General features: G+C 46.6%; 1 protein-coding gene across 1 annotated transcript; it reads left to right on the top strand.

The window, feature by feature from the left end:
• Nucleotides 1-37,978: 37,978 nt before the first annotated feature.
• On the top strand, nucleotides 37,979-64,241 carry LOC146808575 (pepsin A-like). Its single transcript, XM_085623599.1, has 9 exons — nucleotides 37,979-38,129; nucleotides 48,716-48,872; nucleotides 49,465-49,582; nucleotides 51,258-51,376; nucleotides 51,476-51,672; nucleotides 60,307-60,423; nucleotides 62,268-62,412; nucleotides 62,707-62,805; nucleotides 64,008-64,241. The coding sequence occupies exons 1-9, from the start codon at nucleotides 38,077-38,079 to the stop codon at nucleotides 64,131-64,133; spliced, it is 1,131 nt and encodes a 376-aa protein (XP_085479725.1). The 5' UTR covers nucleotides 37,979-38,076; the 3' UTR covers nucleotides 64,134-64,241.
• The last annotated feature ends 7,848 nt before the right edge of the window (nucleotides 64,242-72,089 follow it).

The raw sequence follows: 72,089 nt of genomic DNA, 5'->3' as shown, positions 1-72,089 counted from the left end.
TAGGTATCATGTGCGTCATCCAACAATATGGCCATTCACTGTGTCTTCGCCATGGGTTGGGTAGGGTGGCATTGTACCCTGGGCTCAACTGTTAGGACCTACAGGTTGCTACATGTGTCCACTGTACAGGGGGACCCATTTTGCTTGTGCATACTCACAGTGGGCATTACCTGTGTGTGTTGTTGAGACAATCTGATGATGTTTGCCTGTCAATGATGTGTGGACATGCCCACCAGGGGCTGTGTGTGTACAGTCATTAATTAGTGGAGGCCATGTGTTTTCATCCCAGAGTAAGAGGTGTACATACTTTCTCCCTCTCAATGAGATTGTCTCAGGTGTGGGTGGTTTGTGCGTACAAGGCCTACATGTCAGAAGCTTCATCCTCCTTGCTGGGTTTAGCCTGTGTGTGATGTTTGACTGGACATACGCTCAAGGTGCAGTGACCCAGTCATGTTTGGCCTGGTTTCATGTATTGCCTTTGCAGCATGCGGCAAGAGTAAATGGATATGATTCATGCTCATCCCTGTTTGACGACGCAGTGTGGTGCAGGTGCTGTGCACATTTGTCCCCAGAGGCTGGCTCCTCTGTAAAATTTCAGGTGCAGTGATTTGCTGTTGTGTCATGCTCTCCATTGTGTCTCAGTGGCATGGTGGGTCGAAAAACTGTGTGTTCCATGGCCTACATGTGTACATTGTTTTGTAGGTGTTACTCCTGTTGCTTTTCAGGCTATGCAATGTGACCTATGTATATTTGACTCATGTGACATATGTGTACAGGTGTCTGATTATCTCCTGTCTCTTCACCTTGCCCACAGCATCGCCGGGGGACACGGAAGGAGACACTAGCACGGACCGGGAGGAGGGATTGAGCACCAGTGCCAGCAGTGCTGTCCTGTCTGGCACATGGAGTGGCACGGAGGCCGAAGGGAGTGAGGCAGAGGACCTGTCGACTGCCAACACAGACTATGACGCAGACGGGTCCGAGGCTGAGCTCCAAGAGGTGGCGGAGTCTGCCCCCCCAGCTGATGGCAGCCCTCCACATCCCCCCGCCACCTCAGGTTCCATCACCGGCCTCCCACATGCTCGTGGCCCTTCCCTCCGTGCTCGGTCCCCACATGTCTCCTTCCTGCCAGGCACCGCACCCCCTGCCCCTGTCACCACTGCTGCGGTGAGTGCGGAGTCTGTGGACATCCTGAGGCAGTTGCAGGTTGGTCAGACTGCGATGCTAAATGTCCTCCATGCCCACACCCAGGTGCTGACCCAGATGGAGGCATACATGGAGGGCATGTCGGCTGCGCAGTCTGACCAACGGCAGTTGCTGAGGTCCATAGACTCCACACTGACTGCAGCACTGGATCTCCTGCAGCGCTGCCTAACCCCCCTACCCCTGCCCCATCCACAATTCCCACTCCCGTGCCTGTCCCACGCACATCCAGACGTCAGCGTGCACGCACCCCAACAGACACAGGCACCACACCACCAGGGAAATCGAAGCGCACACCTCCTGTCACGCACACACAGGGTGAGGAAGGCACACCCACTGGGTCGGGGGGGAAAAGTAGAACACGCAGCCACAGTGGGAGTCCGCAGTCCACAGAACCCACTCCCTCCAAATCCACTCCCCTTAGCTCTCCTGGCCAACAGTCGGTGACAGCATCATCCACTGCGAGTGTGCCCCCCAGCCCCAGGATGACACCACCCCGCAAGCGGTGGAGGCGGGACCCGGCCAGGGGAGTTGAGTCCCCCACCCTGTCCACACCCTCCCCCAGTGGCGCTGCGACCCATCCCTTTGCCCCCCCCCCTCCTTGGGGCCTGTGGTTGGATTGGGTGCGGGGGAGTCGCTGGGGGAACTTGCCGACGTGTGCAGCGCCATTCTGTCCTCCACCTTTGGCGCTGGCACCCCCCCTGTGGCAGAATCATCCCTCCCTGCACCCACAACACCTACCCTTTCCCCTCCTGTCCCTGCGGTGCCTGTTTCCACCCTCCCCCCTGATGCCCCCTCTTCTGTGGATGAAATGGACTTGTGAACTGTGCAGGCAAGCTAGGGGACACACGTCCCGATGTGTACCCCCCCCCGGACTTTGCTGCTGGCCTGGCCCATGGCCCTTGTACATAGTGGACATTTTCTCAGGGATATTTTCCTGCTGAATAAAGCATTTTCTTTTGGTTTTGCACACTGATGCTTTCCTGGACTTGCTGTTGGTGCTGGTGCTCCCTGAGTTGGGGTGGTGATAATGTGTTAGGGGTCTGTGAAATGTTGGAGTGTGCTGCTCATGGGGTGTACCCTGCCATCTGCGTGCCATCACAAAGGTCTCTGCCAATGGTATTTGGTCATGTTTGCTCTCACTGTATGGTGACATTGTCCCATGGTGTGTTCCATCCTCTGTGGAGCAGGCCATTTTCCCTGCAGGGTGTCTCCCAAATGCTGTGCTGTGCTGTGTCTACATTTCCTGGATGTGTGAGGGTTGCCGTTCAATATAGCCATGCTGGCTCAGCGATGGCTCCGCCTGCATCTGGGGTATCACCCTTGTTGGTCACTGAACTTGTTGATGGGGTATCTTGTCCTATGTCTGGGCACTGCTGGGAGGACTCTGCACCCACCCCTCCTGTGTCTGGGCACTGCTGGGAGGACTCTGCACCCACCCCTCCTGTCTCTGGGCACTGTTGGGAGGACTCTGCACCCACCCCTCCTATGTCTGGGCACTGCTGGGGGTGTTTAGCACACACCATTCTTATTGCAGGTTCGGTGCCTACATACACGGGTGGGGGTTCGGGGCGTACATACACGGGTGGGGGTTCGGGGCGTACATACACTGCTGGGGTGGGGGTTCGGGGCGTACATACACGGGTGGGGGTTCGGTGCGTACATACACGGGTGGGGGTTGGGTGCGTACATACACGGGTGGGGGTTCGGGGCGTACATACACGGGTGGGGGTTTGGTGCGTACATACACGGGTGGGGGTTCGGGGCGTACATACACGGGTGGGGGTTCGGTGCGTACATACACGGGTGGTGGTTCGGGGCGTACATACACGGGTGGGGGTTCGGGGTGTACATACACTGCTGGGGTGGGGGTTCGGGGCGTACATACACTGCTGGGGTGGGGGTTCGGTGCGTACATACACGGGTGGGGGTTCGGGGCGTACATACACTGCTGGGGTGGGGGTTCGGGGCGTACATACACGGGTGGGGGTTCGGGGCGTACATACACTGCTGGGGTGGGGGTTCGGGGCGTACATACGCGGGTGGGGGTTCGGGGCGTACATACACGGGTGGTGGTTCGGGGCGTACATACACGGGTGGGGGTTCGGGGCGTACATACACTGCTGGGGTGGTGGTTCGGGGCGTACATACACTGCTGGGGTGGGGGTTCGGTGCGTACATACACGGGTGGGGGTTCGGGGCGTACATACACTGCTGGGGTGGGGGTTCGGGGCGTACATACACTGCTGGGGTGGGGGTTCGGTGCGTACATACACGGGTGGGGGTTCGGGGCGTACATACACTGCTGGGGTGGGGGTTCGGGGTGTACATACACGGGTGGGGGTTCGGGGCGTACATACACTGCTGGGGTGGGGGTTCGGGGCGTACATACGCGGGTGGGGGTTCGGGGCGTACATACACGGGTGGTGGTTTGGGGCGTACATACACGGGTGGGGGTTCGGGGCGTACATACACTGCTGGGGTGGTGGTTCGGGGCGTACATACACTGCTGGGGTTGGGGTTCGGTGCGTACATACACGGGTGGGGGTTCGGGGCATACATACACTGCTGGGGTGGGGGTTCGGGGCGTACATACACGGGTGGGGGTTCGGGGCGTACATACACTGCTGGGGTGGGGGTTCGGGGCGTACATACACGGGTGGGGGTTCGGTGCGTACATACACTGCTGGGGTGGTGGTTCGGGGTGTACATACACTGCTGGGGTGGGGGTTCGGTGCGTACATACACGGGTGGGGGTTCGGGGCGTACATACACTGCTGGGGTGGGGGTTCGGGGCGTACATACACGGGTGGGGGTTCGGGGCGTACATACACTGCTGGGGTGGGGGTTCGGGGCGTACATACACGGGTGGGGGTTCGGTGCGTACATACACGGGTGGGGGTTCGGGGCGTACATACGCGGGTGGGGGTTCGGTGCGTACATACACGGGTGGGGGTTCGGGGCGTACATACACGGGTGGTGGTTCGGGGCGTACATACACTGCTGGGGTGGGGGTTCGGTGCGTACATACGCGGGTGGGGGTTCGGGGCGTACATACACGGGTGGGGGTTCGGGGCGTACATACACGGGTGGGGGTTCGGTCCGTTCATACACGGGTGGGGGTTCGGTGCGTACATACACGGGTGGGGGTTCGGGGCGTACATACACGGGTGGGGGTTCGGTGCGTACATACACGGGTGGTGGTTCGGGGCGTACATACACGGGTGGGGGTTCGGGGCCTACATACACTGCTGGGGTGGGGGTTCGGGGCGTACATACACGGGTGGGGGTTCGGGGCGTACATACACTGCTGGGGTGGGGGTTCGGGGCGTACATACACGGGTGGTGGTTCGGTGCGTACATACACGGGTGGGGGTTCGGGGCGTACATGCACGGGTGGGGGTACGGGCCGTACTTCCACGGGTGGGGGTACGGTCCGTACATACCCCTACCCACGCTCTGCGTGCCTGGGTACGGGCCGTACCCATGCCTTTGGTGGGTGGGTACGGTGCGTCCCCCCATTGTTGCGGTGCCGTGGGGTCCGCACCGTACACAGGCCTTGGGGGCGTGGCTACGGGTCGTACCACGCGTACCCCTACATGACCCCAGCAATGCTGGTACGAGCCGTACCAAGGCCTTTCTGACGTGGGTACGGGCCGTACCGCCATTGTTGGAGTGACGTAGGGGGACGCGTGGTACGTTCCGTACCCACGCTCTTGCGGCCTGGGTAGGGTACGTACCGGTTCGCGTGACCATCCACTTCCGTTGTGGCGGACGCTTGCGTTGCTGGCCTCGCCCCCACCCCCTGGAAGTGACCAGGCCCTGATGGTCAGGTATGTCCAGGCCATGTGTGATTTGGTACCATGTGTTGGTGTTGTGTGTCCTGCCCCTGCCCCCCCCTTTGCCCCTGGTTGTTGTGCTGACCTTCTGCGGCGTCTGCGTCGGTTCCTGTACGCCAGGTGGATTGCTAGGAGGGCAGGGATGGCACGTAGGTTCGGGTCCATGTCTGTTCGTCGCGTCCAGCTGCTCCTTGCGTGTGTCGTCCTGATTTCCCGGCAGTTTTTGGCAGCCGGTAAATATTTTCCGTGCGGGATGACGTCGGTTCGAATCGTACTTCCTGGTTCGTGAAACGTAGGCTGGATGCGTACCGACGTCAGGTCGGCGCCTTTCAGGATCGGAATTGTGTTTAGTTTCTGTTCGGTCGGTGTTTTGTTCGATTCGTACGGAAATGGTGTTTCCGTGCGAATCGTACTTGCATTTTCGGATGGATTTGGCACCGGGTACGAGTCGGACGGAGATAGGGCTCCGTCCGACGGTTCGTACCCGGTTTTTACCGGATCGGAATTGGCACCTAAATGTAGAGTTTGTACTTACCACCCTATATGCCAGTCAAGACTCCCGTGTAGTCCAAGAGGTCAGCTTTGTGGGCCAGCAGATCCTGCCAGCGGCGCTTCCACTGGCCCACGGTATGGTCCACTCCAAAGAACCAGAGAATCTGCACCCGCTTCCACTTCATCTTCCGCACACTGACATTGTATCCTTGAAGGATACGGCCTCCCCTCTCCAACATCAAGGGCAGGTAGAATTTTATCATCCAGAGGAAGCCCCCTAATACCCCCTCGGACATCCTGCCCTCCCTGTCCACACCAAGCATCTCCCTGCACATCTGAGAGCCCACAGACAAAAATGTAAAACCTCTAATATATCCACAAAAACTACTAATAAAGTTAACTAACCCAGACAAACACCTGACAAATTTGAGTACAAGAGACAAAAAAACACACAAAATAAGTACACAACACTTCACAGACACTATCAACAGGACACAGGACACAGCAACACTCTCTAAATCTCAACACTGCAGCACACACCACCAAACACCTCCAACTCTTTCCACAATCACCAACAAAGTGCTCAAAAGAGAAAGTGAAAGTACAAAACCCTACTCCAGTAGACAGGAAGCATGCACACATCACTTCCTGTCTCAATGCGGCCCGCTTTTGAGAAAGCGGTAAAATCTGCATGCAGATAGGCTCATGAGTAATATTTAGCATTGTACAATGTGTTGAGCGATGTATTTTTCATCGGGTGAGTAAAAAAACATTGTGTTGTCGTTGTAGCGGCAAGATCTTCACACTTACAACAATTTCATACACAGATGTACATACAGTCTTAGAGCTAAATTCATTTCAGACACCTATAACAACATGAAATGCTTGATTAGCACGCAAATGACACCATAAATATGATGTTTCACAACACATGACACCATAAATTGCAACTTTCACCCCAGCCGACTCCATAATTGCATATTTCACAACAATAAAATCAATCAATCAGGGGAATTGTAAGTGTGCTACTCACCCGTGGAGGTCAGGAGGCACTGGAGTGGTGGTGCGCAGATCTGTTGGCCAAAAAGTGAGCTCTTGAGGGGTTTCATGAACGTGTTCATGGAGGGAGTGTGTCTGATGTCTGTCTGTAGCTTGGGCCAGGTCTTGGCTGCAATGTTACAGAAGGATCTTCCGCATGCTCAGGCTCTGTGGATGCGAGGGTTTTTGGCCAGTGATAGTTTTGTAAATTGTGGTTTTCTTTTGGGTATGTGTAAGTTGATTCTGTAATTTAGGTATATGTGTCCATTGTTGTGTAGGCATTTGTAGGCATGAGATGAGGATGTTGGAGCTGACTGTTTTCTCCTCTGTGAGCCGGTGGAGTCATTGTAGATGTTGGCGGATGTGTATGTGCCAGGGAATGACGAGGATGAGTCTGGCGGCGGTGTTCTGTATTGTCTGTAGTTTGCAGAGTATGGACTTGCTGATACCAGCATGAAGTGCATTTAAATAGTACAGTATGCTGGTGATGAGTGCATGGGTGACTGTCTACCTTGACTCAGGGGGGATCCATTTGAAGGACTTCCAGAGGATGCGTAGTGTGTTGAAGCAGCTGTAGGTGATGGCGCTGACCTGTTGGTTCATGTTGAGTGATGAGTCAAGTATGATGCTGATGTTTTTAGCGTGGTCTGCGGGGAGAGGTGGTCTTCTGAGGGCCATGAGCCAACAGGTGTTGTCCCATGCTGAAGGGCAGGTTACAAGGACGACATTGTCTGTCTTCTCAGGGTTGAGCTTCAAGCAGCTGTTGGTCATCCAGACTGCCCCATGTTGCATTATTTTCAGGAAGTTGATAGTGGCGGTGGAGTGGTCTTTGTTGGGTTAGAGGATGAGCTGGGTGTCGCTAGCGTGGGATTGGATGTAGAGGCCGTGTTGTTGGACGATGTCTGCGATGGGGTAAATGTATATTTTGAAGAGGCTCAGGCTAAGTGATGAGCCCTGTGGGACTCTGCAGGTGATTGTCGTGGGATCAGAGATGAAGTCTGGCAGTCTGCTCCTTTACCTTCTTACGGTGGGGAATGATTGAATCCATTGCAGGGCTGTACCTTGGATGCCTGCGTCATGTAGTCTGGTGACTAGTGTGTGGTGTGAGACGTTGTTGAAGGCTGCTGAAAGGTTGAGGAGGATGAGGTCTGCGTTGTGTACTTGGTCCAAGAGTGTGTTGATGTTGTCTGTGGCGTCAAGTAGGGTGGTCTCAGTGCTGTGCTTGCTTCTGAATCCTGATTGTGATGGGTTGAGGATGGCGTTCTCGTTGATGAATCTTGTCTGTTCCCTGTTGACTGTTTTGTCGGTGACTTTGGCTGCAAAGGTGAGGAGTGAGATGGTCTGATAGTTCTTGAGGCCGGTGGGGTCAGCTGTGTGCTTCTTGAGCAGGGTTATTACTTCTGCACAATTCCATTTGTCTGTGCAGGTGCATGTTTTGAAGGAGGTGTTGATGTTGCATAGTGGTTTGTGTGCATTGGCAGATGCGGCTATGTGGTAGTTGTGAGGGGTCCAGGGGTCTTCATCCGTGCCTGGTGTCTATTTGGAGATGGTGGTCTGTTTGGTGTCTCAGGGCTGCGGGTGGTCGGCTGTCGCGTCCGGTGTGTAGTCCAGCAATTTGTCTTGGTGGTTTATGAAATTGAGGTGGAAGTGGGTTCAAAGGTAATTGGAGATTGCACCCTAAAAAACATCTTTTACCCCATTTTATGCCCATTTTTCATCTTTGACCCCATCATTTCATGCCCATTTTTAATTTTTACCCCCATTTCACACACATTTTTCATCTTTTACCCCATTTTAGGCCCCTTTTTCATCTTTGACCCTATTTCCGGCCCTTTTTTCATCTTTTACCGCATTTCACGTCCATTTTTCATCTTTGACCCCATTTCACGACCAATTTTTATCGTTGACCCCATTTCACACCCACTTTTCATCTTTTACCCCATTTTACGCCCATTTTTTATCTTTGACCTCATTTCACACCTATTATTCATCTTTTACCCAATTTCACCCCCATTTTTCATCTTTGACCCAATTCCAAGCCCATTTTTCAACTGTTACCCCATTTCACACCCAATTTCTATGTTTTACCCCATTTCACGCCCATTTTTCATCTTTTACCCCATTTCACACCCTAAATTGCATGAATTAACACAACGGACACACTCTATTGACTTGTTGCCCCAAAACAACACCCTACAATTAGGATTTGTGCACAGAGGACAACCTATGTTTCATGATTTGCACAACAGGACACACCAAATATTAGAGTTTGTTAGCACAATTTACACAAATAAAAGTGTACTTTGGCACATTTGACACACTGAAGAGCATCTCTTTACTGAGGAGACATTCCCACCATTAATTGAGTATTGTTATGTTATTTGTACTCATTGTGCAACATACTCTTTTCTGCAGGACAGTAAAATACAGACAGGGTATGAGTGTAGTGTATTTTTATTGACACAAACCATGATTGGGGTAATTTTGCAGTGATATACATTTGATGGGGACTGTCAGAATGTGACGTGCTCCGTTGAAGAAATTGTTTATTATTCGGTTCCTTCGGGCAGTTCCTACAGCATTAACTGCGGTGTGTGCTCCACCTGCCTCATCTTCATCTTCATCCTGGTCATCGTCCAGTGCAGCAGGCACTTGGATCCATGGAGAATTGGTGCACACAGATATATTGTGCAATACACAACATGCTAGGATGATTTTGATTACCATTTTGGGGCTGTACAGCAGTCTGCCACCTGTGCCGTCCAGGCTACGGAAACGTGACTTTAGCACGCCAAATGTGCTCTCCACAATGGACCGGGTGCGTCTGTGGGCCGCTTTATACTGCCTCTGTGCCTGGGTGGTGGGGTTTCTGAGGGGTGTCATCATCCACGGGCATAGTGCATATCCCTGATCACCTGTAACATGTGATGTGTTCATTATTGGTTAAGAAGGCTGTGTTGTTAGTGTAGATAGTTTTGTGTTGTGTGATTTGTGCTACGTTGGATTTCATGTTAGCCATATGTCGCTTCTGACTGGTTACCAGCATCAATGCTAATTGTGTTGCCTCACAGTTGATCCTCCGTCCCCCCAGTTATTTTGATTGTGTGCACTGCACGGTTGCATCACTGGCACTCCTGCTGTGCTACAATGTTAAGGCCATCTGGCATAACCGCAGACATAACACACACACCAACAGGCACCCTGGCTCTCCTAGGGTCTAGCCATTGCACTCATCCTCCGTCCTCAAACTCAATGGCATGATAACTTTCAAATGGCAATAGGGCACATCAGCTGCCACAAAGCAACACTAAGCAGTCCCCTTGCCTGCAGGGACCACTGAGGGCAGGAACACTTCACCCACACCATCAAGATCATCAGACGCCACGCCATCCACTCCATGGCCTGTGTATGCATTCTTGAGCCGAGGCTCCAAATCACATACCACGAATACACAAAATCCGTTACAATCTGTGAAATGTTTTCTGACATCAGACTGTCCTACATCTTCACCACAATGACCCACAAGGCAGGGCACACCTTTGACACCTTCTTAGCATGTGTAAACTTCGACTAGTTCATCAACCCCACTAAACACACATGTAGTGACAACAAACGCATACACTTCCTCGTCGGTCAACCCCAAGCCACCCTAGACCACATGCAGACCCACACAAAGTTAGTGTAGCTCAGTCAACAAGGTGATGCTACACACCATCATCAACAGCAACACCCACAACACTGCACTAGTCACCAATGGTGCTAGATCAAATTTTACTGACATGTATCTCCAACTGCGCATACACACTTGCACCACTATGCAACTGCAACATAAAGCGTGTAATAAATACCACCTCGGTCACAAACTCAAAGATGGCAGATGCATCTGCTGACACATGGAGAAGAACTGGTACAAGATTGAGGATACCATTAAACATCACCACCTACAAGGACACAAAGCTCATATTCTCCATCAACAATACGCCCACACACCAACCCTGGCTTCCAGGAGGGATTGCTGTCAGTTGCAACATGAATGATACCAGCTGGGGGTGCTATACGCAGAGGAGACATGAGTTCTCATCCCCATAACGAAAACATCAGCATGTGGCATCACCTGGTGGGACGACAGCTTCAGCAGCCCCCCCAGCCTAGGTATGTAGGCACTGTATGAGACTCCTCCCTCGCCATGAACCAATAGGTCTCTGCCTTGGCCTGCAGCTGCTTCAACTGCCTCTGGATCTTACATGCAACCTTCAAATGGATCCCCCCATTGTCAGGTAAGACCATCACCCACACAGTCATTGGCATCATGCTGGACTAAGGAAACTCACTATATGCCCACATGGGCAGATCTGCACTCAGCCTAGTCCAGATTGTCCAGCACAACCCCGACAAACTATGCCTTGTGTACATACTGTCATTATGGATCAAGTCCCTCCATCACACATACTTAGTTCCCACCTCTCCCCACATTTGCAAATGAGTGGCGGAGGGGCTATATAGATGTAGAAATCATGCACACTTCCAGGAAAATTGGCTATGGCATTGGTGAACAGTCCCCAGTGGTCCACTATTGCCTGCACATTCATAGAATGTGTGTGCTGTATGTTGCGGTATATGTGTGCACTGTCCGCAGGGGGACAAATAGGACATGTATGCAGTCAATTGCCCCCAAGACCTGCGGGACGCCTTGCTTGGTCGGAATCTGTTCCTGCACAGTGTTGGGGAAGTGAAGGTGCTGGGGTATCAGGCTGAGTATGCCATCGAAGACAGTAGGGAGAAAGATTGAAAAAGGTGCCTGTGATACTCCGCCGACTCTGGCCGTTGTTGGTTGAAAGGTCCCAGAGGCCAACATGTGCAGCACAGCCAGCAGTTTTGTCTGCAGAGTAATGTTCGTTCTCCGGTGTGTTGGTGCCATCAGCCTGTGGGCTATCAGGTTCAGGATGTGTTGGATGGATGTCCTTTGAAGTGTGTAGTGGGCAATGACTTCCTCTGGTGTTAGGTCTGCGAGGCTGAGACGTCTTCGCAGGGCCCGCAGTCTTCTTCGGTGCTGCCTCGGTGGTGACCCTGGGGGAGGTGTCAGTGGTGGTGGTGTTTGTTGCCTTTGTGGTGCTCCAAGCTGAATGAATAGTACCTCCATGGCATCAGTGGCTCTTCAGATGGGTCTCTGGGCTACTCTCCCTTATATACCTCCCCTTTTCATCATTTTTAGACCAGCTTTTTTCTGGTATTAAGTTCCTGCTGCTAAAGGGCCTTAGCGTGACTTTTTTTATCGCTTTGCGGGTCCGGGCCATCATTGCTAATAGTGCGATGTGGTGTTAGCGATTTCTTTCGTGAAATTTTGAGAAGGAATCCCTACTTTACATATCATTAGCGAAAACTATCGCTGGCATACACGGTGATAGGAAAATCAGCCATGATCGCCAAGGCTGTTGGTAACGCTTGCTATCGACAGCTTGATGATAGGGTGATAAATTAACGTCGCGTTAGCGGCACAAAAGTGCCGCTAAAGTGGCAAAAAACTGCTTGATAATATGCCCCTTAGTTTTGACAGGCTGTAGTAGTGTCCTCTAGCTTCAGCCCTATCCACATGCCTCCCTATGGCTCTCCCCCTGCATGCTCAAATGTGTGGTCCTACAGTGTTCTTGCACCCCAGCCCGATGTACAGGCATCCACAGTGCTCTCTCCCTGCACACTCGGTTGTGTGATGCTGCATTGTTCTTGAACCCCAGCTCCATGTGCAGGCATCCACAGTGCTCTCTCCATGCACACTCAGCTGTAGTGTCCTTGAGGTCCAGTCCCATGTGCAGGCATCTAAAGTGCTCTCTCCATGCACACTCAGTTGTTCAATTGTGGTGTTCTTGAGGTCCAGCCCCATGTGCAGGCGTCCACAGTGCTCTCACCATGCACACTCGGTTGTGTGATGCTGCAGTGTTCTTGAGGTCCAGTCCCATGTGCAGGCATCCACTGTGCTCTCTCCTTGCACACTCGGTTGTGTGATGCTGCAGTGTTCTTGAGGTCCAGTCCCATGTGCAGGCATCCACTGTGCTGTCTCCATGCACACTCAATTGTAGTGTTCTTGAGGTCCAGTCCCATGTGCAGGCATCCACAGTGCTCTCTCCTTGCACACTCGGTTGTGTGATGCTGTAGCGTTCTTGAGGTCCAGCCCCATGTGCAGGCATCCACTGTGCTCTGTCCTTGCTCACTCAGCTGTAGTGTTCTTGAGGTCCAGTCCCATGTGCAGGCATCCACAGTGCTCTCTCCTTGCACACTCGGTTGTGTGATGCTGCAGTGTTCTTGAGGTCCAGTCCCATGTGGAGGCATCCACAGTGGCAGCTGGGCAATGCCATTGCATAGTTCTGGGATGAGACTGTGAGGGCCTTGCCAACGGGCCTCCCTCTATTTACAAAGCCTTACCAACGGGTCTCCCTCTATTTACTCAGACACGCTAATATTCCTCCTTCTTTTTACACAATGCAAGCATACCGTCCCCTAGTCTTTCTACAACCCTTATGTGCCTTGCTTTCTTATTATTCACATAATCCTCCTGTAGATGTTTCAGCACCCAGGCTAATGTGCTGTATAGCTAAATACATATAAGGTCCCAAGGGCGAGACCGATTGCATTGCAAATGCTTGTTTACAGGTTAGATTGAATAAGGGACAAACCCAATATACCCTTGAGGGCTTGGGCAGATGAATTCGAAAGGGTAAACTTGCCAACAAGGGATTTTATTTGGAATGAAATAATTATTTAAAAGTTTCAAAGAACTTAATTAATGAGTGTGTTAAGATGAATTAACACCACAGTGAAATCAATCGACTTATCTAATCATCAGTCATTAACAACAACACACACGGGGGTTTGAGCAATATTTCATGAAAGCAGGGAACGATATTAAGTCCACATTTCATCAAGAAAACATCTGTTTTTACATGGGAGTATCAAAATACGACTGGGGGTCCGTCTGAGTCCAAACAGGCTGTTTGGACTCAGACGGACCCCCAGTCGTATTTTGATACAGACGTCAGAAATCTGCAAAATTACAGGAGGATTAACTCCCATGTAAAAACAAATTGGCAGTCAAAGGTGTCGAAGGCTACCTGTAAAACTGAAACATTTTTCACGATTTTAATCAAAGTCTCGTGAGAACACTAAAAAGATTCAAAAAGAGTCTTGTATATGCAATTATTGTCCTGAAGATGGTCTGACGGATTGACACCACCCAAGACCGAAACGTCGACTATACCATCTACTTCCAGTATATCTGTTATGCACAGTAGACTATCTGCTCAGCAAAGAGTTTTGTCTCTGTTCAAACTAAGTTGGAATAGATGTTTTCTTGATGAAATGTGGACTTAATATCGTTCCCTGCTTTCATGAAATATTGCTCAAACTTGTGTTCCATCTGTACTCCTTTTTATCCTTGATGAAAATATAAAGATTATTGTGTTTAAATCACAGAAAGAACCCCCGTGTGTTTTGGTGTTAATGACTGATGATTAGATAAGTCGATTGATTTCACTGTGGTGTTAATTCATCTTAACACACTCATTAATTAAGTTCTTTGAAACTTTTAAATAATTATTTCATTCCAAATAAAATCCCTTGTTGGCAAGTTTACCCTTTTGTTTACAGGTTAAGCACTGATTCCACCCTCACCATTACCATTTACCAGATGGCAGAGCTCAGAAAGAATTCATCTTCAGACCCTTGCTAACAAAGTTAATGGGATTTCTAAAGGAAGTCCTGTCTTAACCCCCTCACTTCAGTGTCTGAATCTCTACTTTTCACCTACAGGAGTGAAGCAATACATGTCCATTGTCTGCAGAGGCTCTAGATATAGTCTTCCGACTCCCGGAACAATGGAATGCCGCGCTGCAGGAGATGAATCAACTGATTACAGCCCAAAAGGAGATTCAGCTGTGAATTGATAGAAAGTCCAGAGTGAAACCTAATACGGAAATAAAGATCAGGGCGCCCGCGAAAATGAGGGTCTGCTGCTCCGCCTCGATGTGGTCACAGAATTAAACATGCTTTTCCTCGGCTTCTAACTCCTTTCATTTCACTGCATTTCCATAGGCCATTTTCTTATGTTGTCCTCCCTTCCCGTCCACCTGTGTCAGTTTCCTGCCCATTTCCAAATATCGCAGCCATCAATCTCCTGGTCCAACTGCTGATGCGGGAGGTTCAGGCCCCCCGAGGCTCTCCAGTCGAGCTCCAAGTCTGGCATCAATGGCAAATCCATTCATAGAGCAGGAACGCCAGGGAGCTGCCCCTGCCAGAAGCTGCTTCTACCTACCTCACGTGGGCCTGCGGCCTCCCACCGATCTGCTCTCCGTGCTATCTCATGGTCAGCAGTGGGCACTGCCAGCCCTCTGAGAGCTGCACTGGTGCCTGTCCTGATTTCAGCAACATCAAAGTGAGAACTGCCCCCGCTGCACTGTCCTCGCACTGAGCTCCTTGCACTAAACGACCTCGCAGTGGACGCTGCCCTCGCTACAACAAGAACCATCACTTCTCCCCAATCATTTGCTGTCTTTTCTCTCACTTTAATCGCCCCACTCTCTTTCTCTTGTATTTCTCCTCCTGTCTTTCACCCCTTCCTCTCTCCTATTACACACCTGCCCCCAGACAGCGCCCCCCTGCTCTAACAATGTCTGCCTTTCTCTTCCTCTGTACACCTCAAACACTGCAAGGCATGCATGTTAATATACACAAATGTACACAAACCTCTCCACTTTTAATAAAGTTTATCAATAATTTAATGTATTAATCTTCGGACCACTTCTTTTTAAGTTTAAAAGGTTTATTTCAAATAGAGGTAGTACAGAGAACAAGAAACCAATTATACAAATTATTTCATTATAAGAAAAAAAACATATCAAATGAGAGGTTTATGTACAGAAGAAAAGAAAGCTATTTTACATTTTTAAGGGAATAAGGGAGAGGATAGAAAGGGGGGGGAATAAGAAAGATAAAACTAATCAGGCTAATATATATTGTAATCAAAAAACAGTAAAAGGTAAGGAATGAGGAAAATAAATGTTCAAGGAGGTTTGAAATTTTCAGCATTTAAACGAGCGTTATCAGTTAATACTAAATGATCTAAATAAGTGGTAACCAAAATAGATCTCTATTCAGCAAAGGTTTACAAGAGGAGGCAAAAGCAATATCAAGTCGATGCATATGACAGAGGCTATTCCACCAGTGTTGAATGGAGAGTTTTGTTAGTGTTTTCCAATTCAGAGTGATGTGTTGGAAAGCCAAAGCGAGCATAAGGTCAAAAAGACCCTTTTTATGAGGGAGAAGGTCTATGGAATCAGAGAGACTTCCAGAGAAAAGTAGGGGGTTAGAATAGGAAATAGAAATATTAAATAGGCGAGACACATAGGACCAAACTTTCTCCCAAAAAGAGAGACTGAAGGGCAGAGGAAAAAAAGGTGAAGAAGATCAGCATTAGGGGAACCACAGGTCCAACAGTTTGTATTAGTAGAGTGAGAGAATTCAGCAATAGAGGTGGGAGTGAGATAAAGCCTATGGTATAGAAAGAAGAAAGATTGAGTAAGAGAAGCGGAACGAGAAATTTCTAGAGAACGGGACCAAAGTTTGTCCCAAAAAGAGATGGAAGCATTGTTGCGGATTGAGGAAAGGAAAGGTTCAAGAGCAAGAACAAAAAGAAGAGGGGATAGAGGACATCCCTGACGGACCCCACGTTGGAGATGAAAATAAGACGAGATACAACCGTTAACTAATACTGAAGCTCTGGGGGCTGAGTATAACAAAGATATAAGAGAATACATTTGGGACCAAGGCCATGCCATTTCAAGCATGTAAATAAAAATGACGAATCTACTCTATCAATCACATTTTCAGCGTCAACAGATATGGCCGCTAAAGATGTGAAGAGAAAGGGGACTTTGGTTAAAACATTAAGAAAAAGACGAGAATTATCAGAGGTCAACCTGCTTTTGACAAAACCATATTGCTCTTTACCAACTAAGAGGCATATTATCAAGCCAGGCGATAAAATTATCGCCACTTTAGCGGCAGAAAACTGCCGCTAAAACGGCGATAATGGCCTTGATAATATGCTCTATGGAATTCCGATTGAAGCCCATGTTAGATGTGAAGGGCATCTAACATGGGCTTCAATTGGAATTCCATAGAGCATATCATCAAGCCCATTATTGCCGCTTTAGCGGCAGTTTTCTGCCGCTAAAGCGGCGATAATTTTATCGCCTGGCTTGATAATATGCCCCAACATGAGGTAAAAGAGGATTTAAACGTAAAGCAGGTGTTTAGGCAAAAAGTTTGTAATCAACATTAACCAGAGAAATCGGTCTATAATTTTTGCAAAACGTAGGATCTCGTCCTTCTTTATGAATCAGGCAAATTGTGGCTTCTTGAAAGGTACCTTCTGTTTTACCAGAGAGAAAAAAAGGAATAAAAAGGTTTAAAAGCTTAGGAAGGAGTAAGTTAGAGAAATGTAGGTAAAATTCAACTGAAAAGCCATCAGGGCCAGGCGTTTTCCCTTTCTTTAGAACAGACAAAGCAGAGGAGAGTTCATTAAGGGTGAGGTCAACCTCAAGACCAGAAAGATTAAGACCTAGATAAGGATGGTAATTTATCAAGATAAGATTGAATGAGAGAACTAGACGCATCGCACACCAACAAGGACTCGAAGCCCCAGAGTGCAGTGGGGCCTGCAGCGGACTGGCAGCCCCTCCTCCTTTCACCGGCTACTTCAACCCCTCGCGCCTCCCGCTTCGCGGGAGACGCATCGCACACCAACAAGGACTCAAAGCCCCAGAGTGCAGTGGGGCTTGCAGCGGACTGGCAGCCCCTCCTCCTTTCACCGGCTACTTCAACCCCTCGCGCCTCCTGCTTCGCGGGAGACGCATCGCACACCAACAAGGACTCAAAGCCCCAGAGTGCAGTGGGGCTTGCAGCGGACTGGCAGCCCCTCCTCCTTTCACCGGCTACTTCAACCCCTCGCGCCTCCCGCTTCGCGGGACGCGCACGGGCAAACGCCGGGCGGACGCCGGGCGAAGCCCGGGCCAAGGGCGGGGCCCGTCAGTGCCCGTCCGTGATCGGACGAGACCGGACCGGGCCCACCCTCTTACATCTGGCCCTCGGTATGGGTAAGCGAAAGGATCTTTGCTCTGCAGCTTTTATTAAATCTAAGGCCAAAATTCCACGCAACTGCGCCTCTATAATGACATACTTGACAACTGCTGTTGGGGCTATAACAAATGAGATCCAAGATGTGGAGGCCCAGCTGGGGATGGGGACTGACATTACCTCTGAATCTGCCATTGAGGATGGCGTAAGTGTGGCTATTGATCAAAATCAAAACACAGCAGTATCCACAAATAATTCTGAAGCTGCCCCTCCAGCCGGTGCCAGTAGGGGACTGGAGCATAGGGGAAGTGTGGATTTGCAAAGTGAGGGGGCTGTAGCTCCTGTAAAGAATGGGAGGAAAAAACTTTTAAAAACCGGCCCAGTGACCAAAAGGCCCCCTTCGCGGAAGATATGTGCAGATCAACGTCCTACGGAGAGATTACCCCCCATTAACTTGACTAATATAGATCTGGACCCAGTTCTTATACACATTGACAATCTTGTTGAATCACTGAAAAACAATTTATTTAAACATGTTAAATCTGGCTTGGACCGTGTAATGGCCAGATTAAGCAAAATTGAGTCTAAGCTTGAAAGTCTTAGTATGAGTGGGAGCCAGGTCCACAACACTAATGTGGGGGGTTTTAAAACAGGGGAGGCTATGGAAGCCGGGAGTCAACTCACAATGTGTAGCACAAGCATTGGGAAATATACTATACTGACACCAACACTCAGGGAGCTTATTACTAGCTCTACTGTCCGTAGTACTCAACCAGGAAATTTAATTAAAGGAACTGGCAGCCTTACGGTAGAGAAGCCCGTAACACCATCCCCCATAGGGCCTCACCTATCAACTCCAGGAGCTTCTGTTACACAAACGGTTCTGGATCTGCCATCGGAGGCTTCTCCTTTGGTAGTGGTTCTAGTAGGGGTACCCCCTCTACAATGCAATAGTACCGAGTCAACTGATGAGCTTATTCGGAAAGCGATGTTTTGGTGCAGTAAGGCATCAGAGGGAGGTCTAAGCGCTTCAACACATGTCATTATGGCAAGACGGGTGGGCTGGGTGGGGAGTGGCCCAAAAACAAGGGATGGCGACTGTATTGTGATTAATTTTAATCGACCTGGGGTGGCGGGGTGGGTCCTTCATGGGTGCTCTGATAGGGTCAGAGTAGGGATTACAGCCTTACCCTTGGTTTTTTTCTATCTACCTGACATGGGCACAAGGCTGAGAACCAGCATGGGGGCACCGAGACATAGAGTTGGCATTGGTGCATATGGCCTCGTTCCTCGTCCCTCGCTTAAAGATACTCAGTCTTTTAGATCGAACTCCAGGGCTCCCATCCAAGGCTATCTAGCAAAGGATACCACCGTTGACTACAGAACTCTAGAGAGTAGATTTGCGACTCCAAATAGATTTGCCCCACTTAATCAGCTGGATAGTAATGACTGACTAGCCCCTTGTCCTCAAGGTGGCAAGGGGGATGGAGAGGGCAGCATGAGTAGTCGAAGCAAACTTACTCAGGGGACCTCGAGTAACCCGGGTCTATGCACTAAAATTTTAAGTTGGAACATAGCAGGTCTTAAAAATAAGTTTAATGATGTAAGGTGGTTAGATTTTTTAAGCACATTTTGTATCATAGGTCTACAAGAAACCTGGGATACTGATAATAACTTCTGGCTGGATGGCTATACAACATATAAGGAATCAGCTAAACCTACAGCCATAGGCAGGGCGAAGGGTGGCCTTATGACTTTGATTTCCCTAAAATTGGCAGGTAACCACTGTAAACTGGATTCAGGCTCACCAAATTGCCTTAAATTTGCTCATCATCAATTTTTATAACTCATTTGATAAAATTACAACTAATGAACATTTGGTCAGTCTGAGTGGCTTTCTTGACTCTTTTAGCAAGAAACAAACTACCCCCTATTCGGTTATTGTTTTAGGTGATTTTAATATACACTGTTGTTGTTTAAACTGTTATGTCTTGGACGGTCTGAGTCCTGTGGATTATTCAGAAACCCATTTTGAACAAACACCGCAGGGCGGCTTCTTGGATAGCTTCCTGGCGGATCACGATTTATTTTATCCTAACACAAGGCGAGAGGTTGAGGACACCCCCTCTTTCAAAGGCAGAGGCGCACACACCACTATTGATTACATTCTCATTAGCGTTGCCCTGACTCCATGGGTTAAGGATTACACTATTGAGTGGTCAGCGTATAGCGATCACAATCCCATTAGCCTGATATTGGTGGGCGGATTTAAAAAAACTGAGAAACCGGATAGTTCGGTTCGCATTCTGGACCTTCGACCTACCGACCAGGCCCGTAGACTCAAATGGTGTATGATAGTACCGGGGGAATTTCAGGTTAATTTGTTGCACACTGTTGGTGGAGAGATGAACCTTTGTTTAGATGCTAAATCAATGGACTGGGATGTCCTTATGGCATATTCTAAAATCTGTACCCAGGTGGCCTCTGATCTTAAACGCCCAGTAAGGGAACACCAATTCAAAGGGGAGAAATGGTTCGATCACGACTGTTCAGTCGCCCATCGAAAGCTGCTGGTGGCCTTAAAATCTAACCCAGAAGATAGGTCTGCCATAGCAGCTTTAAGAAAAACATATAAATTGGCTATTCACAATCGTAAAAACGAGATCAAACAAGAGGCATGGAATGACTTGTTATCTATCGATGTCATCAAAAATAGCGCCAAGTTTTGGGACATTATTAACAAACCAGTCTTTCAAGAATCTATCGTCTCGCCCTTGGTTTGTAACATTCAGGAGCAGGATTGGTTAAATCATTTTAAATCTATGTACGGAGTACATGGATCCTCAGCTATTATTTTCGAAGTTCAAACTTATTCTTTATTGTTTACGAAGGCAGAAGTTGCAGAGGCCATAGCTCAAATGACTGGCAATAAAGCCCCGGGGCCAGATGGTGTCCCGGTTGACCTTTTTAAGTCTGACATAACGCTTTGGTCGAAAATACTAACTCTGCCTGTAAAAAAGGACTACCAAAGTCATGGTCAGAATCAGTAATTGTCCCCGTTTTTAAAAAAGGAGACAGAGGGGACGTAAGCTGCTATAGGCCAATATCGCTTATTGATTCCGCAGTTAAGGTACTTTGCAGGGTGATACTTGGTAAATTGACTACATGGTTAGCTGAATCCAATACGCTCTCGACCTTGCAATATGGTTTTAGAAAAGAAAGAGTTACAATTGATCAATGCCTCAATTTGCATGTTTTAATTGGGAAGTACACCATCGCTAGGAAGGGAACACTCTACCTGGCGTTTATGGACCTTTCTTCGGCATTTGACCGAGTAAATAGGTCAAAACTATGGTCAATGCTCCTCGACTTAGGTATTGATAAAAATATTGTATTTTTTCTTGCTGATCTGCACAGGAACCTGACTGCTACCGTGAGGTATGACCAAAAGGGAAACTGTACCCAGAGAATATGTATTGTAAATGGTGTGAGGCAGGGGTGCATTTTGGCCCCATTACTTTTTTCCCTTTATATTAATAACTTTGAGCAAGTCCTAGGGCAAGCCTGTAAAGACATCCCACGAGCGAGGGTGCGATTGATCCCGGCACTCCTCTACGCGGATGACGCCGCATTGTTAGCCAGAACGGCGGTTGGCTTACAATTGCTTTTAAACCCTTTTGTCACTTTTATGAAATCCCTGGACTTAAGTGTAAATTTCACTAAATCACACACAATGATAATTGGCACTAAGCCAAAAAAGGTTAAAACACTTCATTGTGAGGGTAACACAATTACATGCTAAGAGGAATGTCCTGGCTAGATCTACATCTGCAGTACTTGCCTTTGCACGCAGATTAGGGGCAAAACCAATGCAAGCCCTCTTAAAAATATATGGAGCAAAATGCATCTCCATTGCAACTTATGGTTTGGATATCTGGGGCTTTCGCAAGGCAAGTGAAATTCAAGTTGTCGAGAACAGATTCTTAAGAAACCTGTTAGCGGTGTCGTACTCCTCACCCACTTATATAATTCACCAAGAGCTAGGGATTGGTTTTGTAGAGGACCAAATTGCATTAGCACCCCTCCTGAAGTGGATTACAACCCGGTTAAACCCTGAATTAGAACTAAACCGGGAGATATTAAATGATTGTCTGGCTTTAGATCAAGCTAGCCATATTCCCTGGTTGAGTCATATTAAAAGCACATTGATGAAATTGGGTAGGCCAAAGTTATTTAACTCGCCAGCTACAATAGTTAAGGGTGATTTGCAGTGGGTTAAGCGTTCCTATCTATGTATGGCTTCCATGGAGAGAGAAGAAAGGGAGTTGACAAAACCAACTGTACGCGCCCATCAACTATTAAAAACGTCCCCCGCAATGGAACCATATTTGATTGTGGTAACTAATCCTAACCACCGCTTCCTTTTGACAAGATTTAGATTAAATCAGCTACACTTTCTTCTTGCTGAACCCCCGGGATGGATAAAGGTGGAGGACCTAGGTGCATGTTCATGTGACAACTTCTCTGTGCCGGATACAATACATTTTATATTCTTCTGCGAGCATTTCTTGCATATTCGGAAGCGTTACATTCTCCCAATTTTAAAAGATAAAGGTTTCTTACAAGTCAGACCGGCACTTATGTATTTACAGTTGCTGTCTAATGTTTGGGAGATCTTTAGTATAGCAAGCTTTCTCACCGCAGCAATTAGGTTTAAGAAGAAAAAAAATAGAAATAAAAAAAATGATTTGAACTGTGTAAATTATTAATTTGGGGGACAAAAATGAGATTGATCTTATGTTATAGTTTATATCAACTGGTTTTTATGCTTTATGGGTTTTTTCATGTGTCATATCATGGACGGTTGATCTTTGAATATTTTATGCTATGTTTGGTGTAAAACATATTGCGGCTAATCGATATTCTTAATTACTTTTTAATCTCAAGTATAGCATGCTTTTATGGTTTTAAATAACCGAATAAAGTTCTTTGACTGACTGCCTGAGAGAACTAGAGGGATGGGACTCCGGGATGTACAAATCTTCATAGAACAGTTTAAATTCGTTAAGGATGTCTTGATCCTTATGAAGAAGAGTGCCATCCGAAGAATAAACAGAGTCAATCAGTGTATGATCTTTACAGGATTTAAGGTAATTTTCTAGAAGTTTTCCAACTTTATTACGACCACCGTAATAGCGAGCGCTACTACGGAGAAGTATGGAAGACGCATTGTCAGTCGAAGTTTTGTTGAATGCCAATTTAGAGCAAATCAGGGCTGGAAGGACTGTGTTATCCGATGAGGTATAAAATTTATGCTCTAAAGCTTTGATGTGGGCCAGGGTAGCTTTATGTTGTTGGAGAAAACGTTTCTTCTTTCTTGAGACAAAGTCTATCATGAAACCCCTTGCAGTGGCTTTAAAGGAGTCCCAAATTATGTAAGGGGGGAAGTAGAAATGTTGTTAATGTAAAAAAATTTGTTAGCAAAGGTGGTGAAAGAAGACGAGAAAAGAGGGTCAAGAAGAAGAGAGTTGTTGAAACGCCAACGGGAGGACCTGGGATGTGGTGGAAGTAGGTCAAGGTCAGTTATGACTGGGGAATGGTCAGAAATAACGATAGGTTCAATAGAAGAGGATAAGAAGTTTTGAGATGAAGGTTGAGAAAGAAGATATAGTCTAAACGAGAGAGAGAATTGTGAGGGGGAGAGAAGAAAGAGAAGTCAAGGGAATCAGGGTGAGTGAGCCTCCAATAGACAACAAGATGTGTTTGGGAGATAGTATCCAAAAATTGTTTATGAGATCTATGGGGTGTAAAGCGTGTCTGTGATTGGCGATCAAGAAAGGGGTCAACAACTTGGTTACAGTCACCTCCTAAAAGGAAATTTTCATGCCTAAATTGAATAAATTTTTGTGTGATCATAGGCCAAAAGGACCAATCAGGATGAGCGGGCCCATAAACATTAAAAACAGTCAAAGAGATATTGGTGCACTTGCATCAACATTCTGAAAAGCGATTCCTTAATAGCGAGAAATAAAGAATCGCTAATAAGGAATCGCATTCCGGAATGCATGAACAGATTCGGTATAATTTAGCGTTTCCTTAAAAATCGCAAATATTTACCGAAAACTCAATAGCGATTCCTTAAAATAAAGATTAGCAATTACCAAAATCGGTATTACCGAGTTCGGAATTAGCAAATTCGCAAAAAACGGGTCGCACAAGAAGCGGGCTGATGACATCACAACCAGGAAGTCATCCAGCCCATCCCTCATTCACTGCCCTGAGGAGCTCACAGGAGGAGGCAGAGCATACAGGCTGAGGCAAGAGACTTCACCCTCTGAACCCATCCACCCTACCTTCATCCAGGATGGACAAGGATGCACCTGCCACTTCAGACACACCCAGGAAGAGGAAGAGAAAGTTCTCTGACAGGGAACTTGAGCATTTGATCGAGGGGGTGAGCAGCAAGCATGACAAGCTGTTTGGGAAGCTGTCACTCAAGGTGCCCGAAGCTGAGAAGCGGAAGATTTGGCTTCGCATCAGGGAGAGGGTGAATGCTGTAGGAGTGACGCACCGCAGCATCGACGACCTAAAGAAGAGGTGGTATGACCTCAGGATGAGGGCAAAGGAATGCATTGCTGAAAAGGTCAAGGAGGCAGCTGGCACAGGAGGGGGGCCATCCACAGTACCTGCCAACACTGCCCTGGAGGAGCTCGTTGAGGGGACCATTGAGCCAGAGGCAGTCGTCGGAGTAACCCAGAGGGACACCTCCGGCGCAGCAACCACAGAACAAGGTAAGATGCATGCCTGCGCCCATACGCTGCGTATTGTATACCCATCCCCATGCCCCAGGGTCAATCACAGTATGCAGGGAGAAGTGCATAACACATATGCCCTCACATTAGTATTGCATCATGGGAGTCGTAGTCATGTTAGCCAAGTGTGCACGTATTATCACCAATGCACAATTAATTAGATCAGCAGTACAGGCCCAACAGAGTGTCAAATAATGTAATTTATTGTAGGAAATAAATGCTGAATGACAAACAGATGTAGTCACAAAATAAACTAACAATGCACTGTTTCACACACAGATGCATCTCCTGGGGAATCTGATGACAGTGAGCGCCTCATCATCTCCGAGACACCGGCAGATACCGATGGCGACACTCCGCAGGAAGGTCAGTCCCCACCACCACAAGCGGTAATACCACCACCACCAGCGACAATACCACCACCACCACCAGCGACAATACCACCAAGACGCAGGGCACATGTCCCCTCCCTGCAGGTGATGGATGCAGACCCGAGTCCAGCACCCACAAGTGGCCACAGTCAGACACGTGTCACACTGCCAGCCCCACCACCAGCACGTGTCCGAGTCACACAGCGGCGCAGGTCCATGCGCAGTACTGCCGAGGGAGGCCACCAGCCAAGGAACATCTATGGTGGTGTAGAGGCCCAGATGCTGCGTGTTCAGAGCCTGCAGGGGAGACATATGGGGACAATGAACCTCAATATCTCGAAACTCGCCAAACACATGTGCACTCTGACAGATGCTGGGCGGCACATGACCACAGTTGTGGCAGAGGGCAATCGGGACATAAGTCAAAACCTGCAGGAGCTCACCCGTGCCATCCGGGCAGGACAACACAGCGAGCGCAGGAGGCATAGGCAGAACTTGCTCTGTACCACTGCATCGACCAGGGCCATCACAAAGCTCTGCAATAGCACAGCAGTTTTGTCCCGCCGCTCCGTGTCACTGCAGGTGGACCTCGGCCATTACTGTGGGGATGTGGAGAAGGCCTTAGGCCAGGTGACCACTGCAGTGGAACACTTGCAGTCAGGGACATTCAGTGGCAGCAACTTGGGAGGGGAGGAGGGCAGTGAGGCCGCATCCAGTGTGAGCAGCGTGTCGGTGCTGGAGACCTGCACCAGGAGGCGCAGTTCGCACTGCTCCACAGCCACAGAGACACAGCGTGGTGAGATGGAGGAGACACGCGATAGGAGGCTGGGGGTTCGTGGGAAGTGCCACTAGACATTCAGTCCTGCATCTCTGCCCATGGTGGGGTAACCATGGCCCACTTTAATTTTGCATTTGCACTCCTGTGATGCCAACGGTTATGTTTTTTGCCACAATGTGTGGAAGCACTGTAATTTTGCATAGTAATGTTACATGACTTTCATAAGTGCTCATGTGAAGTAAACAGTAGCACTCCTAAATATATTGTCATGGCTCATTCTTACCTGGCTCTGAAATTATGTTGTGTGATGTAAAATGTAAATGTAAATGTAGTGCATTTATATAGTGCTCCGCACACCCCCGAAAGGGTCTCTCAGGCGCTGTGCACATACCGCTGTGGAACCCTTCCTGGCCTTTCCCTGTGGAGTGCCCACTCCTGGGCACCCCCAAGGTGAAGCCAGGCATCCTAGCGCTGTTGGGGCGATTAAGCAAGCTATTGCCCAGAGTTGCAGAGTGTGGCCCATGATTAGAATAGGCACCGAGGCGAGAATGATTGGGTTCGGGGAAATTGAGCCCAAGACCCACCGAGGCGGGAATTGAACCCTGGTCCGAGCCAGACCTCTGCATCAGGGTCTACCTCTCTAACCATTGAGCCACACTTCTCCACTGTATGTCCGCCTCCTTTGACCTTCAGCTGTGTTTGGAACGTGTGACTGTCGGTGTTGTGCGGGTGGTTGGTCCTCCCGATAGTTGTCATTTCTGTCCAATTCTATGGGTATCCCACTTCTGGTTGCAATGCTGTGCAGCATGGCACATACTGCTACAATCCTGCAGCAGGTGTCTGGTTTATATTGCAAAGCACCACTAGTCTTATGTAAGATCCGGAAGCGACTCTTCAGGATCCCCAATGTCCTCTCAATCACATTTCTTGTGCTAATATGGGCCGCGTTGTAGCGTTGCTCCCGTGGTGTAGCTGGGTTGATGTAGGGGGTGAGGATATATTCCCGCAGGGCATATGCACTGTCACCTACAGGGGGGAAGCAAAGGCTTACCGGCAGTAATGATGATACATGTGTGATACAGATGTTATGAATAGGTATGAGTACGTACCAAGCAAGAGTCTCTCTCCGAATTCTCCATTGAGAAGATGCCTGTGGATGCCACTGTGTCTGAATATATAGGAGTCGTGTGTGCTCCCTGGAAATTGTGCCACTATGTCCGTGATGATGTGCTTGGCATCGCACACGACCTGCACGTTGATGGAGTGATAGGACTTCCTGATACGGAAGATGTACTCATTGGCTGAGGGGGGACAGATGGGGACATGCTTGCAGTCAATGCATCCTATGACATGGGGGAATTGGGCCACCTGGTAGAATTCCTGTTTGGTGTGGTCCATCTGCTGTGGGGTTGTGGGGAAGCTGATGTGGGTATGTATCATTGTCAGCATGGCATCAATGAATTTACGGAAGAAGCGTGAAAGTGCGCTTTGTGATGCGCCTCCCGCTACCGCTATGACCCCCTGGAAACTTCCAGACGCCAGTAGGTGCAGGCTGCATAGGACCTGGACGTGCGCAGGAATGGCATTGGTCCTATGTGTCTGGTGCAGTAGTGGTTCCAGGTCAGCAATTAGGCGCATTATCATTGCACGATTGAGACGGTACTTGTCATATACTTCATCCTTATTTTGGCCCAGCAATGTAATGCGCACTCTGAGTACCCTCTCCTGGATCCTCCTCCTGCGCTGTGCTGCTGCATTTATTCTCATCCTCCTTGCAAGCACGTAGAGGGCTGCCATTTTGTGAAAGGAAACGGGGTCTCCAGGCCCATTTTTTAAGGCTTTCGGATTGATTACATCTGTGGTACACTTGTGCTTTTTTTTTTTTTTTGTGTCTGCAACTTTACCTCCTGGTTCTGATTCCCCTTAATCTGCTCATGCTAAATATCGATTTTGGAGATTTTCGGTATTTGCGATTTTTGATGCATTCTTTAGCGATTCTTTATTTGCTAATCGCTAATGCCAGGCGCTATTTGTATTTTCGGTATTGCCAATTCTTTAATTTGCGATTCTTTATTTTAACGGGGTTTTTTTTGCGATTCTTTATTTTAACGGGGAATATTTTAGCGATTCTTTATTTTTTCGCTATTGGTGTTGATGCATTGGAATTCGTTGTTTGCCACTCGCTAACGGGAGATTTTAGAGATTCAGTATTTTTGCAAGGAGATTTTTGCTTGATGCATGTGCCATATTATTAATTAACAGCTTAGCTAACAGCCATCTACCTTCTGTATCATTTTCTTGCAATATAATTTTACAATTTAGTTTCTTATGACATAGAATTATTACACCATTTTTCTTATTAGAAGTGGGAGAGAAAAAAACTGATCCTACAAAGCTTCTCTTCAATTTCAAAGCCTCAGTTTCTGCTAGATGGGTCTCTTTCAGAAAAACCAGGTCAGGGTTATAAGAGGCAAGATGTGATAGTATTTTCTGTCTCTTAATAGGGTTAATGAAACCTTTCACATTCCAAGAAATAACTTTGAATGTAAAATAACCCTGGTCGGAGTTTGTGAAGTAGCGCTACACGTAGCTACGCGAAGTGCACTTCGCACTACGCGAGCTACGCGTAGCTTCGCAAACTGCGTAGTGCACTGTGCAAGATGCTGTTCACACTGATTGCACAGTGCCGGATGCTTGTCTGCAATGTACAATCAGTGCAAACTGCATCTTGCACAGTGCAAGCGGTCGTTTTCTGCCGCTCGAGTAGATTTCTACTTGATCGACAGCTTTCTCAACGCGGACTGGTAGTTTCTCATCGCAAGCGGTCGCGAGAATACGCGACCACTCGCAATGAGAAACCTGACCTCCCCGCATTGAGAACTTGATGTTGCTGATCGCGAACGAGGAAAAAGTCTCGCCGGGATGTCATTTTGCTTGCTCACGGTCACCAACTTCACGTTGAGGACCACGAGCAAGCAAATAATGGCCGCGGCACTACGCTACACTACACGTGTTTGCACTGTGCTACGTGCAATTTGCGTAGTGCGAAGTAGCGCAAACTTCGCAAACTATGCAAGCGTAGCATAGTGCATTGCCCAAGCTTAATGTAAAACCATCAAAAATACATAAAAAACGACAACAATAAAAACAAAACGTACAATATTAACAAAGATGCAATAACTACTGTAATCGAACTTACAAACCAAATACAAGTACGACATTGGGGAAAAGGTGGGAAGGGAAAGGAAAAAGGAAGAAGAAGGGGAAGAAGGACCAAAAAAGGAGAGGATTGAAAAAAGAGACAATAAGAGAAGACAGTACATGACAACCACCAATGCAATAAAGGAATGTAAATTGAGAAAATAGAGAGGATGACGACTGTGATACATACCTTTTAGGGGAAGACAAAAGAAGACGTGCGGGGAGTGGCGACACGAGGAAGACGGCACAACTAACCAGGGAGGTAGTGTCACAGCGGGGAACATATTCGATAAACAGGAAACAGAGAGAGAAATATGTTAGAGGATTAAAAAAAAAAAGTACCTAGAGCAAATAGAAGAATATAAAAGAAGTACGGAAAACAATATAAGAAAAACATAGTGATACGATACAATTATTAACAATAACCGGAAAAGATAAAAAACATTAAGTAAAACCAAGCGAGAGTAAATTCAAAATAGTGGAGAAAAAAGTCGAGGTCTGGCAGTTGAAGAAGAGAGAGGGCCAGAGACATCCATCGACGATGTGGAATGCAACTGGATGAATTTTCTCAGCTCTGCCGGTTCCTCAAAAGTGGAGGTTTTATTTTGGTAAGTAACCTTGAATAAACATGGGTGAAAAAGTCCATAACGAGCTCCAAGTGTGCGCAAGAGAGGTCGAAGATCCAAAAATTATTTCCGCTGTTTAGCAGTCGCAGAGGAAACATCCTGAGATAAAAATAACTTAGCACCTTACCAGACAAGCAGTTTTTTGTGTTTAGCTGCATTTAAAACCAGTAGCAAGTTTGCAAATTTCAAATACAGAAAAATAACACCTCGTGGCTTGAAAGGAGCAGCTGAAGAAGACAAACGAGGACCCAACCTGTGTGCTCTCTGTATATTCAGATTTGTAGATGCAGGGAGGTCCAGAAGCTTTATGAGAAGGTTGTTGAAGAAGGGAACTGGATCATCACCTTCTAAATTTTCTGGAAGACCATATAAGCGTAGATTGTTGCGCCTATTTCTGTTTTCCAAGTCCTCCGCGGATTTCTTTAGCCAAAGGACCTCCTTCTCAAGGGCAATTAATTTTGTAGAAACAGTTTGAAGTTCATCAACCTGCTGTTCCACTGTGGAAATACGAGAGTCCATAGAAGCCCACTTAGTGTCCATAGTCTGTAAGAGTGAATTACTCTCCTCGAGGGGCGCAAAGCGGGAATTTCCTCAAATATAGTGTCGAGAGAGATCGGAGAAGCAGGCTTTGGCGGAGAAGGAGGGTCCTGCTTGAGGCGTTTGTTAGCGGAAGATGAAATTTGCGTTTTAATTGACGCTGTTGACGAAGTTGACTTTGAAGAATTGGATTGCGCCATAGTGATAGTTTTCCTAAATACAGGAGCAGAGGGAAAAGAGACTGACACTGGAGACTGAGTTGTGGATCTCTTCTGTGTAAGTAACAGTTTCTTGCTCCTGCCCATAGGGTAGAGAAGGAAAAACTACATGCGAGAAAAGAATAACACCAGTGAAGAAGTAGAATGACTCACAGTGCGTGAGGTAAGCTTCACAAGTGTATGCGCAAACAGTTCAAAAATACTGCTTTATTGTTATGAAAGTTAAAAATATGACTGGTCAGGCATAGAATGGCAGAAAAAATAAGAAATGTCACCAAAAATCAGGAAAGCAGCATGGTAATTTAGGGGAAATGCCAGGAAATCCTCACAGAGAAAATACAAAATGGCGGCTGCAGAGGAGATAGAACAATAAAGAGAGGTTTTACCTCAAAATAGAAAGAAGGCACCCATTTCAGGCATATGAGGGTGTTCAGGAGCAGTTCCGATGTCCGAAACTCTCAGTTTCGATGTGCAGAGAGAGTTCTTTGCCGCAAAATTTACCGCAACCTTTCCACCGCGACGCGGGGCTCTGGAGATAGGCGACCAACTTGTTTGGTGCCGCGCGCGCTCCCCCTTCGGACCACTTCTAAGAGCTCAAATACCACGTTCAATGCCAAATCTATTGCCACCCTTATAATCACTGCCACACAGTCCATTGCAGTAATGTGCGATAATATACAGCATGGCTAAACACTTATGAGGTCCCAAAGGCTAAACCGATTGCATGGCAAATACTTGTTGTTGTCTTGCAGCTTCTTCCCTGATCACACCTCGCTGTTTTCCCTTACTTGCTCATTCGCCGTCCCGTTCAGTGATCACACACTTAGAAAGGTACTTTTATTTTATTTTAATAGCGTCACATTTGTACATTGGCCAAACACTGCAGCAAGATTGGGACCTACAGGGAATGCCACCCTCAGAGCTTCATCTATAACTCCTCAGCCAGTCAAGCTCCATCTGTAAATGTGTCCTACATCACAGTGGTGCCCAGACCTGCATCGAACTGCATGTCTAGGGGTCATCTGTTGTCCCAGGGTTGATTATGCCTGGGTAATTACCTCCTCATCCCTCCCTTGCTTCCCTTCATTACACATATGAGGAATTCCTGCCTCACCAGACACCCATACCACGTGATAGAAAACCCATATAAAAAGCCCTCACCCCCTCCTACCTTCTGTTTTTTCCTTCTCTCATCTGCCGGGAGGCGCCCATATCACGCACCGGCCATGTGCAGTGCTGCAGTCATTTCTGGATGATGGTTTATCATTGTTGTTTTGGGCATGGCGGGCCGGCTGGTCAGCAGGGTGACTTCCCTTGCTGTGTCTGTGGTCGCTGTACGCTCTTGGTGGCAGAGCGGGCTGAGCCTGGATGACGGAGTCACTGGCTCGGCGTGGCTGGGGCTGAACTTCTGGGATCAAGGCTGGATTGAGAAGCTGCAGCAAACAGGACATTATGGTGGGGAAACGTGCATCCAAGCGCAAGCAGTCCTGTCCTCTTCTGACGATGATGAACCCATTCCTATTTGCCGGAGTAGGTCCTGGGGTCCGGTGGATTTCTCCACCCTACTCTCAGCTTCTTAAGTTCAGGCTATGATTGAGACTGCTGTGGCTCATGCTTTGGAGTCCAGGGTTCTGGCCAAAAGTAGGGGCTCTCGTTCTACAGTGGGTCTGGTAGATTCTCCCTCTGAAGACTCCTCGGCTTCTGAAACTAGCCGTCCATCTACCTCTACGGGGAAATTTGTGCATAGAGAGGGGGTTTAGGAAATTTTGCAACATATCGGGGATCACATGGGATTTGCGCCTTATTCATTATCTGAGGGGGCAGAAGGCATTTTTTAGCATTATGTTAAGCCCTCAGTTTTTGCTATGCCGTTTCATGGTTGAAACAAGGACTTGATAGCTGGTGAATGGCATAACCTGGAACGCTCTTCAGTTCCTCACTTTCTACAAAAGCTGTACTCACTAGAGGAGAGTCAGAACTCTCTTCCTCACTCTGTTAAGGTAGACGCCATATTGGCCACTCTGATTGGGTGCACAGCAATCAATCCAGAGGATTTTTCACCTACGGATGCCACGGACAAGACAGTTGATGGACTCAGAAGAAGGCGGAGAATTTGAATTTAAAGGCAGGTATCTATTCTGCTTATGCTGCTCAGTCCTTGGTATAACTGGCCATGGCAATTCAGGAGACTGATTGCTCTGAATTACTAGTTCACATGGAACAACAAGTGAAAATATTGGTGGATATCTCTTCGGATGCCCTAAAATCTTCTGCCATGGCATCTGGATGCAAGACTGGAAGGCAGATTTCTCCCAAAAATCTACTCTCCCTACAATTCCGTTTGAGGGTAAGTACCAAAGCTTTCAAAGATCCAAAGCATGCTCTTCCCTACAAGGGAAAGACTTCATCGTCTTCCTACTGCAGTCGCTTTTGGAATCCTCCTTCTTCCTCGCCTTCCTTTCATTCCTCCCATCAGCCATCCAGGCCCTTTTCGGACCGTCGGGGAAAGCTTCAGCCCAAGAAGGCCTCTACCTTGGCAGGCAGCCTCAAGGCCTATGGGCGGGGGACTGTTGTATTTTCTGGAGGCTTGGAGTCAGAATGTGAGTAATCATTGGGCTTTGAACGTTGTCAGGAGCGCCTATCATCTAGACTTTTGTCGCTCTGCCTCCCGGCTGGGGCACCTTCCATACTCTTTTCCCCAGGGATCCGGGGAAGAAGCGGGCTCTCCTGGATGGGGTTGAGGCTCTTCTGGATCGTTCCTGTCCCCCTGTAGGAGCAAGGAATGGGTTGCTATTTAATTATTTTTCTGGTCCAAAAGTTGTCTGTGGGGTTCAGGCCAGTTCTGTACCGAAAGAGAGTGAATGGGTGGGTCAAGACCATTCACTTCACGATGGTGACTTTACAGTCCATAATTCCACTGGTAGAGGTCTGGGATGTTATGACATCCATAGACCTTCAGGACGCTTATATCCATGTTCCCATGGCACGGGAGCATCAGAAGGTTCTCCGTTTTGCGATAGGGGACTGTCACTTCCAGTTCGCTGTGATGCGATTTGGGCTGAAGTCCACTCCTCGGGTCTTCACAGAACCGTTGGCTCCGTTGGTGGCTTTGGCTCATGGTCAGAGGATTTTTCTCCATTTCTACTTAGACGACTGGTTACTTCATGCTTCCTCATTCATGTTGGATCTCAGTCACACAGGGGTGGTTCTGAACGTTTTGAAGGAGCAAGGTTTCTTATCGGTGGGGGAAAACCCTGCCTTGTTCCATCTCAGGACCGTCTCTTTAGTGGAGCAAGATTTCGTACAGATTTTGGGGTGGTCATGTTGCCCGAAATTCAGGTGTCCAAGATCCGGTCTCACATTCTGGCTCTATGTTCCGGGCAGGTCCAGGTGGTGGCTTGTTGGCTCCAGGTTCAGGGGGATCTGGCGGGCATTGTGTTTCTGGTTCCATGGGCCCGGTTTCATTTGCACAGGCTGATGGAACACATTCTGGGGCATTGGTCTCCTCATAGTCTCTCCCTCTCTTCTTCGATACTGGATTCCTTTCAGATCAGGGAGAATATGGGTTGGTTGCTGGTTCAGGATCATCTGCTGTTGGGGTGTCTCTCTCCCCTGCTGCCCCTTTAGTGGTCACCACAGATGCCAGCCTCTCCAGGTGGGGGGCCAGGATGGGGGTTCATCGGACAATCTCAGAGCAGGAGGTCTTACGACTGGAGGGAGTTGGAGGCTGTTCTATTGGCTCTAAGGGTGTTCTCGCGGTTGGTGAGGTGTTTGGTTGTCCTGATAAGGACAAACAATATCACAACATTGGCTTATGTGAACAGACAGGGGGACCAAGGCCCCTTCTCTGGCTCTGGTGGCGGAGAATTTGTTCTGTTGGGTGGAGTCTTGTCTGTTGGTGCTATTGGCGATTCATATTCAAGGGGTGTCCAATTCTCTGTCAGACGCTCTCAGCAGAGCCATCTTGTCATCAGTTGATTTTTGCCTCCATCCAGTGTTGTTTGTGGAGCTGACAGTGCACTGGGGTGTTCCAGTGGTGGACCTGTTGGCAAGTGTTGTCAATGCCAAAGTGTCTAGATTTTGCTCTTGGAGTCAGGAGAGTTTGGCTTGGGCTGTGGATGCTCTTTCCTGCCTGTGGCCTTGGGGTCTTCTGTAAGCATTCTCTCCTTTTCCACTGCTTCTCTGGTTCCTTCTCTGCATCCGGTCTTTGGGGGCGTCAGCAGTCCTGATTGCCTCAGGCCTCTTGGTTTCCTTTTCTGGTGGAAACAAGGTTGGAGTTGGAGTGGTTACTACCCCTGACTCCCTCATCCTTGATGTTCCCTAGGACCCTCTGGGCTGCTTGTAATTTGTGAATAAAGCTGTCCTGATATGCCAGAGAGTTGGTTTATTCATCGCATATTTATTAATTAAATGTACATGGTTCGCACCTTTCATTTTTGTCATGGTAGTCTTAATTAAACCTCTAATAAAATTCCATAAGTGTGTCTCAAAGGATGCCATGATGTTGTCGATCCTTATCAGAATATAAAAAAGGCTACTTGTAGATTGTGTCTGCGAAATGGCAAGATATGTCAAGGGGCTGGTTTTGCGATTTGCGATATTGAGTTATATATAATAAGTATATATACTATACAATACATATATTTCAATTGTGACAAGTCGGTCTATGATAGGAAACAATTCGATGAAGAAACAAACTCTGGCACATCAGGGCACCTTTTTTCACGAGCAGCCCAGAGGTTCCTAGAGATGGTAACTACACTTCCCAGGATTCTAAGTGTAAGAATAGGTGCCGGACTGGGAATCTACGGGGAATCTATGCCCTCTCCGAACATTCAACCTTTAGGATGTGTGAAAATACACAAGGTAATGCCACATTTAGGAAAACTGCTGGTTCTAATGCAAACCCCAGCTGGAGACTCTACGTCATGACACCTCCTCCAGGCAGGTGGCACATTGGACATCGGATCATGAACTGATGCAGCTGCGCTGACTAAACAGACCTCAGGTGCGGTGCATCTCGCTTCTCCGACGAAATGGAACACCGTTAAAATGCCCCTGGCCTTCCATTCCGACATCATTAGGAGGAAGGAGAGGACACACGTAGGTGTACGAAGAGGGACGCACCTTGAGGCAGTAAGAGTATGAATGAGAGGAGGAAGTGTCTCCCTGACTATCGCTGAACGCGAGTAAGTGTGTGATGGTCAAACTTATGCTTTAATTCTTAAAAAATCTTTAAAATGATTACTTTCCCCAGAGAGTGAATACAGGGGTCCCTAAACATTTCTTCTATGGAGCATTAAAGACCCTACGTTGGGGTAAGGTTGTGAGCTGGTCTCACAATTCAGTAAAGAAGTGCTTGTACATTGACCTCACGTTTGCAGTGTCACAACATCACACCAGCATGTAGTGCTGCGTATGCATTATAGATAACGTTTGTTATGTCCTCCTTTTAATCAAGGCACCTTGAATAATCATTTATTTATTTACAGGTATCCATGAACCAAGTTTTAGTTTAGAGGTAGACCCAGGTCACCCTAACAACAAGGCAACTCTTAGTGCAACATTGCCTCACCAGGAGCCTGTTTGTTTGTCCTGAAGAATGCCACGGAATCAGTAGAGCCATAGGCCGAAACATGTCGATGACAGTAACAGTGGTGATGGGGTAATAGTTCCACTAATCCCCACATTCTTAATTTTTAATACCAAGTAATGTATCCGATGAATAAATGCAATCTAGGATGATGCATTAGTTTTTAAACTCACTATTTGCGTGCACCCCCCTAAAGAAATTAGAAGTGCCTCCCTCTATTCAGGTGTAGGCCCGCTCTATATCAAACCGGTTTGTGGAGAGAAAGGGCTGTCCAATGGTGAAGCATGCAAACACAAGGAGATGATGGATGGAGCGCTGAAACCTTTCAGACACTCACCCCCAGTCACAGATCTGGGTTGAATCCATCATCATTCTTTGGCTCACTTTGCCACCTCAGTGCAGACCCAGCTATATGCAAATCATCTTGACCGTGTGCCTCATGGGAACAGTCCAGCCCGAACTGCCAAGCCAGGTCTTCTTTGAACAGGAAACAAGTATCCCGGGACCGTTTTCTGGGTAACACCCCATTAGCCAGGCTAGCTTGAATCCAGTGGTGAGGGGCCCACGTCTGGGCATACCCTGCCAACTTAGGGCGAACAAAGCAAACACAAGGAGATGATGGATGGAGGGTTGAAACCTTTCAGACACTCACCCATAATGAAGCATGACACCTGGTGGTGTGTGAGGACAGCTTGTTACATTTTTTGGTATGCCCAGCACCCCTATTAACTAATGCTACGAGGGACACTGTAACATCACTAAATATAATCCTATTCTCTGGTAGCTAAATTGTGTGTTTACTGTTAGTGTTCATGCCCTCCTCACATGGGCTGAGAGTGTTCATGCAATACTCCCATGGACAGTCAGTCTTCAAGCCATGCTCACATGGGCTGTGAGCGTTCATGACATACTCACATGGGATGCGAGTCTTGATGTTATGCTCTCATGGACTGTGAGTGGAGTGTTCATGCCACCCTCACATGGGCAGTCAGTCTTCATGTCATGCTCGCACGGGCTGAGAGTAATCATGCCATTCTCATGGGCTGTTAGTGTTCATGCCATCCTCATATGGGCTGTGAGTGTTCATGCCATCCTCACACGGGCTGAGAGTGATCGTGCCATTCACACATGGGCTGAGAGTGTTCATGCCATGCTCGCATGGGCTGAGAGTAACTGGGTGAGTGAGTTCATGGGTAGAAAAATGATGGAATACATGGAGAGAGGGGTGGATGAATCTATTAACATATGGATGGATCAATAGGTGAGTAATGTTTTTTATGGCAAAGCAGTGGATCAGTGGATCAATGGCCACAGTCTTATTAATGGCAGTGTTGCTTCTTGCTCATGGATGCACCTGCGGACTGACCCGTCTATGTCCCCAACTACTGACCTATTCAACCATCTGCAGACACCCACTCACATGGCTCCTTCTTTGAAGGGAATATACCCTTCCAGTGTGGCAATCTGCCAATGAGTTTTAAAAACATTTTTTCTGGTGTGACTGTTTCTGTTGCTCCCGTGAACTCACTGTGGTTCTCCCAAGGACTCACAGCTCTGTGGCTTGCAGTACCTGAAAACTAAGCACAAGTGTTAACATTACAAAAGCACCTAATGATTCCATATTAATGACTGCAAATGAACACATCCTCCTTGAAACCTCATTGGCTCCTCTTCTGTCACAGAGAGAGCCCTCTAGGGTGAAAACAAGACCCTGGACTTCAACACAAGCTCTGTGGTTTGTGAAACACATGAGTATTCACATGTGAGATAGCCTGACTCTGGCACACATGTGGAGTCTAACCATTGGCCACAAAAGGCTTCTTGGAAGTCGTCTGTGTATCTGACTTGTTGCACCACACAAACTAGGTCAATGTGTCCTTATCTCAAGGTCCTTTCAGTATCCAGAGGGCACGTGCACTGCCACTCTCCTACAGGTATGTACATTTCCAAGAATCACAGCACACACTGCATCTAATCTGTACACATGATATGATGTCCACAAAGGCACGTGTGCATTATTAGACAATATATAGATCTACTGAGATTATGAGTCTGGGAATAGCCTCTTTCTTTGGTGTTTGATAAGGGCCCCTGGTTTATCACACACACGCACTCCTTGTCTGCACGTGAAGGTTGTCCAAGGGACGCCTCTCCGGTATATAAGGAGCCCCTTCACCTGGGAGTCTCACAACTGACTCCAGAGCCTGAGATCTGCCTTGGATACTGTGGACCAAAGAGGAAACCATGAAGTGGCTGCTGCTCCTGGGGCTGGTGGCCCTCTCTGAGTGCCTGGTCAAGTGAGTATTTGCTATGAGTCCCTAAGTGTGCTGTAGGGTCATGAGATGGGAGCTTAGACAAAGCCTAAGTGCCGGGTCAAGAGAGTATTTGCTATGAATCCCTCAGAGTGCTGTAGTGTCATGGGATGGGAGCTTAGACAGAGCCTAAGTGCCTGGTCAAGTGAGTATTTGCTATCAGTCTCTATGTGTGCTGTAGGGTCATGAGAAAGGAGCTTAGATAGAGCCTCGTGGCCCCGTCTAAGTACCTGGCCAAGGAGGTGTCTACTTAGAGCTTCACTACAGGGGCAGAGGATGGTGGGATTAAGGCAGGGTCTGCAGTCCAGAGGGTTTGGTAGTTCATTTCAGTTGTATGCTTAGCTTACAGCAATCATGCATGTAGCATTTACGTCTAATGAGGGAGTACTACACTGAGATATGTGTGCAAAATAGCTCTTTACGAACTGAGAACAAAGACACACTGTTTTATTCTAAAGCATAAACTCTAGAGGAGTCTCTGGTCTTCATGAACCGAGAGCACAGACACCATTTTATTATAAACTTTGAAGCTTCGAGGAGTCTCTGGTCTTCATGAACGAGAGCAGAGGCCCACAGTTTTATTCTAAACCATAAAGTCTTGAGGAGTCTCTGTTCTTCATGAACTAAGAGCACAGACACACTGCTTTATTTTAAGCCATAAAATACAGGAGAGCCTTTGGTCTTCATGAAGTGAGAGCAAAGCCACGCTACTTTATTCTAAACCATAAAGTCTAGAAGAGTACCGTTCTTCATGAACAGAGAGCACAATCACACTGCCTTATTCTAAAAATACACACTTCTTTATTCCAAACCATAAAGTCTAGAGGAGTCTCTGTTCTTCATCAACCAAGAGCACAAACACACTGCTTTGTTCTAAACCATACTCTAGAGGCGTATCTGGTCTTCATGAACTGAGAGCACAGACACACTGCTTTATTCTAAACCATAAAGTCTAGAGGAGTCGCAGGTCTTCATGAACTGAGAGCACAGACACACTCTTATATTCTAGACCATAAAGTCTAAAGAAGTCTCTTGACTTCATGAACTGAGAGCACAGACACACTGTTTTATTCTAAACCATAAAGTCTAGATAAGTCTCTGGACTTCATGAACTGAGAGCACAGATACGCGTCCTTAGTCTTCATGAACCAAGAGCACAGACACGCTGCTTTATTCTAAAAAGACAAATGGGTTTATTCTAAACCATAAAGTCTAGAGGAGTTGCTGTTCTTCATGTACTGAGAGCACAATCACACTGCCTTATTTTAAAAAGACCCACTGCTTTATTCTAAATCATAAAGTCTGGAGGAGACTCTGGTATTCATGAAGTGAGAGCACAGACACACTGCGTTATTCTAAACCATAAAGTCTACCAGAGTCTCTGGTATTCATGAAGTGAGAGCACAGACACACTGCTTTATTCTAAACCATAAAATCTAGAGGAGCCTCTGTTCGTCATCAATCAAAATAACAGACACATTGCTTTATTCTAAACCATAGTCTAGAGGAGTCTCTGGTCTTCATGAACTGAGAGCACATATACACTGCTTTATTCTAAACTAGAAAGTCTGGATCAGTCTTTGGTCTTCATGAAATAAGAGCAAAGCCACACTGTTTTATTCTAAACCATAAAGTCTAGAGGAGTCTCAGGTCTTCATGTAGTGAGAGCACAGACACACTCATATTCTAAACCATAAAGTCTAGAGGAGTCTCTGTTCCTCATAAATTGAGAACACGACACACTGTTTTATTCTAAATCATAAAGTCTAGAACAGTCTCTCGTATTCATGAACCAAGAGCACAATCGCATTGCTTTATTCTATAGCCCACTGTAGTTAGCTATACCGGCTATTAAAGGCCCGCTCCAGCGTTAAAGTCCTGAGCCGAAGGCGACGTCCTTTAACAAGGGAGCAGGACTTAAATAGCCAGAGCCAGTATAGCCCAGCTACGAACATTCTGCCACTAGAGGGCAATATGTTCTAACAAATAAAACAAAGGTGTCTTGGAGCCCGACGGTGTTTAAATCCACTCGAGCTCCGAGAGGCCTTTGTTCACAGCAATAGCTGTGAACAAAAGCTACATTGAAATGTTGCTCTGTGGGCCTTCCATTGTATTCAATGGACTGCTCCACATTCTATTGTTCTAATAAACCATAAAGTCTAGAGGAGTCTCTGGTCTTCATGAACTGAGAGCACAAACATGCTGCTTTATTCTAAACCATTAAATCTAGAAGAGCCTTTGGTCTTCATGAAGTGAGAGCAAAGACACACTACTTTATTCTAAACCATAAAATCTAGAAGAGTCCCTGTTCTTCATGAACAGAGAGCCTTATTCTAAAAAGACACACTGCTTTATTCTAAACCGTAAAGTCTACAGGAGTCTCAGTTCTTCACCAACCAAGAGCAAATACACACTGATTTATTCTAAACCATAGAGTCTAGAGGAGTCTTTGGTCTTCATGAACTGAGAACACAGACACACTGTTTTATTCTAAACCATAGAGTCTAGAGGAGTCTTTGCTCTTCACGAACCAAGATCCCAGACACACTGCTTTATTCTAAACCATAGAGTCTAGAGGAGTCTTTGGTCTTCATGAATCGAGAGCACAGACACACTGCTTTATTCTAAACCAAAGAGTCTAGAGGAGTCTTTGGTCTTCATGAACTGAGAACACAGACACACTGTTTTATTCTAAACCATAGAGTCTAGAGGAGTCTTTGGTCTTCATGAACTGAGAACACAGACACACTGTTTTATTCTAAACCATAGAGTCTAGAGGAGTCTTTGGTCTTCACGAACCAAGATCCAAGACACACTGCTTTATTCTAAACCATAGAGTCTAGAGGAGTCTTTGTTCTTCACGAACCAAGATCCCAGACACACTGCTTTATTCGAAACCATAGAGTCTAGAGGAGTCTTTGGTCTTCATGAATCGAGAGCACAGACACACTGCTTTATTCTAAAAAGAAACATTGATTTATTCTAAACCATAAAGTCTAGAGGATTCTCAGGTCTTCATGAACTGAGAGCACAGACACACTGCTTTATTCCAAACCATAGAGTCTAGAGGAGTCTTTGGTCTTTATGAACTGAGAGCACAGACACACTGCTTTATTCTAAACCATAGAGTGTAGAGGAGTCTTTGGTCTTTGTGAACTGAGAGCACAGACACACTGCTTTATCCTAAACCATAGAGTCTAGAGGAGTCTTTGTTCTTCACAAACCAAGAGCAAAGACACACTGCTTTATTCTAAACCATAGAGTCTAGAGGAGTCTTTGTTCTTCACAAACCAAGAGCACAGACACACTGCTTTATTCTAAACCATAGAGTCTAGAGGAGTCTTTGGTCTTCACGAACCAAGATCACAGACACACTGCTTTATTCTAAACCATAGAGAGGAGTCTTTGGTCTTCACGAACCGAGATCACAGACACACTGCTTTATTCTAAACCATAGAGAGGAGTATTTGGTCTTCACGAACCAAGATCACAGACACACTGCTTTATTCTAAACCATAGAGTCTAGAGGAGTCTTTGGTCTTCACGAACCAAGATCACAGACACACTGCTTTATTCTAAACCATAGAGTCTAGAGGAGTCTTTGGTCTTCACGAACCAAGATCACAGACACACTGCTTTATTCTAAACCATAGAGAGGAGTCTTTGGTCTTCACGAACCGAGATCACAGGCACACTGCTTTATTCTAAACCATAGAGTCTAGAGGAGTCTTTGGTCTTCACGAACCAAGATCACAGGCACACTGCTTTATTCTAAACCATAGAGAGGAGTATTTGGTCTTCACGAACCAAGATCACAGACACACTGCTTTATTCTAAACCATAGAGAGGAGTATTTGGTCTTCACGAACCAAGATCACAGACACACTGCTTTATTCTAAACCATAAAGTCTAGATGAGTCTCTGGTTTGCACTTCCTTTGCATATTGCTGTTGAGAGATCATTTTGAACTGGAGGGTATAACATGTGTTCCAAATTATTACATAATGGTATTTTTTTCTAAACATTTTACTAAACATTCAACCCTTATTGTTTAGAGTTTCGTAGATTACATTTTAGAATTATTGTACAGATACCACAATCACACAACATAAGATTAAGCTAACAATGTCTTACTCCTGGCTGAATTTAAACTTTGGAAAACAGTCACTTGCCGCTTCATGTTGCTTTCTTAATTTGTAAACAAATCCTCTTTGTTCTGTAAAGGCTGTTTGTGTTTGCAAATTGTTGCACTCTGTTTATTCTAGGAAATTGAAGATAAACGAAGGAAGCACAAAGCTAAAACTCTGCTCTGATCATCTGCACGTAGTCTGAGCAGTAAACAGATAGTGTGCAAAGGTAAACTTAGACCAAAAAGCTAAGTTTAGACCCGATGTTTAAGTTTAGACATAAAGTCTAACTTCACTAGTAGGAAAGTTAGATTTAAGGTCTAAACTAAGGGCCAGATGTAGGTAAAGTCAGTCCTTAATAGCGATTTTTCCCTTATCGCTATTAAGGACTCGCAAGATGGAACTTATGTACAAATCGCAAAAATAATTGTGATTCCTTAATATTCATTAATTATGAATCACAAATTGAAATTCGCAATCAAGGAATACCTTCCCATTCTTTCCTGCGGGCCTCTTGGCCCATAGGAGTGAATGGGAGTTGCACACGCAATTTGCAAGTAACCAAGAAGAACTCGCAAATTGTGTGCGCAATTTCAAGGGTGCAAGGGTTCCAAAGGACATCCTGTTGCACCCCTGAAATGTGCATGTGTGCACATGTGGCACACATACATGCCCTAAGGGCATGTATGTGCGCCACATGGCACTTTGAAGAAAGCAAAAAGTGGTTTTTCAAAGGAAATCGCAAATGACCTCCAACTTGAAGTTGGTGGTAATTTGCGATTCCTTAAGGCAATATAACAATTTGCGATGCCTACTAGCATAGCATTTAGGGAATCGCTAATTGCTATTCCATAAATGCTTGCGCAACTTTTGTGATTCCTTATTTTGCGAGAGGGTATTTGCCTACCTACATTGCACACAGACAAATTGTGATCGCAAACGCTGAAATTCTGAGAATTTCAGTGTTTGCGATCGCAATTTGGCTTCCTACATCTGGCCCTTAGACTTTTCATGTAAGTTTACCTTTGTTAATCAGGCCAGAGGTGTTCTCTATAAAACCGTACCAATCCCATATCACAGCAAGTGTCTCTTTTCTCGCCCTGGGCTCAACCCTAGCCATTAATGTATTCTCTTTAGGACAGTAACCGGTGCTGCCATTGCAGCCTCCATGCAGCACTCAGGACCCTCATGAATTAACTTTCAGCCCCTGCCTAGGCAGGTGGTGGAGGGTTTGAGAGGCGGCCATGCCTAAGTGCAGAGTTGTCTTAAGTGCATCCATCTGAGGTCTGTGCCAGGGCTGAGGTGTAGCCGGAACTGTCTCTGGTGGGCATGACATGGATTAGGGGACTTGTTTTCCTTCTTCCACCATCAGGCAGGAGTACCCAGTGAATGCCAGCCATGCATCTGGTGAGCTTCCACATAGGCGTTGAGTTACCTGGCCCACAGCATCCACATGTAGAGAAGAGGAATGCTGGCCTCCATATGGGTGTTGTTTGGTATTGCGGAGCTTCAATACCGAACTGGTGTTTGGCGCCGATATTGGAAGGGGAGGGGCGCATTTGCAAAGGGGTCATCCATGTTCACCTGTCCTCTGGCAGGGTGTGGGTAGAGGGTCCTATCAGCGAGTGTGTCCTCCTGGCAAGAACGTCCACACACCACACATTGGTGGTCTGTGCATAAGGGGCCAGCCTTCTTGTGGTGCCGGCTACTCGATATATAATGATGGACTACCTGAGACTGATGCGGCAAGCCACTGCAAGTCTCTTCACAACATCTTAAAGGAGTTTTCATCTGGAATTGGAGCCAGTATTGCATCAATTCACTGAAGGGGTGACCACCCACTTTCATCTGGTCATACTTCAACACCCTCACTTTTTTCCTCACTGTCTTGTCACTTTGTTCATCCATTTTTGGATCTCAGGTGTGCCATTCGATGATCTCTCACCTGTTCTTCTGGCCACTTGGCCTTCATCGCCAAGTCTGCTGCGCAATGGACCTGGGCTGCTCCCCCTAACTCATCATTCAAGGTTAGTCGCGCGGTCTCACACTTCCATCCCCTCGGGGAACCCTCTAATGAGTTTCCTGAGCAGTGTCCACCCAGGGGCTGCAAAACACACAAGATGATGGACGGAAAGTTGCACATTGGGAAAACATTCACCCCCAGTCACAGATCTGGGTTTAATCCATCGTTATTTTGCTCACTCTGCCACCCCAGTTCAGACATGGCCATATGCAAATCAGTCTTGACCCTGTGCCTCATGGAAACAGTACAGCCCGAACTGCCAAGCCATGTCTTCCCAGGGGCTACCAGGTGCCCCCGAGTCCGGCCTAATCATGCCGCAAAAATTCAGATGATGACAGGCACTAGAGCCATCAGCAGAGCTGCCCCCGGCCTCCCCACCACCACCGCGCTGTCTGCATCCTTTAGCATGGGGGGGTCAGAAGAAGCCCTCCACGCTCACACACCTGGGGCAAATGGAAAAATGCCCTGTCCCGTGTACCATCTGCGCCAAGCAAGTGGCATATGTGTGCCGATCTGGACCCATTATTGCCTCCAAGGGGGAGAAAAGCTACAAAAAACGATCGGGTATAACTGGATCTGCATGTTATTCCTCATTCCTGGGGAAAAAGCTTGTAGTCCCCTTTGTCTCACAGGAAGAATTACCGGGGTGCTAATTCTGACCCCGGGATCTGCCCGTGTAGATAACAGAGTGGTAGATCCCTGGGTGGCAATGCCATAATGGAACATTGGAGCAGCAGTGACGCTCACTCACTGACACAAGGCCAGCTGGAGAATCATTCATCTTTAATCTTTGTGAAACCCTACTCTCCTGGAAGGAGTTTAAGATCCACAGGAGCTCTTCTGGCTGCCTTCCTGATGTAAAAGGAGCACATACCCGGAGATGCTCCCTCAGTGTTTGCGGAATCCCTTCCCCTCTCTCCTGGACAGGGAAGAACTGGATTATCATTTTGTAAAAACCTGGGGGCATATTAGCAAGTAAGGGCGATAATTATCGCCCGTGCCAAGTATCGGGAGTTTTGTTATCGCCTCCTTGCCCTGATAATTTTCGGCTTCTTACCGAGGTATTATCAACACTGTGAGAGGCGATAGTGTCAGGGAAAGGGCGCGATAACTCCCGCTAAGAGGCGTTAGGTTTTCGGGCGATACCTAGACATCAAAGGGATACTTGGGGGCATTTCAACAACAACCGGCGATAATTATCTCTAAGCGCACTTAGCGCTAGGATAATTATCGCCGGCTAGCGTGAATTTTTATAGCTGAGATAGCGTGCTATTAGCAACGCTTATCTCAATAGCGATAAAAATCCTCACGCTAAGTGGCTAACGTGAGATTATCGCTGGAAACCCAGCGATAATCTCACGTTACCTTGTTGATAGGGACAGGCAAACTTAGCCATGATATCCTCCTTCCATAGGATATCATGGCTAAGTCAGAAAAATACCAGACGTAAAAAAGCAGCGTTAACCGCGGTGAGCGCTGCTTTTTTTGTCTCTAACAGGGTTAGCGACATTCTTGATAATAGGAGAAATGTTGCTTAGCGACATTTCTCCTATTATTTTACTCTGGAACGCCCTCTTTGCATCTCATTAGAGATGCAAGGGGAAGTGTAGAGTAAAAGGGTGCTAACATGCAAATTTGCGTGTTAGCACCCTGTTGTTGATAGGGCTCTAGTTTTATCTCTCCTTTTTTGGTTTTTAAAGCCAAAAAAGCAGAGATAAAGCCCTTGTTGATATGCCCCTTGGCACGGGCGATAATTATCGCTCTTACCTGCTAATATGCCCCTACCTCTTTGATGTCTGTGGGTCTTCTGATGGGGATCTGGCTTTAGTCAGGTTTTTAGCACCTGCGTACATCGGGGTTAGCACGAATTATTGTATCACGGGTCATCTTTGATAATACAGCGAAGTGCTGCTAGCGATTTTTACCATGAAATTTAGGTAAGTAACGCCTACCTTGCATGTAATCAGCGATACATATCGCTGGCATGCAAGACGATTAAAAAAACGGCAGCTAACGCCAGAAAGCTTGTGCTAACGCATGTTAGCGCAGGCTTGCTAATAGGGCGATAAAATTATCGCCGCTTTATCGGCAAAAAGTGCCGCTAAAGCAGCGATAATGCCCTTGATAATATGCCCCTTTATCATTTAGTATTAAGGATTCCTGTGAGGGTTTCCCGTCAGTTTCCATGGTACTTTTCAAACATGTTTTCAATAGGGGAGGCATAAAGGGATGGAGAACAGGACGCGCAGGAATGAGAGGTACTGCTTGCAGCTAGATTCATCTAACCAGAGATCCCCTGCCTCTCACATTAGAGGGGTACAAGAATGAAGTGGTGAGAATCCATTATCATGCATTAATACCCAGGTACTGGATAGAGTCTGCTCCCCTTGTCCAAAGCAGGCTGGTATTCAAAGGTTATTTGGAGGGGGTTGCTGAACTCGCGATCTGTATCACAATGATGCCTGATATTTCCCAGTAGCTTTTTTTTTTTAACTTTAGGGGATATTTACAATAGAATGGCAGAACACAGCGTAAAGCTAAAATTGCAGAAAGGTGTCTCTTCCTGGACATAAGCAACTAGAATGGCGATTTGAAACTTCCATGTATACTGAATTATGCAGCACACTTAGAAGTTGCAAATCGTTAGTTTCAGGTCGAGCATTCAAGACCTCTTGTATATACTTTAGTATATATTATATGTTTATGTACTTGTGGGCTCTGGAGATCAGCCCTAGGACTTGTCTGCTTCCTCTTAGGGAATTTATTTTCTGTTCAACTGCCTCTATTTAACTGTCTTGATCGAAAGTGACCAGTTGAGCTCAGTAAAATACCAGAATTGCTTTCTGCTTGATCAACTGCATCTATTTAACTCTCTTGATAGAAAACGACCAGAAGAGGTAAGTAAAATACTGGAATTGCTTTTTGCTCATGGAGTTTATTTTTTTAATTTTTTGGGCATTTGCCTCTATTTAATTTATTTGATAGAAAATGACCAGCAGAGGTCAGTAAAATACCAGAATCACTTTAGCAATATCTATATTCCAGTCCATAGAAATTGTCTTCCACAAGCTCCTGTAGACAACAACATTGTTTTAAAATCTTGTATTTTCAATGATATGACCACCGAAGGCCCTGATTTTTTATTAAAAACAGAGCTTGGACTATTCCATTTTCTGCCGAAAGGCAATATTTCTTTTCATGTGTTCCCATACCTGGCGTGTCAAGCAGTTTGGTGCTTACTCTCCCTCCATGTTAAAGAACAGTAGATGTTTCAGCATTCGGGCTAATGTGCTGCATAGCTAAATACATATAAGGTCCCAAAGGTGAGACTGATTGCATTGTAAATGCTTGTTTAAATGATTGTTTATGTGCAGGAAGAGACATGTTCCTGCAATTTTCTGTTCCTATGTGTGCTGCAGAATGCAGCGCACACAGAAACAGCAAAAACGAGGAGAAAGTCATAATTTCTACTTGATTCGCCATGTTAAGACCAGGTTATTTTTGGTTTTGATTTTGGCGCTGCCCCATATTTACTCTACTCTTGTAAATACGGGGCAGCGTTAAAATCAATGGCTGTTGCGGCGGAATGCCCACCGTAACACCCAATGCCTGCCACTTTCACACTAAGTATAGCCTGAAAGGGTGCCTTATTTACAAGACAGCGTTAAGCCACGTTAATTGGTTTAACGCTGCCTTGTAAAATAAATTGAAGGGTTTATTGCCACAGGAATGTCACAAAAAGTGACATTCCTGTGGCAATAGGGGCTTGTAAATATGACCCTTGCTTTTATTCAGTAATTGCACAGAATAGAAAACCACAGAATGGCAAGCACCGGAACAGCACAAAGCTAAGGAGCACCATGCGCGTCTGGAAATATCGGACACACTAAAATCTATGGCTGACAAAGGCAGGAAGGCAGGCTTGATTTTGCTAGACCTGTCTGCCGCATTTGATACCATCTCGCACGGCATTCTCCTTGCAAGGCTAAGGTCCAGTGGCATCTCTAACACTGTACTGGCCTGGATTAGATCCGTTCTTACCAATCGTAGGCAAGTAGTGGCTCTTGGAACGTTCCTCTCGGCCGAATGTCCCATCTCATCAGGAGTACCACAGGACTCATTTCTCAGCCCGCTGTTATTCAACATATACATGGCCCCTCTCATCTCCTTGATATCTTCTTTCTGTGCAGACGACACACAATTTATCTTATCCCTGGACAGAGACCTCACCAATGCAGAACTCAATTTCTACTACATACATTTTGTAATTCTATATTACCAGTAGGAAGCTCCTCTCACACGGGGATACTCAATGGTTCACTATTTCATTCAAAACCAACCTGCAGCCTTCTCATTGTATTCATTTTTGTGTCTTCCTTTTCCTACTGATGAGATTCTTTCTTTTCCCTCTCGTTTAATAGGGTCCCCCTGATAAAAGGGAAATCCCTGAGGGATCGCCTGAGAGAGACGGGCCTACTGGATGAGTTTCTGAAGACACACAAAATTAATCCAGGCAGCAAATACTTCCCAGAGTTGGCTGCTCAAGTGGCCAGTGAGCCGATGACCAACTACATGGATGTGAGTGAAACTTACCTCCCCGTGCGCGTTTTCACACTTCCATTGGAACATTCAGCGCTCTATACATTGCATGGTGTGATGTGTTAATAGGCAGTGGCATGTGATGACCCACTGGCTGTGGAGAATGGTGGATCTGTAGGATGTGCTAGCATTGGATCTCAACGGTGAGTGTGCAGCCATCCTCTGAGGTGTCAATGAGAAAGAGACTTGTCAGCAGTGGTCGATGGACACCCGTCATTGACAGGCAGAAGAGCAGGTCCTGAGTGATTCACGATGAGGTGCTGACTGCTGGGTCCAAGTTACGTCCACCCTGAGCACCAAGAGATAGTGCATGACAGACAATAGAGTTGTGAGGAGTCTGTGCAATGGTCTGTGACCTCTGGTTTGTGTGTATGTGTTGTGTACAGTGATGTTTGTCGAGGCCCTGGCCAATCACTAGAGACATGTGCACAGCATTTCTGGTGTGGTCGTAAAGTGACAGACATTGGAGTCATGTGCACCCTTACATAAATGATTTATTTCACAAGAATAAAGCTGTTTATGTGACCCGCACCGCCAAACCTAAATTAAAATCCCTTCCAATACCCATCAGATGTCTTATTACGGGACTATCTCCATTGGGACTCCGCCTCAAAACTTCATCGTGATCTTTGACAGCGGCTCTTCGAACCTCTGGGTCCCATCTGTGTATTGCTCCAGCTCGGCCTGCTGTAAGTATCTTCTGAGGTTTCATCCATCCACAGGAGCTTCTTTCTAAGTCAATGGAGCCTTGACATCCAGCAAGACAAAGGAAATACATATCTCAAGGTAGCACCTGAAGACGTAGGGCCTGATAAAGATGTGGCGGACGGGTTTCTCCGTCACAATGGTGAGGGATATGGCGTCTGCCGAAATATAAATGCCATTATATCCTATGGGACTTGCATTTCGCCAGATGGGCTATCTGTCACCATTGTGACAAAGTAACCCATCTGCCAAGATCTAAGCCAGGTCCTGAATGTCATTGGCTGTAAGCCAGGCACCCAGGCTAATGTGGGGTACAAAGCCAACTTTATTTGTAGACAGTTAAACAAATTGGGAGCCTCTTTCTGCCTATGGCCTGACATGGTTTGTCGGTAGTCCTCATTTTACTAGTACCACTGACTTGCATGGACTCTGCCCAGAAAGAGCTCTTGTTACCTCTTCTCTATCGAAGAGATAAGCATTGAAACGCTTCCCAGGCCCTGATGTTCCCAGTGGAGGTCTTTTGGTCTATATGAGACTCTGTTTGAATATAACCCTCACTTTAAGGGTCTAGAAATTTGTTTATAACTTTTTATAGGGTGATTATATTGGTATGACAGATGTTTCCACCCTTTAGACTTACATCAACTTGATGGCACATCTGGGAAACAGTGACTACATCAAAGTTGTAAAGATTTCCAATTTCATTGTAAAACCTGATATTTCAGTTTCAAGAATTTATCAGCAGCTTGAGCCGGTCTCGCCGGCTCCAGTATCATGTGTATGTTCAGCAAATATTTCTTAGTGTTAGTGTTTACTTTTTTTAGCCCCTAAATCTAAATACTTATAGTCTCTGGGGTAGTATCCTGTGTTGGAGTAAAGATGTCTCAAGAAAAGCAAAGTGAAATTTTTTTAGAATTATCTCTTTGTCAAATTAGAAATGTTAAATTAATAAAAAAATAGGTCTAGCCAATGATGCTCTTACCCCTGCTAGACAGATGGAAATAACTGGTTCAAAATACATCCCTGCACAAAAACTATACTTTGAGGCATACTCCTCTTTGTATGTGTGCTGCAGAATGCAAAGAGGAGGTAACAAGGAGATTTTTCTCCTCGATACACCAGACTTGGGTAGCTGCACCGTTTTGGTGCGCTCCCATGTTTGCAAGTGTTCGTAAATATGGGTTTGCATCAAAATCCATGGGTGGGTGAACTGGGTTATTGCTTTTTAGAAAGCCATGCAGAACAATTCAAATCGGGCTTTGTGTGGTTTTGTAAATCCCAAAATTGCATCTGGACTGTTCCAAAAACATATCCAGCTCAATGTGTGGTGGAAAGCAAGTCAGAAAAGGAAAGCCAAGGTGGGCCAGGGTGAGCGACAGAAGAAGAACCCAGGGTCCTTCACAAATAAGCAACACTCTGAAGGACTAAAACTGATGACTGTGATGTTCTTGTTATTTGTATTTGCTTTTCTCAATTACAAGTACTGCCGCTTGGCTTATGTACCGTCATAATTACTAAGGGAAACAAAAGTCAACAGGCACAATTATAGGCAGAGTTTGTAGCCTCAAAGGGCAGATGCCAGGGTTGAGCAACTCCAGCCTGTCCTGGAGGAGATTTTTCTGATGATTCTTTGCTAATGATGCCTTTTCAAACCCACAGCCAATCACAACAGGTTCAGCCCTTCCAGCTCTTCCACCTTCCAGTCCACCAGCACCAGCCTGTCCATTGGGTACGGCACCGGAAGCATGACCGGGGTCCTGGGATACGACACCGTGCAGGTAGGAGGACCAGGGGTAGCTTAGACAGATGTGTCCCAAGGACATTCACAGCTGGTCTTTGCTTCATGACCGTGACCATCTCTTTCCTTCTCCTCGTAGGTTGGAGGCCTCAGCATCACCAACCAGGTCTTCGGTTTGGCCTACACAGAAGCAGATTTCTTTTCTCAGATGCAGTTTGATGGTATCCTGGGACTGGCCTTTCCAAGCCTTTCAGAAGATAACGCCACCCCTGTCTTTGACAATATGTGGAGTCAGGGGCTGCTCTCTGCAAATCTCTTCTCCGTCTACCTGAGCCCGTAAGTCAGGTTCTCGTCACACACCACATATGAAGGAGTAACCACATGACATAAAAGGAATATTTGTATACATTGATTATCTTGTCAAAGCCTCATGAGTAAACTCCTGTTTATTCGTTTCATAGCCTCCAACAAACACCGCAGCTAACAGCTGAGGAAATAGTCACCAACTGACCATGGAATGTTGGTGACAGCGGGAAATGCTCACAGCAGGAAAGGGGAAGGAACCATAGCAGGTTATAGGGGGTGGGAAAGGTACGACAACAAGGTGAGGGGAAAAGCAGGGGCATACACCTTACAACACATCTCCCCCTTATGAACAAAAGAAAACCAGGAATAAAGCTGGTGCAAAAGAAACATCCATAGTAAAAAGAAAATAGAGAACCAGGCCTAACCCAATGTGAATACATTCAAATTTTACAGTAGTTCTGAAAGTGCTAAACACCATATCCCAGACCCCAGTACAATACAATATTCCCACAGCAACTACAGAACTATAGATCAGTGTGTAACATAATCTCTGTGCCACTCAGAACTCTATGTGGCCTCATGCTCCTCCGACCATATTTTGATCTGGTATCACCCCTTGAACACACCTCCGGACTGTTCTTGATTAAGAAGGGATGACAATCTGATAACATGTCTACACTCCATGTGCGGCAGTCATCCAGTGTAACCACATTCCCGCACACCTTGACCACTTTCATGGGCTCTGAATACTTGCTTCCCCCTCCTTGACGAGACACTGGTAATTTGACCAGGAGGATGTCTCCCACTTTCACCTGCCCTCTACAGCACCATACTTTGAGTCATACTTCTCTTTGTAATTAAGCTGGTAGAGCACTCTAAGCCTGTTTATCTTGACCCCATCCACCCATCTGGGCTCCCCTTCACCCAACCAGTTAGGTGATACTTGGTTCCGGGAAGTCTTCCTTTTAACGCCAGGAACAGTACGATATTGGTAACCAAGTTGGGTGTGGTATGATAGGACCACAGCATGCTTTGGAGAGCCTGATCGGCAAGTTTTCTTGACATTAAGAAAATTGTAATGCCTAATTCATGATGCACAACCCAATAATCCTTAAGGTTATCGCTAAGTGTACCAGGTTTAATGGGCCAACCATGAATGATCTTGCTTTTGACTTGTTCCAAGGTCTCATCACCACCTATCTGCGATTCCCACTCTTCCTCTGAAATTCCTGGAATTTCCACTGAAGCCACAATCCCACCACTCTCAGACATGGCATCACTCACTAGCTTTCCCTAAATCCAGGGTAGCCGTGAAAGACAATCTGCGAGCCAGTACCTGTTACCAGGCACATATTCTATAGTGGAATTGAATCCTTCCGGACCTTTGGAAATCCTGGGGGTCGTGGCAACCCTCCCTTCGATCGAGAATGTGTACATCAATGCTTGTGGAGAGTGCATTCCACAAAAGGAAGACCCCATAGAAAACAATTTAAATGACCAATAGCCCAAGAAAAAGCCAGCGCTTCTCTTTCAACTGTAGAGTAATTGCCCTCATCTTCTCTCAAAGCTCTAGACACAAAGGCTACAATCACTTCCTTACCATCTACTACTTGCGACAACACCGAACCCACACCAACACCGCTATCATCTGAGGTCAAAATAGTTTTGGGCCGTATATCAAACAGCTCAGAGAGGGAGCATTCACAATGGCCTCCTTGAGAGCCTCAAAAGAACACTGACAAACCTCCTCCCAGATAAAAAGGGTATTTTTCTTTAATAAATTCCTTAAAGGTGATGTAACATCTGCAAAATTCCTGACAAACTTATTAATATATTATGTCAACCCCTAAAACAACCTTAACTTGTCTTTATTCTTTGGGGAAGGAGCATCTCTCACAGCTCTGACCAAATATAACTTCGGCTTAACTCCATTCTTTGAGATGGTATGTCCCAAGCAGTCTACAAAATCTATACTGATTTTGCACTTATCCTTAGACTGTGAAGCCAGCCTCTTTGAGAGCCTCAAGTACAATTCTCAAAGTGGCTCCATGTTGTTGTACTGACACCCCATGAATACGAATGTCATCCTTGAAACAAAGGATGTTATCACTTTTTCCCAAAATGCTCTGCTTGACACACTAAAAGACAGCAGCAGCTGAAGCTAAGCTGAAAGGCATGTGGAGAAATCTGTATGCACCAAAAGGGGTAATAAACTATGTAAACGACCTAGAATCAGGTGTAACTCAATTTGATGGTAGGCAGGATAATAGGTCGATCAGACTGAAAATCTCTGCCTTTCCCATTATACTAATCATTTCATTGATGCGAGGGAGGGGAACCTGGCTATCCAAATGTTTGTATTCAGATCCCTCCGGTCCACACATAGACACAAACCCCTTCCCCCAGATTTCTGAGCAACCACAATCGGAGCAAGCCACAAAGAGCTTTCAATGGGTTCAATAATGCTCAGTGAAACTAACCTGTCCAACTCTTCCCTCAACGGAGCTCGCATGAGGTTGGGAGTGGTACGCACTTTATGAATTATAGGGACAGCATTGTGCTGGAAGCCTTTTAAATGATCCAGATCATCAAAGAACACCTCAGGGAACTCATCACAAATAGCATTGAGCTCCAGTTTACTCCCTTCTACACCAAACACAGGTTAAACTCTGTTAGGGTCAAGCGTAATGCCTAACTCTTTCTGGCGAGCCCATCCCAACAAACATGATCCATTTCTCGTAAGGTAAACTTTCCCTTGTGTCAAACGTTCCTTAACTTTCATTTGCATACCGAACATGCCCACCAGAGGAATGGGATCCTTATTATACCTTTGTGGATCTAACTCAGGTGAATTCAGCGTGTAATACCTGCCAAGGAATTTTTCCTTAAAAATTTCGGAATCGACTAAAGTATATAGAGAGCGCGAGTAAACAAACTCACTAAATTCGAAGTGAAATAATGTGTTTAGGGTAGTCCACACCCTTGCACAAAGTTTTTTTTCAATTTGCAAAATATACATACTGTTGGTTCCCCCAGCAACCTCATCGATTGCATGTACATTTTCTTTCTTTCTGAACATGCATTTTTTCAAAGTGTCTTCTTTTATTACACTTCCTAAAGACTGTGGATTGAGCAGGACAACTTGGGCTGTTTGCTGAATGATTGCAATTACCACAACGGTAACACCTTAGTCTTTCACCCCTCCTATCTTCTATAAACTTGCTACTAGAGGGTTCACTAAATGTTTTGCTCGAGAAACTCTCCTTCTCAACACTTTCAGGATCAACTTTACTTTTCACCACCTGTATTGTCTCGCTTCAATTAGAATGCTTCATTTCTCTAATCCATTCATCTGTATGTTTGATACCTTTAGCTATTTCCACAGCAACCTTCAAGTCAGGGTTTCCAGTCAGCAACTTCTCTTGGATTTTTGGGTTATTAGTGCAGCGTACAAGCTGGTCTCTAATAAGAGAATCACCTAAGGCGCCAAAGTCACATAAGTTCACCAAACCTCTCACCATAGCTATGTAGGATGTAACTTTTTCTGTTTTTTCTTGCGCCCTGCAAAAGAACGTGCGTCTCGCTAAGACCACATTCACTTTTTGCCCAAAGTGTCTTTCCAGCTTCCATAAAGTTGCAGAGTAGACGAGCAAAATAGATCGGAGTTTCTAATAGCGTGTAAGAACTGTTCCAAGCTGCGCCCGTTATCGTGATGATCAGAATTGGATCGGAAGCAATATTTGGATCAGGAGCTGCCTATAGAGGCTCCGATCATTTATGTAAATTAGAAGCGGAAGACGGCCCAGCAGGCGAACGCGTCGAAGCGGGACACAGTATGCAGTCCCAGGAGACGGTCGGACAGACGGCACGCACTTGACTCGACTTTGCCCACTACTCGGCTCCTCACCTTAGGACTGTGTTACCTCGACACTGTAAGTAGCGGCTCACACGAACAGTCTGGACTGGGACTACAGGTTGCTGGGGTAAAGAAAGGATTTGGGGAGGAGGCTGGCTGCAAGTCCCCGACCAGCAGCAAATCATCGCCAAAATGTTGAAAAGAGACGTCAAAGCATTGTGAGTAAACTCCTGTTTATTGGTCTCACAGCCTCCAACAAACACCGCAGCTAACAGCTGAGGGAACCGTCACCAACAGACCATGGATTGTTGGTGACAGCAGGAACTGCAGGAAAGCGGAAGGAACCATAGCAGGCTATGGGGGTGGGAAAGGTAGGACAACAAGGTGAGGGGAAACGCAGGGAATACACCTTGCAACAGGTACTTTCCGGGAGGAGGCATGTATTAGCACACACACTACAATATCACTAGTATATACTAGAACAAGTATTACTGATAGCAGCAGCAACATAGGTTATGGGTTTGCAATTTGAGTAGTACGAGCTGTAGCGCTACTCACACCAATGGTACCAGTAGGAGTACCATTAGCCTTGTAGATAATCAGAGAGTTTGTAGTCATGTATGGTCACACAGCTAGAAGGACGACTCGTAGTAGACAATCCTGGCCTGAAGGTAATATGCTGAGGCTCCTCCTGCTGTGACGGCAGTCACCGTGACTGACAAACAAGTGGACAGGGACTTAGTTCCATAGGGTACACTTACTACCCTATATAACTGCACACATCAAACAAAATGGGGACCTTTACTTCCAGGCACACAGAATATCCATCGCAGCGTTCCTCACAGTTCTGCTCTGTACCCCATCTTACTTAAGACTTATACACCCCCTTTAGCAGCTGTTATGGATTCCTGTATGTTTGGATACCCCACACATGGCACCCAGCTCCTTCTAAAGGTTGAGGACCACCCTGACAACTATCTGAAAGTACCTCATCGTCCCTCTCATTTTCACCAGTGGTCGGAACGCAGCCGACTGTGCCTTACTAGGACAAACTAAATAATGCGCTTTCATTCGATCGTCTTTTGAACCCCTGAGCTCTGCCTGATGGTGTGGGATCCCACCAACCTGCTAAATCAAGAGCCAACCTGGAAGTGATCTTCGATAGAGACCCTCCATCTGTCTCCAGATAGAGGAGGTTTGTGGGAATGCATTCAAATCCTACATTGTCTCCCACCACAGGGAAGGCTACAGACTACCACACTTTGCCTTCATCAAAGGTGATGAATGACTGCACTCCAAATTAAATGACTGGTCCTTTGTTCCCTGCCAACCATCTGGAGTCCCACCTCTGTCAATAACAGATTCTTAACATCATCAGTTCTGATATGAAAGATTTGCTGGCCACACCTTTCTTTATGAAGGTAACTTCCACAGCAGCCCCTCACCAAGTCTCCTCAGACTGAAACCCACCTTGCATTGGTCCTGGATGTCACGAGCATCGGACTCCACTGTCTCAAATTAAGCACTTGGTCTACTATGACACCCAGGCTCTTATCTGCTATATACTCAAGGCATAGCCATCTTTTGATGCTTTCATGGGTCTAGTATCGACTTGGAACTATAGTCCCCTTATCGACTTTGGGCCATTCCCAGGCCAAACACGCCCTTACTTTTTGTGTGATCTGAATTTTCCACATGGCAGTTGGTAGCACATTAGAAATGTTTTAAATAAATAAATACAATTATGTAAATCATGTCTGCTGCCTTCTTCTAATCATGACCACACTTACAGACACCAGCAGGCAAAAACAACGACTGGACTGAGAGGTAGGCAGCAGTTTGGGTTTCCTTTACAGCAATGTGCAGCTGGACAGCTAGAGTCTCCTTGAGGCGCGCATGAGTAGGTCTTGTCGATACTCAAGGATGCTCTGGTTGGGTCACTTCGGTGCTCGCCTCAAATAAACCGACTACATCTGACTGGAGCTCAGGTGGAACGAGCGAAGGAACTAGAGGTGACCTGGGGGCGACTCATGAGAAGGTCTGGTGCCTGGTGACCAGGTGGAACATCCGCGTTGGGGGGACATGGACATCCTGTCATGAGGGTATATTTTATATCAAGACAAGATACCCAGCGTTTGCAAGGAGCTCCAAAAACACAAGGGGGTCCAGGTGCCACATGTTGCAAGTAAATGAGAATTGACAAGTTCGAGCTCGAGGCACAGAAAAGTTCCTAATCTAGGAAAACACTCAGAGAAAGACATTGTAGGACATATTTACAAGGAGCTTGCTCAGCACTATCTTTTCTCCATATTTTCAAAGGGGCACATCAAGGAAGATGCGTCACTTTTCGTCAGGATGCGCGTTTTTTTACTTCGCCTGAATCGGCTGTGTCACGTTAGAATTAATGTATGAAAGTTAGGCGTTCCTTCGTAAAATCCCCAGTAAAACTGACGCTGTGGTATTATAACTTTTCCTAAAAGTCACGCATTGTCGGGTAGTGGGCCACTGTGCTTGAGATGCATCAAAATTTCTACACCTCTAAAAGCCAGGCGTAGGGTGGCGCATGGGCTGTTACAGAGGAATTCGACCAGCTGAAATGATTTGAAACGGTGTAATCTGCAATCAAGTCACATCCTCTCAAAATGTAAGTGCACACATAAGACGGTAACACAGTAAATCACACATTAATGACTTATGTCACACATCTGTAGGACCTGTGGTACACATAAGTAGACTATGCCCACTTGTATGCGTGACATCCAGGACCAATGCAAGGTGACTTTTTTACCTTTTGACACTCTATTACATTGGTCCCCATACAGTAGGACAGTTGTGTTAGCTAAAACTGAGGCATCGCCTCCTTTTTTGACCAACTACAGCAATGCACCACTTTTAGGCCAAATGCTTTGCAGCGTCCTTCCCACGGATACGTCCAAATTTCTGATGCATCTTTGGGACCTTGCGCCACAGACCTCTGTACTGTAAAACTGGTGCATCTATGGTGTCGTAAAATGTTGACTCATCTGTTCCTTGGCGCAGCAATAAGTCGTTTCTTGTAAATAAGGCCATGTATCTTTCATATCCAGCAGAGGAGAGTTCCTGCACTTTACTCCCCTCACACACAACATTTTCTTCCAAAGGGTAGCTCATGCTAGTCTCGCCAGCCATGCTTCGTCCAATGACCTGAAGGTTCTGTTGAGCATGTACGGTCCGAACCGAAACATCCAATGGACAGAACCTCCGGAGCAAGGGCGTTATATATCATTTGTGTTTTTTTGAACAGGTTAAGTACATTAAGATGAGTTTTTTGGTCAGAATGGATGTTGGTGATGGCAAAACACACAAGATGATGGACGGAATGTTGCACATTGGCAAAACATTCACCCCCAGTCACAGATCTGGGTTTAATCCATCGTTATTTTGCTCACCACGCCACCCCAGTTCAGACATGGCCATATGCAAATCAGTCTTGACCCGCTGCCTCATGGGAACAGTCCAGGCCGAACTGCCAAGCCATGTCTTCCCTGGGCCGGAATCAAGCATCCTAGGACAGGTTTCGGGGTTTAACCCCTCTTCAGCGAGGATAGAAGACTCCAGTGGCGTAGTGAGCACAGGACCCACGTCTGGGCATACCCTTCCCACATAGGACAAACAGCAAAACACACAAGATGACGGACGGAATGTTGCACATTGGCAAAACATTCACCGCCAGTCACAGATCTGGGTTTAATCCATCGTTATTTTGCTCATCACGCCACCCCAGTTCAGACATGGCCATATGCAAATCAGTCTTGACCCTGTGCCTCATGGGAACAGTCCAGCCCGAACTGCCAGGCCAGGTCTTCCCTGGACAGGAAACAAACATCCTAGGACCGGTTTCAGGGTTTCACCCCTCTTCAGCGAGGATAGCTTGACTCCAGTGGCGTAGTGAGAACAGGACCCATGTCTGGGCATACCCTTCCCACATAGGGCAAACAGCAAAACACACAAGATGACGGACGGAATGTTGCACATTGGCAAAACATTCACCGCCAGTGGTTAGTGATGGCACATGATTATAAGATTCTTCAGGTAAGCATATTTTATACAAAATATTACTAAATGTTAACTTTCATAGAATGATGGTGGAGTATAGTGATGGAGGTAACAAAGGAGGAAACAACTGTGCAGTTTAGTTCTTCTCTAAGCCCCCTCACGTGACTCGCATGACACGCGTCACCTGCAGAGTGGTAAGAACGCCTGGGCTTCCCCTTCGGAGAAGATACCACAACCTGTTGTGAGATGGGATGCGGGCGGGGGGATGACGTGTAGGTGGGAATCGGGAGATACTGCTCCACTGTTCTGCAGTTGATGTGCCATATCTCACTGTCGTATTTGCAAAGCCGAATAAAATGGATTAAAACATACAGAATGACTAAGCTTGACTCCGCAGTCCAATAGATTCAGCACCAGCCAGGTCGCACTGCCAGACCAACTTTCCAAACGCACCCTTTACTTTGTGGCTGCTCAGACTCAAAAGCTGATATTTTACAGCACAACAGGACAAGTTCACAACCTGACAGCTTAGAATGAGTAGAATTTACACTTCAGCAGGTAAGACATTGCTTGTCAACCTGAGAGCCACATGCACACTGCGCGTCCCGCTGACAATGCCCAGTTGTAAATGTCGCCCACGTCGAAGTGGCGCAGATTGAAATAGATGAGTTTTGCACTCAGAAGCAAATGCTATATCCTAATGCATAGGTGAAGCCTCTCTCGTTTGTATCCTCATCATTTGATGCTCAATTTTCTCTTCTTTGTGATCACAGGAATGGAGCCAGCGGGAGCGTGGTGATCTTTGGTGGCTACGATTCTTCCTACTACACTGGAAGCTTGAACTGGATACCTCTCTCCGCCGAGACCTACTGGCAGATCACCCTGGAGAGGTAGGTGCAACAAACAGCAGGTCAGGTGTAACAAAGGACAGGTCAGGTGTAGGGACGGTCAGTAGCAGACAGGTGGCAGTCAGCAACTCAATAGATCAGTGATCTATGGTTAGGGAGAGAACCAGTCCACACAAACTCATCCAGCCGTTAACAAATGTTAGCCCTTCTGCTATTGGTGCACAGGAGGAAGTGAGGAGCGGGCCCAGGAGCACCACCTCTCTGCCCCACTGAAATTAACACCAAACCCAGAGATAGTTTCAATTAAATCCTTGGAAATTTCCACACATTATCAATGTATGAGGATTGAGGACTCAAGGGAGTGTTTGAGCCTGGCTAGACACAGCAAGAAACAGCAGCTGCCAGATAGCCATAGGCCCACTGCAGCCAGGCCTGGCACATTCACTTGGGGGAGGAGGAGATGAGGATCTTTTTAATTTTTAATTCCTAAAAAAAAAACATTTGGTAACAAGTTTCTGACCTTTCTAAAGGCAAATTTGCAAATCAGGCCACTGGTGACTAGATGACTTTACCGGGGGTGTGAATACATGCACCTTTGTGCACAACATCTCCCTGCTCCACACAGGTAGCACACACGCGATGCTCACGTAGTGAACACGGTTGGTTAGGATATGTAGGGCCTCGTTTGGAGAGGGGCCTTAGTGGGACATCTGACAAATGTAGTCAGATACCTTACCTCATTCTCGTGTTCCCCTCACGGTATTACCTTTCCGACTGTGGCATAACTGCCAGCTGCACCAGTGGAAACTCAGGGGCATATTCCTGAGCCGCTTGTGCCACTGCAGCGTAGCTTTTAGTGATGCTCCAACGTGGCAAACTACAAAATCATTTCAAGGATGCCACGCAAGGCAAATGCCTTATAGATATGGAGTGAGGCAAGGCAGCGCAAATCACTGTGTTGCCTTACTCTGCGCTAGAGAGGCATTTCATGGGCGTTGCGGTTGGTGTTCCCATGCAGCACCCATGGATCTTGAAATTTCTCCAGATATGCAACACCATGTAAGACTGTGGCCGTCCCAGGGGAGGTAATTAACTTAATTTCTCTTCTTTTAGCCTCTTTCTAAGAGGAAAAAGCCTCCTATGATTGTTCTTGTGCAGGAAGGTGCCCCTTCCTGCACAAAAACAATCCTGTCGACAACACTGGCACCCTTGCACCAGTCCTACATTGGCGCTAGTCTGCTGAAACGGTACCAGCGCAGGGGGAAATAACAGGAATGCACCGTATTAGATAAATACAGTGCATTCCTGCCCTTTCACTGTGACATAGGGCAGCACAGCGAGGTGACTTGCTGCACTGCCTTATGCCAAATCCCCTTAAATATGCCCCTCACTTTTTTCAGACTTGAGGACGGGGATGATTCACACCAGAGTTTCCATCCAATTTTCATGAGGAAGCTTTCCGTCCCGGTCTTCCATCTAAATCATGATGGCCCCAGACAAAAAATGTTTTTAAATGTCCAGGTCACTCAGGGACAGAGATCCTAACAATTTTGGGACACTATTGAAGCTGTGTCTGTGGCTGGTCTCCTGTTGTGGAGATTTTTCTTCAGTGATAATGTGAGTTATGACAGATCCCTCAGGGTGCCTTCACATGCTGGATCTGCTCACAGGGTTTTGTTTCCCAGATGCATCACCTGCAGTTGCCATGTGAAAAGGGTTTGGGGGACACTGATTGCTGGCTATGGAGACAATGTAAACTCATAAATACCCCCTAAAAAGTGTTAAACCTGTACTTTTCTTCCAGATTTGTATTCAAAGATGAATAGTTAAATTCATTTTGTAGTATCTTAGCTGTAATCCAATTTCTCTTCCATCTCTACCTCCAGTATCTCCATGAACGGGAATGTTATCGCCTGCAACGGAGGCTGCCAGGCCATCGTCGACACCGGAACGTCCCTTATTGCTGGTCTGTCCCCCGGGATCTCAAACATCCAGAATGCGATTGGAGCTTATCAGAGTTCAAATGGCGAGGTAAGAGATAGGGTACAGAGGGGTGATCATTCCAGGACCTTGTCCATCCCTGGGAGATCCTGATGTCTGAAGCTGCATACTCGGGATAAGCCAATCACCTGCATCTGAGGTCATTCCATTGAATCATTTCTGTTCTTCTCATCCCATGTTACTCGCTGATCTCTTAAACAATCTTGCAGATAATTCCGTGTTTCATATCTTCAATCTGTAATCCATCAAATGCACCTCAATGCCTGAATCATGTTCTCAACACATTTTCTTTCATTCTTTTTATTCTCCTTCCATGCTCCTTAGTATGTGGTGAACTGCAATTCCATCAGCTCGCTGTCTGACATCATTTTCACAATCAATGGCGTCCAGTACCCGGTGCCGGCGAGCGCCTACATCGACCAGGTAAGGAGCATAAACAGCTTCTGTGTGTCTTTCAGGCGCTAGCACAGAGCCTTAAAATCAGAAAAACTCTCCCTTTTTAAGGAAAGCACGTATGAAGCCTGAATTTGAGGTGCCTCATAAGATGAGCCGAAGAACGGGCCCACTTCCCACTTCTACAATAATGTGATGCTTCCCACCCTTCTTGAAGAGTCAGACCTCCCACTGCTTCTGGTCCCAGTCACACGGTGAACAACCTTTACAACGCAACTTTTACACCGCACTACCATTACAACGAAACTATTACAACGCGAAATCTGTTACAACGCATGCCATTACAACGCATGCCATTACAACGAAATGCACTAGATGGCGTGCTAACATTAGAAATAGTGTAGTTTTACTATCCAAACACCTTCCCTACTGCAACGTGGACTGGAGTTAGAATAGTAAATTATACATTTCTAATGTCAGCACTCCATCTAGTGTACATCGTTGTAAAAGCATGCGTTGTAAAGGCTGGCGTTGTAACAGATCTTGCGGTGTAAAAAATGCGTTGTAACGGCATGCGGTGTAAAAGCATGCGTTGTAACGTCATACATCCCAGTCACACGGGACTATGCATCAGAAGATTGGTGCCAAAGTAGGGTGACTCTTGGAGACCTCTTTTCATTCCCTCTTAATTCAGCCTCTCTTCCTAGAATTGTTGGTTGCCTCGGAGAGCTTTACCTCAAGCTATGGGGCTCATCACTGGACCCAACTCAGGTTTTAAGAATATCTGAATTCATTTTATGTTAGAAAACATGGGGGGGCATAAATACTATTGAAGATTGGAATGTTGGGCGCTCCATTGAAAACAATGGAGTGCTCAGGGCTTCTAATGGTCGGTAGAAGCCCAGGGCATCAACATTCCAATGTTTAACAAAGGCCTCACGGAACCCGAGGAAATTTCAACACCCTGGGGCTCCGTGAGGCCTTTGTTTTACAAAGTAGAGCATTCTGCCCTCTTGGGGTCCAATGTTCTAATATAGACTTAGAGCCCGCCGTAGCGGGCTCTACCAGCCATTAAAGACCCGCTTCCTCTTTAACGCTGGAGTAGGCATATTAATGGCCGGTAGAGCCCACTACGGCGGGCTCTAAGGCTATATTAGAACATTGGAACTTGTAATCTGTCCCAATTTTACAATCTAAATCTTTACGTGCATATCTCTTCCTGTCCTCCCCAGAACTACTGCAGCAGCAACTTCCAAGAGACTGATGGAGTCTGGATCCTGGGAGACGTCTTCATCAGGCTGTACTACGTCGTCTTCGACAGAGCCGCCAACTACATCGGCCTCGCCACCGTTGCATGAACATAAAGTTTGTTAGTTGTCTTGTGTGAGTCAGAGGCAGAGGTTGTGTAAGGTGACTAGGTGTGTACCAACATTGAGTGAATAATAAACAATCATGGTGAACCACAACAGCTTCTCTCCCTTTGCTGATCAATTAGCATTAGGTTCATTTAGATAAAATATGAAAAGTGTCTCAAGAATTCAAGAATGCTCCTTTATTTAATTACTTATTCATTAGAAAAGGGGTTTATGTCAGCCTTCTCACACATAGGGTCCTCCCATTTTGGCCATCTGTGTGATCCTAGTACGTTCTCTTACTGGATTTCAGCTTTTCTAGTACAGTTTTCATCAATGCGAAACCTTTTTTAGGGTCATTCCCTAACACAAGTGTCTCCAGGTTGTACCTTTCATCAGAAGACCCTGTCTCAGGGTCCCAGCGTGCATCTTGTTACTTCAATCTAGGTGTAGACAATGGCACAGGGTGTCATGGGTGTGAGAGGTCCACTTTGCAGCGGTAGTTAAGAGAGTGGAGATTACAAATCCTTTCCAGTTCCTGCATGTCTCTCTGTACTCCCCCATTCCTCAGCCCAGAGTTCCTGATACCAGGAACATCCAAGGATGTTGGCAAGGTAGAAGGAAAAGAATTGTCATTAAATGTCAGCTGTTGAGGGGCATATGTACGTCACAGTGGTCACCACTACCACACCTGGCATTCAATGTCACCTGTTGCAAGCCATGTGTATGTCAGAGCGCACGGCCACCACCTAACCTGTCATTCAATGCAGTACAAGCCATGGAAGTCGGCAGAGACCTTGTGGTGCTCTCAGCATCTAGAGTGTGCAGGAGGCCTGCACTGCTGTCTCACCTGTACCTGTTCTGTGGGCGAGGGAAGCTTGCAGTGCTCTCTGCTTCTGCATTGCACCTACTGGAGGCCTGCACCGCGGTCTCACCTGTACCTGTTCTGTGTGTGAAGGAAGCTTGCACTGCTCTCTGCTACTGCACTTCACCTACAATAGAGTGTGCAGGGGGCATGGTCTGCTGCAGCTTCTTTACCACCCCTATGTGTGAGGGAAGCTTTCTCAGACAAGTGACTATTGGAGATTGAATTCAGGTATGTATAGGGGCTCTGAGGTAAAATTAGGACGTTCAGGGCCTCATTTACAATATTTTGATGCACATTCCTTTCCTTCTCCCCTGTGCTGGCGCACAATGGGCTGCTATGCGCCAACGCAGACACTCTGTTATCATGCTGCAAGGCTGTCTGCATTGTAGGGGTGATCGTTACCTACCTGCAGATAAACATTCACAAGAGGTGTTTACACTTTCATTCTGCAGCACTGTCGCCTAGGAGCTGTACTCCCCCTGAGTATAACAAGGACAGGACTAGACGATTGGACTGTTTCGAGGATTTATTAAAGAGCTGGTACAGCGTCTGGGTCTCTCTTTCTTTCTCCTCTCTTCCTGATGTGGCCGGGTCGAGGTTGTCTTCACCGACGGCGGGGTCCTGGTCCGGGGTGGTATGCCTTTCCCAGCCACGCTCCTCCGGGCGCGTGGCGGGGCGAGATGCCGTGAAGTTGGCCTCCTGGCTCCGCAGTTTTCTCGACTCCTGCCGCTCTGCTCTCTGGATCTCGTCCTCTGTTCTCCTCCTGATTCTCCGTCTCCGTTGCTCTGCTCTCTCCGTCTCCGTCTTCTCCTCCAAGGGCTTTCGCGCCGTCGTTCATCCGGAATTCCGCTTTACGGGGTTCACTGGCTTCTGATTCGTCCATCCTTGATGATGTCGTCGGAGCCGTCCCTCCTGCTGCAGTGAGCCAGTCTACGTTAAAGGGGCCTCCAGCACCTTGCATGGGAGGTGTAAAGGGCCCGTCAATAATGGCACTCTCAATGTTCTCCTCCAGTCCGGAGGCTAGGCGACAAGCACACATAGAAAAAAGGAAAATCGAAGAGAAATAAAAGGTATTTCTCCTCATTGCACCACTCCTATGTCTTCCCTGGGTAGGCGTAGGAATCGGACGCGTTCCCAAGTTTACTAAACCTTGTAAATCTGGGAATGTGTCAGTTTCATGGTTGTTGCGTGGGAACACCCACAGCAACACCCATGGAACGCCCCTTTCACGCAAAGCAATGCATGAAAGAGGGCCATATTTACAAGGCCATGCAAAGCAGGGTGGCTGTACATGGCCTTGTAAATTTGGTCAGGCACACTGCACTGTCCGTGTGTCAAAAAAAGTGACGCACCTGTGACGCAAGGGGTTTGTAAATAATGTATTTGCAAGGGCAATACGCAACCTCCTAGCCCAACACAAGAACATTAAATGATTTGAGATCAGAAGGGGAATGAGCAATAAAGATATATATAGATGTTGTTTGTATCCTGCCTCCTTTGCTGTGCATTTACAGAGTCAAATGGCAAGCTTTGCTACTGACACATTGCTGCATACTCTTTTAACATGTGGATTTGTGCTTACATTTCTTTCTCTGTCTGCAAAGTTAGAAGATTTTGATAAATGACCTATCTACAATCTTGCTGGGGTACAGGGGGTGTGAAAGGAAAGACTGCAGGATGTCAGTTTTTTTAACACACAACAACATTTTACACCTGTGAATTAACTGCAGGTATGTTTCAAACTATATCAGCAGTTTTGTCATTCTGCGGCGTGACGGAATCAAATATTTTAATAGGATCAAAACAAATCAAGGCCCTTCTCTTGATGACGGGCAAATGATAAAAATGTGCTTAGACCTCCTTTCCAGACATTATCGTTTGTTCTCGGTACAGTTTTATCAGTAAACCTGTCTGTCTGTGCAAATGGATGGGTCATTTATTGAAATGTAAAATGTGGTGTCTGTTAATGACAGCATCTACCAAACCCTGTGTTACTGATATATTGTTGGCATTGTGCTCCAAAGTCTGCACCGGCCACGCACCAAACTCTCCCCGCTCTGGGATGAGTGGTGGTGGCCCATTGGTGCTCTGCCTGACACATGGATCATTCACAGTCCCTGTGGCTCCAGTGATGCATCATTGATGGCCGCACCCCAGCTCTGAAAACTGTTCCAGCACCGTTGCCTCCATGGAGGGTCGAAGGACAGTAGTGTGCAATCAGGAGCAAAGCTTGGAGCCATGGAGGATTTCCAACACGTGGCGAGAGTGCGGGGATGCGGTGGACACACTGCAGGATCCAGACATCCTTCCCTCACCACCAGCGCATGTTTAAAGGGTCAAAGAGCAGCTTTGAACATAAACTTCTGTTGTCACCAGAAGTTGTCATTAGGCGACTTTTACTCCTCAGTGTTTGTAAGTGAGAGAAGCCAGCTGCACCGGGCAGTGCTCCCGCGTCGAGGTGGATGGTGTTTGAGGAGGAGACCCAGCTGCAATGAGCAGAGACTTGCACAGAGAGACGAACAAGGCAGTGAGGGCAACACGGGGAAAGAACATGAGGGGCTTCTCTGGGAGATGGGCGTTTCTCACACCTGGCAGACAAGGCATGGAACAACCTTCCCCTGCACCTCAGGACCGCAGCGTCACTCCAGCAATTCAGGAAAGAACTCAAGACCTGGAGGTTCGAATGGACGACCCACCTCACAGCAGCCAACATCTCCAGGGCCTCAAGGTGATCTGCTGTGCTCTATAAAGGTTTGCTTGATTGATTGATTGAGCAAGGTTTGTACGGTTTATTGACCTTCAGACTTTTGACTCATTGTTGACTCGGATGCAAGGGGTTAATCAGTTGTGTGAACTAGCAACGCAAAATTCAAGCTTCAGCTACAAATGAAGCCATGCTTTCATACTCAAGTCCAGGATCCCTCTCTCTGCCCACCAAGCAATTTGGCAGAACGGTATTGCGAGAGCTGGTGGGCGGCATCAATAGTGACAGTGGGTGACCAGCATGGATGTGGGCCACACTTATGTTGTTGTGAGATCTGCCAGTGGTAGAAGTGGGCAGTGGACATTTAGGAAACTTATAGGCTGCCCGCACTCATATTTTTACAAATTAAACACTGCATAGTGCGTGAATGGCTTTGAAGAGCCCTTGCACCAAGTGGGAAGTTGGCCATTGCCTGTCGTAGGTACTTGGCCCACCGACACAAGTGAGGTAACATTTCTATCAGGAGACATGGGGGGTAATGCCGGATAGTAGGAAAATTGTGGTTTATCTGATACCCGAAGATTATGACACAGTAATGCAAGGTAAATGTGTGACTGTAGTCACATTTTGAGGTTTGCATGGCACAGTGAGTAAAAAAGCTTGCTGGGATCCATGAGAGGCACCACCCAGCCCTCCCCATTTTTTGGGCGGTTTACAAAATATCTAAAGTTGGTAAACTGTCCCTAGAGACAAACTACACCTTAGCACAGAAAGACAGTAAGACAAATATGGCTGCCAAGCCATCTGTTCCTCAAGCACACACACATACTGGCTGGATTTGGCACAAGGGTGAGTGAAGGTTTCACCAAAAGGAAATACACTGTTAATAATTAAAAGGTTAAAAACCTGAACCAATGACTCAAAGCTTGTGAGTTGTAAAGTCACGGCAAGGCAACAACCGCTTTACAGGCCATTCACACACCTTTCATACAAGACAGACAAGACCATTCACACCGCCAGCACCGAGCCCGGCACATTACAACATTCACATCAAAAGATAGCGCCTTTCAAGGACCCATTACTTTCATACGCCCACATGACTGACATAACAATCACACTGGCCGGTGGTTGACATAGTGTGTGCAGTGGCGTTTGGCTAGCAAAGTGTGTAATGACCAGCAGCAAGTCACTACTCACGTGCCATCGCCAAATGCCAGGCCACGCGCACCACCATTCAAGCACCGGTCCACACATACCCCGAGCCAACCACCAGTCCACCCACACCGCCAGCCAAACGCCAGCCCACCTACACTGCCAGCCAAGCACCAGCCCACGCACACGCCAGCCAATCACCAGCCTACACACACTGCCAGCCATATGCCAGTCCACACGCACAGCCAGCCAAGCGCCAGTCCACCCACACTGCCAGCTAAGCGTCAGCCCACGCACACCGCCAGACAAGCACCAGTCCATGCACCAAACCAGACAAGCCCCAGTCCACGCACACCACCAGCCAAGCATCAGCCCACACACACCGCCAACCAAGCACCAGTCCATGCACACAACCAGCCAAGCCCCTGTCCATTCACACCAACATCACATTTTTTAACAAGAAAGAAAACACAAACCAATTAGAACTAGATACAAAACTATAAATACAAACACAACAGCGGTAAGTAAAGACATCATTCTAATGCCAGCCGTGAAACTGAGCAACAAATATAAAACCATACAGACCAGGCACTACACTATTAGACTCACGGTTGCTCCCAAAAACTCTTTTGAGTGTGATAAAATCTGAAACATGTGGGAACACAGAGCCCAAGTTTAGAAGGTCAATCAGCACAGTGCATAAGACTCTCCTCCTGCATACCTCTTTGCAAACAGACTCAGAACAATGGAATGCCGCGCTGCAGGAGATGAATCAACTGATTACAGCCCAAAAGGAGATTCAGCTGTGAATTGATAGAAAGTCCAGAGTGAAACCTAATACGGAAATAAAGATCAGGGCGCCCGCGAAAATGAGGGTCTGCTGCTCCGCCTCGATGTGGTCACAGAATTAAACATGCTTTTCCTCGGCTTCTAACTCCTTTCATTTCACTGCATTTCCATAGGCCTTTTTCTTATGTTGTCCTATCTTCTCATCCACCTGTGTCGCTTCCTGGCCGTTTCCAAATATCGCAGCCATCAATCTCCTGGCACAACTGCTGATGCGGGAGGTTCAGGCCCCCCGAGGCTCTCCAGTCGAGCTCCAAGTCTGGCATCAATGGCAAATCCATTCATAGAGCAGGAACGCCAGGGAGCTGCCCCTGCCAGAAGCTGCTTCTACCTACCTCACGTGGGCCTGCGGCCTCCCACCGATCTGCTCTCCGTGCTATCTCATGGTCAGCAGTGGGCACTGCCAGCCCTCTGAGAGCTGCACTGGTGCCGGTCCTGATTTCAGCAACATCAAAGTGAGAACTGCCCTAGCTGCACTGTCCTCGCACTGAGCGCCTGGCACTAAACAGCCTCGCAGTGGGCGCTGCCCTCGCTACAACAAGAACCATCACTTCTCCCCAATCATTTGCTGTCTTTTCTCTCACTTTAATCGCCCCACTCTCTTTCTCTTGTATTTCTCCTCCTGTCTTTCACCCCTTCCTCTCTCCTATTACACACCTGCCCCCAGACAGCGCCCCCCTGCTCTAACAATGTCTGCCTTTCTCTTCCTCTGTATACCTCAAACACTGCAAGGCATACATGTTAATATACACAAATGTACACAAACCTCTTTGTAGGCTCCACTTTTTAATAAAGTTTATCAATAACTTAATGTATTAATCTTCGGCCCACTTCTTTTTAAGTTTAAAAGGTTTATTTCAAATAGAGGTAGTACAGAGAACAAGAAACCAATGATACAAATTATTTCATTATAAGAGAAAAAACATGTCAAATGAGAGGTTTATGTACAGAAGAAAAGAAAGCTATTTAAAATGTTTAAGGGAATAAGGGAGATGAAAGAAAGGGGGGGAAAAAGGGAAGGAAGGAAGGTAAATATTCTAAAACTAATAAATTAAGAAATTGTATCATACATCGGAATAAGAAAGATAAAACTAATCCAGCTAATATATATCGTAATCAAAAAACAGCAAAAGGTAAGGAATGAGGAAAATAAATGTTCAAGAAGGTTTGCAATTTTCAGCATTTAAACGAGCGTTATCAGTTAAAACTAAATGATCTAAATAATTGGTAAGGGGTAACCAAAAGAGATCTCTATTAAGCAAAGGTTTACAAGAGGAGGCAAAAGCAATATCAAGTCGATGCATATGACAGAGGCTATTCCACCAGTGTTGAATAGAGAGTTTTGTTAGTGTTTTCCAATTTAGAGTGATATGTTGGAAAGCCAAAGCGAGCATGAGGTCAAAAAGACCTTTTTTATGAGGGAGAAGGTCTATGGAATCAGAGAGACTTCCAGAGAAAAGTAGGTCGATAGAATAGTAAATAGAAATATTAAATAGGCGAGACTCATAGGACCAAACTTTCTCCCAAAAAGAGGAGACTGATGGGCAGAGGAAAAGAAGGTGAAGAAGATCGGCATTAGGGGAACCACAGGTCCAACAGTTCGTATTAGTAGAGTGAGAGAATTTAGCAATAGAGGTGGGAGTGAGATAAAGCCTATGGTATAGAAAGAACATAGATTGAGTACGAGAAGTGGAACGAGAGATTTTTAGAGAACGGGACCGAAGTTTGTCCCAAAAAGTAATAGACCATTCACATCCCAGGTCAGATTCCCATGCGAGTTCCAACTTGGTGTTCATACGCTCTGGATTAGGAGCTGAGAAATATTTATAAATAGGAGACGCTTTACGAACTAAGAGAAGAAGTTTAAGAAGAGAATGAGAGGCAGGGGGAAGAGATGAGGATGGAAGAACATAGAAAATATCAAGAATGACCGTCATTAGAACAGTAAATTTCTGTAGGAAGGAGCGGGGACATTGAAAAGCGGTCTGAAACTGGGGAAATAAACACGGAGTTAGACCATCAAAAAGGTCTTTGACTCAGGTTATACCTCTTGCTCTCCAAGAGTTCCAAAAAATTGTTCTACCATTGAGGGAGTTATGCCAAATAGGGGAATCTAAAAAGGATTCTTTAGAGATAGGATTGGGATGTAGCAAAGGTTTCAGTAGAGAACAAGTGTTTTTAAACAAAGGGAGAGAAGTAAGAGGCGTTTTGGCAGAAAAGGCCAGGACTTCCTTTAAAGAAAACGGTAATGATAAGGCTCGCTCAATGGAGAGCCACAAGGGAGTGAAAGGGGAGAAGTCTGAAAGGAGCCATTTGGAGGTTTGTCAAAGACAAAAAGATTTATGATATAAGCGAAAATTAGGGAAATTTACACCACCATTAGATTCTGTCC

Source organism: Triturus cristatus, chromosome 8, assembly GCF_964204655.1.
Source record: "Triturus cristatus chromosome 8, aTriCri1.1, whole genome shotgun sequence".
Lineage (NCBI taxonomy): Eukaryota > Metazoa > Chordata > Amphibia > Caudata > Salamandridae > Triturus > Triturus cristatus.
The sequence above is the reverse complement of the archived record's forward strand: the minus strand, read 5'-3'. Positions and strand labels throughout refer to the sequence as shown.

What these genes read in the sequence shown, in the direction of transcription:
- LOC146808575 (XM_085623599.1), top strand. Translation starts at nt 38,077, where the DNA reads ATGAAGTGGCTGCTGCTCCTGGGGCTGGTGGCCCTCTCTGAGTGCCTG. An exon ending in TGGCAGATCACCCTGGAGAG is followed by an intron (nt 60,424 to 62,267) that starts GTAGGTGCAACA and finishes CTCTACCTCCAG; the next exon opens with TATCTCCATGAACGGGAATG. An exon ending in ATCAGAGTTCAAATGGCGAG is followed by an intron (nt 62,413 to 62,706) that starts GTAAGAGATAGG and finishes CATGCTCCTTAG; the next exon opens with TATGTGGTGAACTGCAATTC.